We start from the raw sequence: 72,089 nt of genomic DNA on the forward strand, positions 1-72,089 counted from the left end.
GAAATACCTCCCCCCCTTTTTTTCCCTCAGGTCAAAATAATGGTAAATAGAGCTCCAATTTCTATGTACCAGATACTATGGCAGCATGATCTCTCTCCTCTCCACAACTCTTTTAGTGAAGTGTTATTGCCCCCATCTTTCTGATGGAGAAACAGGCTTACGGAGGTAAATAGCATGCAAAGGCAAAATAGCTGGTGGGTCGCAGATGTGGGCATGATGCTTCTCTGGGGGACATTGCATCATAAAGATATTATGAGGCTGCTCTTTTGGGTTAATGACTATTGGTATATAGAAGATTAATGCACAATGATTCTAGCTGCTTTGAAATACCTTGGTATTTTAGGCAGGGATTATAATCTACCTCTGCTTCTCAAAGTGTGTTCCATGAGCCAGCAGCTTCTGCATTACATGGGCACTTGTTCAAAATACAGAATCTTAGAGGCACCTGGGTGGCTCAGTCCGTTAAGCGACTGACTTCCTCAAGTCATGGTCTCGCATTTGTGAGTTTGAGCCCTGCTTTAGGCTCTGTGCCAAGTTCTGTGTCTCCCTCTCTCTCTCTGCCCCTCCCCTGCTCACTTTCTCTCTCTCTCTTAAAAATAAACATTAAAAAAACTAAAAAATAAAAAAAAATACAGAATCTTAGACACCATCTGAGAACTGCATCAGAAACTTTATTTTACATTACAAAAATTTTTTTTAACTATGTATTTATTTTGAGAGAGAACGAACAAGCCGGGGCCAGGCAGAGAGAGAGGGAGAGAGAGAATCCCAAACAGGCTCCACACCATCGGCACAGAGCCCTATGTGGAGCTCAAACTCACAAACTGTGAGGTCATGACCTGAGCTGAAACCAAGAGTCAGGTGCTTAACTGACTGAACCACCCTGGCACCCCAGAAGCTGCATTTTAAAGAGATCAAGTGCTTTGTATGTGTGTACTTTCAATGTTTGTGAAGCACTGAACTAGATGATCTTTAATTTACCTTTTACCAGTAGTACTATGGTTTATGCAAAGAGGAAAACTATCTTTCCCCTATGTACCAAACATCTCTTGAGAATAGCAGCCCTATCTTATACAGTTATGTAGCTCCCACAACATTTAGCATGTGACTTTCCTTAGTAGTTGCTTAATACATTCTTGATGAATAAATGAATAAACAAATGACTATCTTCCATATGGAAATGTAATGATTATAATAGTTTGAATATTAAAGAAATCAACAATGGATATCAAAACATTTTTTAAATTGAAGTAAAATTAATGCAGTATAGTACTATATTATAATGTATTATTATATTAAAATGTATGTTATATAATAGTATTATAATGTAGTATAATACAATGTTACATTAGTTGCAGGCATACAACATTGATTCAATAACTCTGTACATTATGCAGTACTCACCACTATATGTATAGTCACCATTGGTCACCATACAACATTATTACAATATTATCGATATATTCCCTATGTTGTACTTTTCGTTCTGTGACTTATTTATTTTATGACTGGAACTTTGTACCTCTTAATCTCCTTTATCTATTCTGCCCATCACCCACCCACCTCCCCTTTGGCAATCACCAGTTTGTTCTCTGTATTTAAGAGTCTGTTTTTTGGGTGCCTGGTGGCTCAGTTCGTTAAGCGTCCGACTTTGGCTCAGGTCATGATCCCACCATTCCTGGGTTTGAGCCCTGTGTCAGGCTCTGTGCTGACAGCTCAGAGCCTGGAGCCTGTTTCTGATTCTGTGTCTCCCTCTTTCTCTGCCCCTCCCTTGCTCATGCTGTGTCTCTCTCTCTGTCTCTCAAAAATAAATAAACATTTAAAACATTTTTTAAAAAGAGTCTGCTTTTGTTTGTTTCTTCATTTGTTTTGTTGTTTAGATTCCACAAATCAGTGAAATCAGATCCAAGCATTTGTCTAACCATTTAATTTTTTTTAAATGTTTCTATTTATTTTTGAGACAGAGAGACACAGAGCATGAGGGGGGGTGGCACAGAGAGAGGGGGAGACACAGAATCTGAAGCGGGCTCCAGGCTCTGAGCTGTCAGCACAGAGCCCGACGCGGGGCTCGAACTCACGGAATGTGAAATCATGACCTGAGCTGAAGTCAGATGATCAACCAACTGAGCCACCCAGGCACCCTGTCTAACCATTTAATTAAAACCTCTAGATACAGTACCTTTCCATTACACCTTTCCCAATTTTCTAGCTTCTTCAAGGCGGGACAAGTAATTGTATTTAGTATGTAAGCCTAAACATAAAGCATTTAAGACTGAGGCTCCCAGGCAAGGCAAACCTTTTCCACTGGGCCTGTTACTAACTCTCCCCAAACTCAGACACAAGTTTCAATTCTATGTTCCTCATTATCTTGTCCACATTACTGATTGTAAGTAGCCTCTAATTTGTATCAGTCTCCCCATTCTGTCTTTTGACTAATTTCTGAGAACTATGAGTAAATAGTCTGAATTTCCTGGCCAATCCTTTATCCCCATATTAACTGTGGAAGTGATCTGTTAACAAAGTAGATGCAGATAGAATTAATAGAGTTCCCCCACCCGAATGCATGCTGCATCCAGGATAGAATTGGGACTTGCAGTGAAGATACAAACAAAAATCATCTTTTAAAGCCATTAAAAATGCAGGATCTGACATCTGGATGAAGGAATAGGTCTGGGAAGTTCTCCTGCATGAACATTACTGATATGTGTCCTGAGAACATTCAGAGGGTGTTCTGCAGAGAAAGCACAAATAAGACCAAAATAGAGTAGGGTCTTTGCAGGGGTTTCCATGAACCTGAAGTGGGTGACTGGTCACAGGGCTATTCACCTGCAGCAGTTAGCTTCTGGATAAATACCACTGTATGCCTCAATTTCAAAACTCCTAAGGGTTGCGTTTGGCAGCTGGGAGCAGCGTTAGAGGACGTAAAAGATAAATTGGAAATGTGGAAGAAGGAAGGAATAGGATGACTAAAACTGGTCTGATTTTTCTTTCAAACTTTACTTCATTGCCATAGGGTAAAGATTGTTGAAATTGGCATGCTAATTTATGTACAGTAGATATAAATTCCTGTTTGGTGTTAACGAGTGCTATTTTTGATAAGTCTGAAAAGCAAAATGCACAAAGGTGGAAGATTATAATATAAATATACAAACATAATTTTTTATTGCTCATTGTTGCAAGTGACTTGAGTAATTAGGTATAATCTCTATCTTTTTGTACTTACTTAGGGCTGATTTGTGTCCCAGTATATGGTCTATTCTGGAGAACGTTCCATGTGCACTGGAGAAGAATGTATATTCTGCTTCTTTAGGATGAAATGTTTTGAATATATCTGTTAAGTCCATCTGGTCCAATGTGTCATTCAAAGCCATTGTTTCCTTGTTGATTTTTTGATTAGATGATCTGTCCATTGCTGTGAGTGAAGTCTCCTACTATTATGGTATTACAATCGATGAGTTTATGTTTGTGGTTAATTGATTTATATATTTGGGTGCTCTCACATTTGGCACATAAATGTTTACAATTGTTAGGTCTTCTTGGTGGATAGACCCCTTGATTATGATATAATGCCCTTCTGCATCTCTTGATACAGTCTTTATTTTAAAGTCTAGATTGTCTGATATAAGTATGGCTACTCCGGCTTTCTTTTGTTGACCATTAGCATGATAGATGGTTCTCCAACCCCTTATTTTGAATCTGTAGGTGTCTTTAGGTCTAAAGTGGGTCTCTTATAAACAGCATAAAGATGGATCTTGTTTTCTTATCCATTCTGTTACCCTATGTCTTTTGGTTGGAGCATTGAGTCCATTGACGTTTAGAGTGAGTACTGAAAGATATGAATTTATTGCCATTATGATGCTTGTAGAGTTGGAGTTTCTGGTGGTGTTCTCTGTTCTTTTCTAATCTTTGTTGCTTTTAGTATATATATATATATATATATACACACTATATATGTGTATATATGTATATATACACTATATGTGTATATATGTATAGTATATATATACACATATATAGTGTATATATACATACACTATGTATATACATATATACATACATATGTGTATACTATATACACATATATAGTGTATATATACATATATGTATATATGTATATATGTATATATATGTGTATACACATATATACATATATACACATATATAGTATATATATATCATATGATATATATATTTTTTTCATCTTTTGTCCCCTCAGAGACCCCCCCCCCTTAAAATTTCTTGCAGGGCTGGTTTAGTGGTCACAAACTCCTTCAATTGTTGTTTGTCTGGGAAAATTTTTATCTCTCCTTCTATTTTGAATGACAGCCTTGCTGGATAAAGAATTCTTGGCTGCATATTTTTCTGATTCAGCACACTGAATATATCCTGCCACTCCTTTCTGGCCTGCCAAGTTTCTGTGGAGAGGTCTGCTGCAAACTTCATCTGTCTTCCCTTGTAGGTTAGGGACTTTTTTTCCCTTGCTGCTTTCATGATTCTCTCCTTGCCTGAGTATTTTGTGAATTTGACTATGATATGCCTTGTTGATGGTCGGTTTTTGTTGAATCTAGTGGGAGTCCTCTGTGCTTCCTGGATTTTGATGTCTGTGTCTTTCCCCAGATTAGGAAATTTTTCCACTATGATTTGCTCACATAATCCTTCTACCCCTTTTTCTTTCTCTTCCTCTTCTGGGACTCCTATGATTCTGATGTTGCTTTTTAATGAGTCACTGATTTCTCTAATTCTTAAATCGTGTCTTTTGCCTTAATCTCCCTCTTTTTTTCTGCTTCATTATTCTCTATAAGTTTGTGCTCTATATTGCTGATTCTCTGTTCTGCCTCATCCATCCTTGCCACTGCTGCATTCCTCCGTGATTGTAGCTCAGTTATAACATGTTTAATTTCATCCTGACTACCTTTTATGTCTTTTGTCTCTGCAGAAAGGGATTCGAATCTATTTTCGACTCCAGCTAGTATTCTTATTATCGTGATTCTAAATTCTGGTTCACACATCTTGCTTGTATGTGTGTTGGTTAAACCCCTGGCTGTCGTTTCTTCGTGCTCTTTCTTTTGGGGTGAATTCCTTTGTTTTGTCATTTTGAAGGAAGAAAAGGAAGTAATGAAGTAGAAAAATTAAAATAAAAAAATTAAATTTAAAAAATATTAAAATTAAAAATTAAGCACACACACACACAAATCGAATAAATGATGCTAGATCCTAGGTGTGTTTTGGTCTGGGTGTTGAAAGTGGTTTGACAGATTTGAGAAAAAAAAAGGGGTGGGGGAGAAAAAAAAGGAAATCGTTAGAGAATTTGAAAAAATGAATACACTGTAGTAGACTAAAATAAAATGATGGAAGTAAAATAGAATTTGAAAAAATATACACAGAAGTAAAGAATATAGTAGAAAAAATTAAAATATTGTTATTAAAATTAAAAATAAAAATGAATTTTTTCTTTTTCTATATTCAAGACAAAGAAAAAGATGAAAAAGACAAAAAAAGAGAAAAAAGAAAAAAAAGGAAATCATTTGGAAATTTGAAAAAATTAATACACTAGTAGACAAAATAAAATGATGGAAGTAAAATAGAATTTGAAAAAATTTACACAAAAGTGAAAAATGTAGTAATAAAAATTAAAGAAAAATATTTTTAATAAAACTTGAAAATAAAAATGAATTTTTTCTCTTTCTGTATTCAAGCAAAAGAAGTGTAAAAGAGAAAAAAAAAGAAAGAAAATTGAGTAGATGGACCTGCTAACAGATTGAAGTAGGACTGAAATTACTTCGTTTTCCCCTAGAAGTCAGTCTATGTAGCGCTTTAGAGTCCATAAAGGAAACTGGCGGTGAGGTTTGTGTTCTTGAAGAGAGAGGTTGGCCCATTTGGGCATGGCTCAGTGTAACGGCTCTGCTCTCCATTAGGTGGCGCTGCTAGCCTACTGCAGTGGAGTGTTGTGGCGCTCATAGGTGCATATGCGCATGCGCAGCAGCGGTGAAAGATGGCACGACCCAGCTACCCAGTCTGTTCTCCCAGATCAGCAATCGTGTGCCTGTCCTCTGTCTTCAGCTTTCGTCCACTCCCCTCTTTTTCACTCTCCGTGACCAGGCCCCAGGCAGTACCTCTCTCCCCAGTTTTGTCTCAGATGCGGCTGTTTTCCCCAGCCCCTTCCTTCTGAAGGACTGCGGCTTTGACCCGCTCCGCCCCTCTGTGGGAGGGTCTCACCGAGCAATGGCCGAATGAGCAATGGCCGAATGTCGGCTGCACCCATGAACGCTTGCTGGGCCCTGCTGCTGCTGGTGGCTTGAGACTGCAGCCGGGTGCCAGCCCGCCCCAGAAAAAGTTCACGAGATAGTGTAGCAGGAGCGTTTCAGGGATTATGGAAGATCACATCACACATCTGGCCCCAGGCTTCACCCTTAAGGACTTGTTCCAGCAGCGGCGAGCGTGACCGCCTTCTGGGGTCTGCTGGGACCAGGTGGCTTCAACAGTCTCTACCAAATGTCCTTCCAGCAGTGGAACCGCTTTCCCCCGTGTGGCCCGAGATCCTCCCGGCCCCTACTCTGTTCCTGGGGATTCACCCTTCCCACCGGAGCACCGCCAGGTATGGAGCTGTGGAGTTGCAGACTGCACTCCCTTGTTTGCAGTCTTAATGGAATTTAAACCCTCTCATTTCTCCTTTCTCCTTTCTCCCTTTTTAGTTTAGTCCCTGAGGCTGTTTCCAATTTTCCACTTTCTCTTCAGCTGCTTTTGGAGAGGGGTGCTTTTCCTGTATTCTCCCCCCCCCATTCTCCGTCCTCTCTCCGCTTGCAAAAGCACCTCCCTTCCTGCGCCTTCTCGCTCCCCAAGTTCACTTCTCTGCGCTGCGTACCTGCTGAATTCTGTGGTTCAGGGTGTGCAGATTGTTGCGTTAATCCTCCAATCAGTTTTCTAGGTGTGTAGGATGTTTTAGTGTTGGTCTGGCTGTATTTCATGGACGGAGACACACAAAAAACTTCCATGCTGTTCCGCTGTCTTGGCTCCTCCCGCTCACTTAAGTATTTATTGACAACTTATTTGATGAATTTATCACTGGATCAGTAATTTAGCACAAGTGCTTCCCAAAAGAAGTATCTGTTCTTATATTCACACAAAACTTAAATGCCTGTTTTTAAAATCTTTCTATGCTATAGCCCACCAGCTGTTTGAATATAATCACGTGCTGTTTAAATGTTCCGTGTTAGCTCATGTAATTCAGCTAACTGTATTTTAAAATTACACTATTTTTAATTAATCTTAACTACAACAATGGCAAATATCATAAACATCCATATTACAGAAGATAGGACCCTGGAGAGACCATCAAGCTGCAGTGATAACTTATTGGCCTGAAAACTGAATCTGTGAAGTTTCAGGAGGCTTGGAAATGCTTCCAGAACTGTCAGTCTCCCAGTTGGTTTTGCTCTGATTTTCAAAATAGAAGTTTTTCTTAGCCCTAGATGTTTTTATAAAATATATACTATGCAATTAATCAAGATGATGGAATGGATGTCTGTCATGATTCTCAGACACCTGGTGGAAATGTAGAACTGGTGTCTGTTTAGGAAGCAAAGTTGATTTAGTTTGGTTTCACCTCTGTCTGCACATTTCTTCTATGAATTTGTCCAGTTACAAACAGGTGCCATATGGCCTAATGGTTAAGATTTTAGGCTACACTTAAAAAAGTATCCTCTAGTTGGGGCTTCTGGGCTGTTCAGTCGGTTGAGCGTCCGACTTCAGCTCAGGTCATGATCTCAGGTCTGCGGGTTCGAGTCCTGCGTCTGGCTCTATGCTGACAACTCAGCCTGGAGCCTGCTTCAGATTCTTTGTCTCCCTCTCTCTCTGCCCCTCCCCTGCTCATGCTCTGTCTCTCTCTGTCTCAAAAATAAATAAATAAATGAGAACAGTATCCTTTAGCTCTCAGGCGGTATCAATAGATTCATTCTAGATAATGTTATAAAGCTTATTTACTTGTTTTTAGAGTTTAGAGAAAACGTTAGAAGAAATTTTTCTGATAGCAGCAGGATGGTTGAAAAACTTTCTGGTAGTGTGGGACAAAAACCACAAGAAAGTTGCCTGTACTACCTCAGTCTCTTGCAAGTCTTACTTGTTGGTGAATCTTAGGCAAGATGTTTTAAATTTTTTTTTTTAACGTTTATTTATTTTTTGAGAGACAGAGGGAGAGAGCATGAGCAGGGGAGGGGCAGAGAGAGAGGGAGACGCAGAATCCGAAGCAGGCTCCAGGCTCTGAGCTGTCAGCACAGAGCCCGATGCGGGGCTTGAACTCACGGACTGTGAGATCATGACCTGAGCCGAAGTCAGTTGCTTAACAGACTGAGGCACCCAGGCGCCCCAGGCAAGATGTTTTAAATCAACTACCTTGACCTCTCAGTTTCTCTGCTCTGAGTGTTTCTCCTGACCCTACTTGTAGCCAGTGTTGGTTGATGCTCTATCGGCCTGCATGGATGCTGCCTGCTGTCACCTTCTGAGCTACCAACTGCCATTAGGTAATCAGTCTCCCTGCCCATGGGCTGCTGACCATGCTACAATGGACAGTACTCTGTAGTCATGACATTCTGTCAGTTAAGAGATGTGACTAAATCCACCATAATGAGAAGAATTTCTACTGCTGAGAAAAAAAAAGCTACAAAATTTCATTTTTTTTTTTTGTTGATTGCAGGCAGGTCTCATTTCAGATATTATAGTACAAACATTTCTCCAAACAAAATACTGATTGAGGTCATGAAAATAAGAGAACCATAAGTGACCATATACTATTGAAGTATGTCATCTAATTCCATTTGCTACCATACATGGGCCACGCATCTGAGCTAGCTGGGCCCATTGGATATATTCATTTAAAAAAAGCGTAAAATCTCAAATATTATAAAAGTCTGAGACCCTTTAGTGAACAGGGAAATGTCTCGTCCACTTAACATTTTTTTTTAGGCATCATAATATTACTACATCATACTGTGAATACTGTCATATAAATATGATGATAAAAATATCCATAAATATTTAAATTGGTTATCATTTCTTTTTACAGTCATAGTAGTAGATAATATTTTCTAGGATAAATTCCAATTAAAATGGATTGACTCTAATACATTCACCTCGATGTTTGTAGCAGCATTATCAACAGTTGCATATTATAGACAGAGCCTAAAAACCCTTATCATTCATCACTGATGAATGGATAAAGAAGATGTGGTATATATATGCACTGGAATATCACCCAGCCATAAAAAAGAATGAAATGAAACCTTGCTATTTGCAATGATGTGGATGGAGCTTAGAGAGTATTATGCTAAATGAAATAAGTCAGAGAAAGATACCACATGATTTCACTCATATGTGGAATTTAGGAAACAAAACAGATGAACATAGAGGGAGGAAAAAGAGAGGCAAACCAGAAAACAGACTGTCAACTACAGAGAAAAAACTGAGGGTTCCTGGAAGGGAGGTTCGTGGGGGGACGGATTAAACGGGTAATGGATATTAATAAGGGTAATTGCTGTGATGAGCACCGGGTGCTATATGTAAGTGATGAATCACTAAATCCTACACCTGAAACTAATATTACACTGTATGTTAGCTAACTGGAATTTAAATAGCAACTTGAAAAAAATGGGTGACCCTTAAAGTATAAGCTTTGAGTCTCTGAAAATTTGTGTAGGAAGTTCCCATTCTCTAATGCTGAAGCATAAAAATGAGATACCATTGAAAATAGTGCTATTAAAATAAAGGAGATATAAATACTTGAAATTATAACGCTCTTAATAATATTTATTGAGAGCTTACAAAGTATCGGACTCAGTGAGAAGTCTATTACATACATTATTCCAAATATAACAACTCTATAGCGTGATGAATTAACTGAGGTTCAGAATTATGGACTGATTTTCCAAAGGTACCACTGAAGAGACAAAATTTAAATCCAGTTTTGTCTGATTCCAAAATCTTATCTTTTTTCCTCCTTCATGACACTGTCATGCTAGGTTCCTCTTCCCTAGCTGCTAAAATCTGAGACTTAAAAGATGATTGGAATGATTATGACAGGCTATAGCTCCCCTTCCTTTCCGATGGGAGGAAAAACAAATGTGGCAACCAGGTGAGAAAAGTATAGAGACCTATTTGCTCATTAAAGCCCTGGAGACTGACAGCTATACTTCTGTGAAACTTCGTGTTGTGCCCTAAGGCAAAGCAGGTTCCTGTTGCTATAAAATTTATCTTCAAAAAGTGCCATTGTGTTATGCCATTGCCAACCATGTACAAGCTAGACTCATGAACTAAGCAAACATTTTCAAATGTTTGGTCAATGTTGTCTTTATTCTTAAGGGAACTGAAGGAGACGGAAAAGATGTGACAGTGAGCCCCATCCCTCTTATATACAAGAACAGTGTAGGGCTCAACATCCTGAAGTGTGCCCAAAGTAGAGTGCTTTGCATGGTGGAAGGATCTGAAAGCCTTTCAAGCATAAGGAACTAGAAATCTCTAGGTGGGGAATAGAGGATGGTGACATCCTTTCATTTGTCCTCCACTAATGAGAAATCGTCATGTTGAAAAGGCTTAGACCTCCTTCTATGCTCTGAGAGGACAAAATTAGAGTGGCTGTTAGGAGGTAGATATCGTGTCTTCATAAGAATGAGATTCCTAACAGTTTAACCGTATAAAATTTTCATGGGCTGCCTTATAAGGTAGTGTGTTCCTCACCACCAAGGTATTTGTACTCCTATATGGGATTGTTATTACTTGGGGACTGTAGATCAGTGGCTTTAAAGCAGATTTTTTTTTTGTAGTAAATGTAACTTTAAAAAAATGTTAACGTTTATTCATTTTTGAGAGACAGAGTGCGAGCAGGGGAGGGAGGGGCAGAGAGAGAGGAAGACACAGAATCAGAAGCAGGCTCCAGACTCTGAGCTGTCATCACAGAGCCCCACATGGGGCTCGAACCCACAAACCATGAGATCATGACTTGAGTCAAAGTCAGACACTTAACCAACTAAGCCATCCAGACGCCCCTATAACTGTAACTCTTGATCACCCTGACTCCAATAAAATCTTTCCCGGAGTTCAAATATATAAATCAGGTAAACATGGTACTTCTTATGTTGGATTGGAACTGAAGTATCATTGAGGACCTGAGGGTTCCATGAAACACTGTTTGAAAAGTATTAAATATTAAGCTCTGGATGAGGACTAGGTAGCTCCAAGATCCTTTCCCTTCTGAGAATCTATTAACAAATTAAAACTTTACATAGAATGATAATTGAGTCACCCTCTATAGAGCATCACACCTGAATTTGAACAAGACGAACAACTTTAAATGTCCAGTCTGTTTCTTTTCTTCTCCTTTTCTTATGTCCTAATGGAACTGAAGGAGGCCAATGAGGCAATAATCAATCATGAAGATTTTACTGAACCCCACTCCTCTTGCCATTTTCCACCCTCTCACACCCTTCTTACCAGGAGAAGAAATAAGTGTGGCAAACAGGTGAGAAATGAATGGGGACTTGTTTGACCAGTACAGCACTAGAGCCTGGCTTCCATACTGCTTCAGAATTTTATTGCATGCTCCAAAGCATGTTTGCTATTGCTACAAATTTTATCTTGAAAAAGTATTATTTTGTGTTATCTTTAGCATGGAATTTTGAAAGGTTTTCTGCTACCTTTTAAAGATTGAGCCTGAGTAAGGACTTTGTGCTCAAGGTGGAGGAAACCAAGTTTTTTAAAACTGATTTTACCTAATGACAGCCCTACAATGACTATATTTCATTAAATCAGCTTCCCAAAGGTCTTTATTTACTTCCAAATGTCATTTCTAAATTATATATCTTCAAAGATTCTCATCAGCTTACCTTCCCTAAAGCTCCATGGTGCCCATTAAGTTGAACTGTAATAAAACAAAAATGGCAGATTGGAATTGGAATTTTATTTTCAGTTTGGGTTAATTCAGAGTTCTCCTTCTGAAAACATGAGAGCAGGTGAAATTGAAACCTTAGTAACTGCCAGTTGCTTTGTCAAGTTAAGATTTAATTCTCCAGAGTGTAAACTGCTTCCTGTTTTTCCCCAAAGTAAAGCTAGAGTACGAGTTAAGTTTTTAAAATCCCGGGTGATCAATTCATATCTTTATGAATCCTTAAGCATTTAGGAATACATACAGCTGTAAGTTATCTTACTAAAAGAAACCCTACTCTATGTCTTGGCAAACAAACTTTTTTTATAAGTAGTAAATAATAAAAAGCTGATTGTATTTATTGATTAAAATATGAACTTATATTTATTGAGTATGTTGATATTATACTAGACATTTGGATATATCTCCTACCTAATGGAGATTAATTTCATAAGTAATTATTTTATTAAAATGTGGGGAAATATATAGATATAGATTTTTTCTAAGTTTATTTCTGAGAGAGAGAGCAAGTGGGGAAGGAGCAGAAAGAAAGTGGGAGAGAGAGGGAATCCCCGTGATGTGGGGCTCACTCACGAACCATGAGATCATGACCTGAGCTGAAATCAAGAGTTGGACACTTAACCAACTGAGCCACCCAGGTGCCCCAGTCTATAGATAGATATATAGATATATAGATATATAGATTTTTTTAAATTTTTATTTTTCAACGTTTATTTATTTTTGGGACAGAGAGAGACAGAGCATGAACGGGGGGGGGGCAGAGAGAGAGGGAGACACAGAATCCGAAACAGGCTTCATGCTCTGAGCCATCAGCCCAGGGCCTGACGCGGGGCTCGAACTCACGGACCGCGAGATCATAACCTGGCTGAAGTAGGACGCTTAACCGACTGCGCCACCCAGGCGCCCCGATATATAGATATTTTTAACATGTACTTTAGTTTTCTCTTGACATTGGCTTTAGTCAACTAAAAAAGGAATTGACTTACTCACAAACCAGTAGAAGCTGATAAAAGGGATTTCCAGGCCCTTAGTTCTAAGAAATATTTATTCTCCTCCCTACATATTAGATGTGTTGACTTGTATTGATTCACACAATTAGGATGACCCAGTGTATAATCATCCAGTGGAGATTGTTCTCATAACCTGACCACTAATGTCATTATAACTATTACCATTTAGGGAATGTCTATATGTGATTATCTGCATGCATTGTCTAACTTAACTCTTGCAATAATTATAAGAAATCCTATCATTTTTTCCCTATTTTACAGGTGAGTAAATAAGAGGTTCAAGGGTCATGATATTACCTGACATCAAAAACCAATAGCATCAGAGTTAGCTCTGCTTAGTTCCATACCCCACATTCTTTCCACTGTGCTGTCCTGCTCACACTGCCATTCCCATGCCTTTGTGATTGTCAGGACCTGACAAGTGTGAGTAACTGAGCAAGTGTGAGTGTTACTCAAATAGCAGCTCTGCTGCTGGAAGCCAAGATTCAGGAGGGATTCTACGACTTCTCAGCTGGGTCAGAAATCAGCCCAGGGTCTGAGTATCCCAGCAGTTCTATGTTGCCTCATGACCTGCAGAATAATCTGTTTTCTAGTGGTGGTAAAAAAGCCAGCAGCTATTCTATTCCTAGAGTGTTCTTGAGAGAATCTGCTGGACATGTTTTGCCTGACTTGGTTTAATTCTAAGGGAGAACCCAGAGTCTAGGATATAACATTCTCTTCCAGTCAAGGGACAGCACAACTTCCAGATTGCTCATAGAAGCTACTGGACACAACTACTTGCAAGGGCTAATGTTTAATGTGTTGGAAAGTATATCACAAAGCGGAGTTGCCGGCACCTGCTAGTGACATTCTATGTTTCAAAACATTGGAAATTATCTCCATATTGACATAACAAGAATTTTCTCTCTGAATCTTGTAGAATTTATCAGTTTAAATTAGTACAATTAGTGCAAATTATTCCTTATGGATGGGCCTTAGTTCATGAATTATTTGGTTTGTAATGAGCTTTCTTTAAGTGATCAGAGAGATGGATGTTGCTTTTGTGTGAATTTGCATCTTTGCCAGTCAATACAGCAAATAGCCCCCATCATTCACTATGGCTCCAAGGACGCAGGGAGTAGAAGAGCGGAAACAGACTGGAGTGGAAAAAATATATTGAGCAGTAGGGTTTTCCAGGTTCTGATGTTGGAAAGTTGCCTTTCTGCTAGGACTGAAGCCTTGAAGTCAATTAAAACTATGCATGACTAAAATTTTTTCCTGCCCCCATCCTCAAGTTAGAGGGAATTTGCATCTTAACTATAATTAAAATTCCATCTGAAAAAAAAGAAAGGAAAACACTAAGAACTCCATCAGAGATCTCAGGGTACTATTGTTATTGTTCTTGTCTTCTACATTAGCTGGATTTCCCCACTGGATTATATCTATTCTTTGACATTCCTCCTAGCATGCTGGAAAGCCATAGAGGTGCTATTGGTGGGATATATTAAAGAAAGGGACAATTAAAATGTAGTTTATGCACACCATCGACTTTACTTGTTATTAGTCATCGTTAGGATTGTTCAAAATCAGTTAACTCTTGGGAAAAATGTGTAAATGCCTCTTTATAACTTCTATGTTCTTAAGTATTTAGCCTCCAAAGATCCCTTCAGAATTAACATATATATATATATATATATATATATATATCCCCTTATATTCATTCCCACTTTAGCCCAATTGCAATGGAATACTTACTATTATTGAATATGTCATTTAAGTCATGCCTTGTGTCTATGATCATGGTGCCACTTACATAATTTCTTCTCATCCTTAAGTGCTAAAGTGCTACCTTCTCTGAGAGGCCTTCTTTGATATTAAGTCAAAACTAAATACTCTCTCATTTGGATTCTTCCATCAAATTAAGTGCACATTATGTCACCCCTTCCTGTATTTGAGTTAGTTATGTTATATGTTGGTCTTTCCCACAGATCGTAAACTCTTTGAAGGCCAGTCATTTGTCTCATCTCTCATCTGGCTCCCAACACATTTCCACTAGTTTTAAATGAGACACAAAGACAAAGGCAAAATGTAGAGCGAGTAGAAAGCGAGACCTGAATGTTTGTGCTTTGGAGTGAAAGGAAGAAAGGACTTTGTAGAAGAAACACACACAGCGTTGCTTTTTTTTCTATTTCCTTGAAAATCAAGATTTCCTCTTCTCCATTTGCTGTCTGAAAAATGAATGCTGGGAAGCTTTTTCTTTGTGAGTAAAATTTAATTATGTCCTAGTAATTTCTTGGAAGAGGCAAGAGTTTACTGGGTCTCCTGATACTGCGTAGTGTTTGGGTCCCTTGTGCAATCACACTCAGGGCCCCAGTGTGAACACCATTGTGCTCCTAGATAATTGGATCCATGTTCAGAGTTTGATATATTTTCCCAGAGAGGATTGGCTTAAAATGAGAGGCAAAGTTTAAAACAGTGAAAGTGGAAGGAGTAAATTAGGAGGACAGGTTTTTTTTTAAGTTTTTAATTGAATCATTAAAAATGCCATTTTGAAACAGGGCAGGTAGTGTGTATTAATCGCAAGCATTAAAAGAGCAATAAATGTTACAGCACCTCTTTTAGTCATGAGTGTTGAGAGCTGTTAACAGGATTTCACAAGTGAGTCACCCACGTGTATTTGATGATCATTTATTTGCACGCTCCCTATGTGCCTGGTACTGTCTCAGGCTTGAAGAAAACTTATCCTAAAAAAAACTCGAGCTCTGTTGTGGAAGACCAATCACACAAATAAGGGGTGTACTTAGAATTGTGGAAGCACAGAAGGAACAAAATAACTCTCCCCAAAGAAATCTAGGAAGTCTTCCCATGGGAGGTGATATCTAATATTTGTATTGAAGAATGAATTTACCTGGCCAGAAAAAAAAAAGTCAAGCAGAGAATTTCATGCAGAGGGTGCAGACTATGTACAGACATGGAGTCGCCAGAGGACATGTGTGCATTCAGGAATGCTGCATGGTCCAGTGCAGTTAGATGCAGGGTAGGTGGTGGTATTGCCTGAAAAGCGAAGCTGGGAATGTAAGGGAGTGAGTAGTGGTGGAGGGTTTTCTGTGCCGTGACCAGAAATCTGAACATAATTACAGGAGTAATCAGACCGTATGCCTTCATACCTTATAAGGACTTTTCGCTATTATACTCATCTGGGACTGAATTCACAAGCATGAAAGCAACAGTCTAAAGCAAAAGAAGTGTCAATGCTTTGAGGCTAGAGACACCATCCACTAAATAACTCGCAGGATTGTTGAGGGTGAAACCATTCAAATCCCGTCCCTGAGTGGATTTTGACCTTCACTTCCATCCCCATGAGTACAAATTGTAAACTTTCAGGGAAATTATCTCTGCAATTAAAACGAGAGAGTCAGCTAGTGCTAAATTATTTAAACCTGAATAATTGCTTGATCATTCGTAATTGGGGACTTTGGAACTTTTACAGAGTTAAACTTAAGGACTCTGAAAGGTCATGAAGATGCCCTGAAGTTCTTCAAGTCACGTTTGAGCCCTTCGGGTCTTTCCAGCTGCAGGTCCTAAGTGGGTGAAGACTAATGACTGCTTTTTGGAGGCTGACGAGAATACATCTAAGATGTAATAATGGAAGCTGTGTGAAGCTCTTAATTTTCCCTCTTCCTCTGGAAACAGGCCGCATCTCTTACCACAGTGAATTGACGGGCTGGGAATGAACAGCTCAATTAACAACTCCAACTTCCACTGGGAGATCAGTAACTTTTCAAAGAATCTTTGTTCACTGTCTTCCCCCCTCCCCTCACCCCCCTCAGCCCTTTGGCTACACAGGCAAAAATTAAAATTCATTTTTACCTTCCCTTTGTGTCTGTCTTCATGGATCTTTTCTTTTTGTATGTCATCTATTGCTTGTAACACAAACTGTATTTTGATATTCTACTAAGAACGGGAGGATTTGGGCAGGGTTAGAAGTTGTCTCTCCTTGACTTCTCCATTTCAAGTATACTCGAGAAATCCTAGATGCAGGTGCAGATATAAAAAACAAAGTTAAGAGTTTGGCTTTACCATGCCTTTCTCTTCAGAACCCCTTTCTGTCCCAAAGGAGATGAGAGAGTGTGAATTATGAGATTCTTTTCAACCCAATCCCTTACCCAATTGGTGCAGAGATGAAATTATGTTAAAAAAAAAACCTCTGATGATAAAACAATATTTTTTTGAATGTAAGATACTTAAATAAAAAATTAAATATATCAAATGTAAAATTGATGGGGAAAGCATTCCTAAAAAGATACCATAAAGACTCTAGGGAGTGTACAAGAGAAGTAGCCCATCCCAAAATCTTCCCTGTCACTCTCTCTCTCTCTCTCTTTTTTTAACCTTGTTAAGGGCTTGAAATAGGTGGGGGAATTTAAGCTTTGTGTGTGTGTGTGTGTGTGTGTGTGTGTGTGTGTGTAAGTGTATTCTTTCAAAGAAGCCATAAAAACATTCCCTCCTTCTCCACAGACTGAGCTAGAGTGGGGAGGCTGAGGAAGAGGCAAAAGGTTGCCCATGGGGTGTAAGCCCCTCATTTTTCTATAACCTTTTGGGGGGGGGTTGTACTTTTTGTGTTATGTTTGTTTCCTGCAGTTCCTGGGTAATAGGGCTTAAGTTGTACTTAAATGGTATTATTTTGACCAGTAAATAGTACTTTTAGTGGATTCATAAAGTGTCTAAAAATGGTTGTCATAAATCTCATCTTCCTGCCAAGATTAAATTTACAACCAAAATCCTGATCAATTCAGTTCAGCAAACATTTATTGAGCACCTCTTTACTGGTGCAACGTTTAGACCAGTGAATAAGAAAAAGGCCTCACCTGCAAGGAGGTCAAGTCTGGTCAAGGAATAATTATCAAAAAGTACTAAAGTACATTCCACTAACTCTATAGGTATTTGGGGTTGTAGATCCTAGAAAGCATTTTTGGTTTTCTTTTGAGGCTGGTAATATTTTAGGGGAGCAAACCTAACTATTGGATGTCATGTACTAAGTGACAGCTACAAGCTGATTTTAATACTAAGTTAATATTAGGTTTAAAAGAAAACCATGGTTTCCAAATATAGAAATTGGGGTTATCCTTCTGTAATAAAACTTTTCCTCTGAATCTCTTACGTTTAGTGACCGGGACATGCAAATTAAACTGATTAACAACAGGATCACGGGAGAAGAGTTTATTTGTGTGTATATGGAAGCTTACAAAAGAAGTAGATCTTTATTTATTTGTTTAGAGAGACACAGACAGCACGAGTGGGAGAGGGGCAGAGAGAGAGAGGGAGACGGAAAATCCCAAGCAGGCTCAGTACTGTCAGCATGGAACCCAACATGGGGCTCGACCTCATGAAACTGTGAGATCATGACCTGAGCTGAAACCAAGAGTCAGACGCTTAACTCACTGAGCCACCCAGGTGCCCCAGAATAGTTAAAGGCTTAGTAGGGGAGATATAATAGGGGAAAATGGGAGGAAAGAAAAGGCTTCTATGGGAAGAACAAATAAATTTCTTTAGGCAAGACAAATGGGTTTTTAGGAGAACAAGAGATAAAGTTTGTGATGATGTTTGTCTATGCAGATGTGAATGGTCTTTCCATCTTCTTCAGGGCTATAAAACTCCCCAGAGTGAGGGATTTATGGTAGGCTTACTCTCCTTCTTCTTCCTGGGAGTAGACCCGCCCTGAAGAGATAATTTGTGGCAGCCTCATTTCCCAGAAGTTGTTGCTTTTAGTCATATAAAGGAAGTTCTGAGAAGGTTTTTTTTCTGCATCTGTTGAATCTCAAATGTCTTCAGTTTAAAATAATTTTCATATTAATTATGCGGTTCCAAGTGAGTCCTCACAATAGGAAGAAAAGATTTTCTTTTGTTGTTGTTTTCTGTTTGTTGGCAATTGAGGGTGAGATTCTTTGCAAGGAGAAGCCTGATTTCATTTTGGCATGTAAAGTAATGGGCATGTTTGATTTTGAAGATTAGTCCCTTCAAGCATAGTCTAAACTTGCTATAGTTAGATAAATGGCTCTTCATTAGAAATGATGGTAACTATGAGTGTTTGCAATCAATGAGCCCCAGGAGGAGAATAAGGAGTTCAACAGAAGGGAGCTAGAGACCCAAAAATGTGGCAGAAATGAGACTCAAGTGAAGCAGGAGATGGTGAGGAAAATCATTCTAGAAATGGGAATAGCTGAGAAAACCGGAGAACACTGATGTCTGGTATTGATGTCGATTATTTAAATTCTTTAAATGTTTATTTTATTATTTTTGGGACAGAGAGAAAGAGAGCAGGGAGAAGTACAGAGAGAGAGGGAGACACAGAATCAGAAGCAGGCTTCAATCTCTGAGCTGTCAGCACAGAGCCCAATGTGGGGTTCAAACTCATGAACCATGAGATCATGACCTGAACCAAAGTTGGATGCTTACCCGATTGAACCACCCAGGCACCCTGATGTTGATTATTTAAATTGTTGACTGGGCTATTCTTGTGGAGAAGTGACATAAATTGCCCTCCCAACTTCCCAACTGATTACCTTCTATGTATAAGATTGATTTGGTGGGTTATCACTATGTACATTCTGAGAAATTGAGAGAGTGTGAGCATGTGCATGTGAGAGACGGTTAATATTCATTAATATATTTTGAATTTGCCAGTATGAAAATTTATAGACATACAGGGAAACTGGAGAACCCCTAAAGGCAAAATGAGCTTATTGTAGAAGGTGGACGAAGAGGGTAATGGAGGCAGAAAGATGTGGGCAGATTCAGGCAATGTTTCAGTGTTTAAGTTGGTGCCATTTGCTGGTAGGATAGGTTAAGGGCATGAGGAGAAGTAGGGATCTGAGGACTGTGTAGCTGGGCTGGTGATTGGTGGTGCATTTACTAAGAAAGGTAAGATCCCTTTCATTCTTGGGACTTGAAATCCTCCCTGAGAATATGGGAGGGGAGGAAAAGGCAGCTGGCCTTTCACACTGTTGTTCCTTGGGCCCAGCTGACTCACTCACACCCACAGAGCCCGTATGCCCCAGTTCACAGTGAAAAGAAATGAAAAGGGCAAGCAGTTCAGCCTCCAGACAGTTGTGTGGGGGAGCTATGGGGTTAATGGGAGGAAAAAATATTTTTTTTCCAGGAAGCTCTGTCAATGTGACTTGGAGAGAGCCTGAAGCCAATGCCTTGAGTGAAAAGGTGACATTTCTGCTCAGGCTCTTTTCTGAGATAGCAGGCAATTTTAGTCAGATTCCCACCTGGCTTTTCCTGTCACTTTATCCTCAGGCACAATCTTAATCTCACATTGTTCAAGCCAGTCAGTCACTGTCACTTCTCCTTGTTTCAGCAAGGTATTTTTGCAGGGCTTTCTGGTTTTCTTCAAAATCTTTTCAAGGACAATGTGCTGTTATAAACGTGGCTGAGGGAAGTGAATGCTTGCTTCTGAGGCCATGGCTTGTCTTGGGCTTTCTAAATGGGAAATACAGTTCTCTGGGCATATGGCTTGTCCCTTATATGACACCTTGAATAAAAAAAAAGAGCCAATAATTTTTCAAAAGCCTATAAATAATGTTTTCTGTTTTCTAGTGCTATGCCTTCCCACATTCCTCTTCATCCCTGAGTAAGTCCTTGGTCCCTTTCTGGGGATTGTTCTTTTTTTTTTTTATTTTTTTTTTTAACATTTATTTATTTTTGAGACAGAGAGAGACAGAGCATGAACGTGGGAGGGGCAGAGAGAGAGGGAGACACAGAATCAGAAACAGGCTCCAGGCTCTGAGCCATCAGCCCAGAGCCCGATGCGGGGCTCGAACTCACGGACCTTGAGATCATGACCTGAGCTGAAGTCGCATGCCAACCAACTGAGCCACCCAGCCGCCCCTGGGGATTGTTCTTCATAACCTCTGCAGGCTCATCTCCTATTTTCCTTCTAAAATTACTTTGCTCATCTCCAAATTCAGCCCACTGGCCTTAGAGGTGGATTTTTCAAATAAACTTTTAAATTTTAGAATAGCGTTAGATAATACAGGAATATTGCAAATACTTTGTAGAGAGTTTCCACATACATACCTTCATGCAGTTTCTCTTATTCTTTGCATCTTACATCACTGTAGTTCATTTGTCATAACTGAGAAATGAACATTGGTTCATTACTCTGAACTAAACTCTGCATATTCTTTGTATCTCACTAGTTCTTTTGGATTATGTCCCTCATCCATTAAATACATTATATTCAGTCATCATTTCTCTTTTAAACTCCTCTTGGCTCTGACAATTTCTCAGCTCTCCTTATTTTTGACGACCTTGACAATTTGGAGGAACATTGGTCAGATATGTTGTAGAATGTTCCTCCATTTGAATTTTTCTAATATTTTTCTCATGATTAGGCTGTGGTTAGAGGTCTTTGGAAGGAAGGTCACAGAAGTAAAGTGCCATTTTTTTTGCCACATGATATCAAGGCCATATACTATCACATGATTTATCACTGTTGATGTTGATCTTGTCACCTGACTGAGGTGGCTATTGGTCTGCTTTATCCACTGTAATGTTACTTTTTTGGTTTTTCCCTTTCCATACTCTACTCTTTTGAAGTAAGTCACCAGTGCACCCATACCCAAAGAAAGTGGGGAAAGAACTAGGCTTCACTTCCCAAAGGGGAGAATATTCTAGGGGGTCAAAATATGTCACCCTATGGCATTTTGGCAGATGGATTATTTTGAGGTAAAGGCACTTGAGATTCAACAGTGCAGAAAGAAGCTTTCCTATATCTTCCTTTATATCTGACTAAAAGAAGAAACTTCTAAGGATTGAAGACTGCCATAAATTCCCTCTCCTGGGGAAGTTTTATGGCCATGAAGAAGACAGGAAGTTGGTGCCAAGATGAACCTGCAAAAGCAGCGCTTATCTTGATGTGGTTTCCCTCATTGGTTTACCTTACCATAGTTTGCCTCCTTTGGAAGCCTAAAACCCTTTTGCTTTGTTTTGCCACCTCTCTACAAATGTATTGGTCTTTGCTAATATGCTATATAAGCCAAAAGTCTAACCATCTCTTGGAGTTACCCATCACTGTGTTTCTCCCCTGTGAATGCTTGTTCCATGTGTTAATAACGTTTGTTCATTTTTCTCTTGTTCATCTGGGTTTTTTTTTTCATTCTTTTGTGGGGACTCAGCAAAAATCATGGGGGTACAGAGGAGTTTTCCCACCCCTACATTTTCTACATAAATTATTTGGAATTTTTCTGTGAGAAAGATCTGTCTTCTCTCCTACATTTGTTTATTAAAAAAACTTTTTTAATTTTTATTTATTTTTGAGAGAGAGAGCACAAGCAGGAGAGGGGCAGAGAGAGAGGGAGACACAGAATCTGAAGCAGGCTCCAGAAGGAAACACAGGATCTGAGGCTCCAGGCTCCAGGCTCTGAGCTGTCAACACAGAGCCCAACGTGGGGCTCGAACTCATGAACTGAGAGATCATGACCTGAGACGAAGTTGGATGCTTAACCAACCAGGCACCCCTCCTATGTTTATTTATTCGATTGTTTATTAAAATCACTAGACCTGATTTTCATTCCCCTGCCTGGTCTCCTTTTTTAGGCTGGATTTTGTTGTTGTTCAGCTTAATTCCCAAACCTGCTTTCTTTTGGATACCGTCTCTGTCATCAGTTCTCTCTTGTCTCTAGAGTTTATAGTGCTTGTTTTGGGGAAGAAATGTAGAGAAGAGAGGAGTGGATAAACAAGAAAGGGAAGTGTCACATTGTAGGGTGAAAATGTAGAGAGAGAAGAGACTATAGCTGGACCTAAGACAAGTGAGGTGTTGGAAGATGCATTGGATGCAGGAAATTAGAGCATGAGGTGACTATAAGAATATAATTTCCAGGGAACTTGCAGAAAACATTGAAAGAACACTGGAATTTCTACACTTTAAGGTAAAAGGTGATTCTGGGAGCATTCTGTGTTCATTTGAGTGGCAACCATCTAGGTTACATTTAAAGATAAGGAAATAGAATCATTGAGGCCTTAGAGATCAACCCATCAAGTTCCTAAGGATGAAGAATCTGTGGGCCTGAGAGTTTTAACGGATTGCCTAAGGTCAAAGTTGTCCCCAAAAGAGCCAGAATTAGAAGTGAGGCTTCCTGATTCCCCATCTAATTCTTATTCCAGGATGTTGCAGCTGTTTCCTTGTAAGCTGATTCAGATACTAATAGAGTGAGGCTTTCCATCCCCTTGGGAAGTTTGAGGCTATAACGAGAAATAGCCTCAATGGGATATGAACAACTCAGAGAGGCCAAATTCCCTGTTTGGTGATTTAAATGTTAATACCTTGGCACTTCTCCAGGCAAGTGGGAGATTAGGAGGCAGCTAAGGAGCTGTGCCTATTCTAGGAAACCCCAGTCCCTGTTGTTGGTTAAGTGACTCTTTGCAGTCCTTGAAGACAGGATTAGAGGCTTATAAGAGATTCCTAATGGAACCCAACCATCCTTTCATCTTGTGTCAATGGCAATATTTCTCTTCTCCTCTCTAGACCGGTAGAAGTATCCAGTAAGCTACTGTACCCGACATGCTTTTATTAAAAATCTGGACCTTTCTTTGGAAGCAGTTAGTTACTCCAGCACAAATGTCGCTCAGACAGTCGCACGGTCAACTTCTGTCTGTGTGTTTCTCTGCCAGAGCATCCACCTCCACTTTTTCAGAAACCTTAGCTGCTGTTGTTTCAACACCCAGCTAGTCACAGACAAAACACCAAGTGGAAAACAAACCTAAGCATTTAAACATTTGGTGGCTTACTTTACTTTCCAGCAAACATCTGGGAATTTGGAATCTGGATAGTTTGGTTTAAAATTTTCAGTTTTCATCTGGTTTGGTGTTAGGTATATTTATGCCTTATCTATCTGGGGGCATTTGCCAAGCCCTGGTCCGGTTTCGGGCTGTGGCTGACAGTAAGCCACCAATCAACCAAATGTGGCAATAAACTTTTGCAAAAGAAAGGTGCCTGTGTGGCTTGGCTGGTTAAGCATCTGACTTTTGATTTCAGGTCAGGTCATAATCTCACTGTTCTTGAGACTGAGCCCTGTGCTGACAGTGTGGAGCCTGCTTGGGATGCTCTCTCCCTCTCTCTCTCTGCCACTCCCCTGTATGCAAGTGCATGCTCGCACGTGTGCTTACTGTCTCAAAAATAAGTAAATAAGCTTTTAAACCTTTGCAAAAGAACACTTGGAAAGTACTAAAAAATAAAAAGAAAAAAGTAAAAATTCTCCACGTTTCCATTATCAAATATAACAACTGTTTTTATATTTTAGTAACATTTTCATCTTGCCATCTTTTCTCTATGTAGGGTATTATTAAAACATGATTCTTTTTTTTTTAAATTTTTTTTTTTCAACGTTTATTTATTTTTGTGACAGAGACAGAGCATGAATGGGGGAGGGGCAGAGAGAGAGGGAGACACAGAATCGGAAACAGGCTCCAGGCTCGGAGCCATCAGCCCGGAGCCCGACGCGGGGCTCGACGCGGGGCTCGAACTCACGGACCGCGAGATCGTGACCTGGCTGAAGTCGGACGCTTAACCGACTGTGCCACCCAGGCGCCCCTGTTAAAACATGATTCTTACAAACACATTATACATCTCATATTCGTACTTTGAGTTTTTATGTAATAAATCAGCATTTCACAGGCTAGTCAAATAGCAAAATACTATTTTAATTATTACATTAATTATATGGCTACATCATAATCTACTTAATTTATTCTTTACTATTGTTTATTATTTAGATTGTTTCTAATATTTAGCTGTATGAATAGCTTTTTATCTTAAGCTTTTTCTGAATTTAGAATTTTTTATTTGGATCATCACCCAGAATTAAAATTGGCTATTGACTGTTTGTAAGGTTTTGGTCGACCACATCTTCAAGAGATTTATATCTTCTAGATTTTTCCCACGAAGCCAAATCAGTACCCACATTATGATAGTGATTTGCAAACACTTAGCACCAGGAATTTTTATTTTTTTTAATTTTTAATTTTATTTTATTAAAATTTTTTTTAAATGTTTATTTTTGAGAGAGAGGGAGGGAAAGGGAGAGAGATACAGAGTGCAAGGCGGAAGGGGTAGAGAGAGAGAGAGAGGGAGACACAGAATCCAAAGCAGGCTCCAGGCTCTGAGCTGTCAGCACAGAGCCTGACATGGGGCTCAAACTTATGAATCCCAAGATCGTGACCTGCACCGAAGTCCGACGCTTAACCAATTTAGCCACCTCGGTGTCCCAGCACCAGGAATTTTTAAAAATTACTTATATATTTTATCTTTTAAACCACTTTTGTCTGCCCCAAAGAAAGTTATCATGTTAGAACTGATTTCAATTTATTTGCTATCAAAGGCGTATATAGTGAAGTACTTCTTCATTCTCTTGTGTTTTCACAAATGACCAAGATGGGCCAAATGACTCAAAGTCAGGTTTGGGTATATCAGATTGAGCTGCATGTTTTCTTGGTTGTATTAGATTGGAAAGAAATCCAGACAGGGTGGGGAGAATGGGGGCAGGATTGGAGCTAAATTTTTTGGGTAAAACCAAAGTTTAAGGTAGGGGAACCAGGTACATTGTCAGGTTAAAAGGGCAAGAGAACAATGCTGGCTCCAATATTTCTCTATAGAAGATAATTAAACCAAGAGGACATTTTGTATATCGAGTAAGAAGCTCAGAGACAGGGCAGTTCCATAGTTGTACAATGAAACAGTGATGTCACATAGGATCCAGATTCTATCTCACTGATCACCCTACCACAGCCAGCATAGTGGTCTTGCCTTTATGCTTATCTACTCATGATCACAAAGTAGCATCGCATCCTTGTCCAAAGGAGCCTAAAGGGGTCCCAAATCTTTCAAAGACATCCACAGGCAGGAAGAAAGAAAAAGACAGTTCTTATCAGATGTCTTTTGCTCTCTCTTTTTTTAAATCACAGATTGAAATATTTTCTAGAAGCTCCTGACTTGCCCTCAGATGTCACTGGACAGAAAAGGATCTTATATATACATCTGAGTCCACACTGGTATGGCAGTCTTAAACTGATCAGATTTCAGTCCCTGGGGAGGGGAAGGGGTACAACCTTTCTGAGCACTTGGCTGCCCACTAATTGAACAAAAGCAGGGTTCTTTTAGCAAGGAAAGAGGGTGGATTTGCTAGGTACATAGAGAAAAACACCTGCGACAGTCAGCATTTTGGTTAGAGGAGGAGACCAGGTGATTTCTTTGTGTTGTTTTTGTATAGAAAAAAAATGTTTCTTAAATTTGGAATTTCTTCTCTTTTGGAGTAATTTGTGTATGTGGAAGGGAAAAGGGTGATTAAAATTATGAAGGCTAAAGTTCTCCCAAGGCCATTCCTAACTCCTCTACAGAAAGATGGGGAGATAAGCCCACCAGTCAAAAGTAGTTTAAGTGGCATGGGAGAGGAAGAGTAGACTTTGAAGTAAAATAAAGAAGTTGAAGTTATTTCCTATAAATTATGTTGGGGATACATGACTTATAAGGGCTATCTTCTGAAGGATGCTTGCTCAGACTGATAAAGAAAATTCAGAGGCAGAGCAGCCAATAAACAACAAACAAGAGTGGAGAAGAACCATTTGATTTCTTCTAGGTTGTTTGAAATATTGGAACTAGTTTATGGAGCCGTAGGAGTGTGGGATGCCAGGATGGAAATCTTGAAATCCATAGGTTTCCAATTCTCATGCCTATTTCATGTCCCACTAAACTCCATAAGAAGGCTTTAATGTCACACAACAGCTGAAGAATTGGGTTTACTATAAGGGATGCTCCTGTTTGCTCTTCCCAGATTAAATAGTATCTCCTTTGGCAAGCTTGTTTTGATTTTCAAGGCAGTGATTGGTTCTCTTTCTGTGGGACTTCTTGTCAACCTGTGTAATCTCACCCCTAAGGTTACAGTGATTACCCATATTTCTATAGCCTGTGGTTTAATGCAACAAACATATGGTAGTAACTGTATGAATAATGGAGATTGAATTAACAAGCATGAGATTAAATAAATGACAACATGAAAAAAAGAAACTCCCTTTGTTCTTTTGGAAGAGTTGGAGTAATCAGCATAGAAGATTTAAAAAAAATATACGTGTACAATAGCTTTTTTCTTGAACACTTTTCTTTCATTTCTTATAATCCTATTTAAACAAATCCCTTATTTATAATGCAGTAGAACTTCAACCAGCCTTGAAATTAATAGCTAAGTATTCTAAATAAATAAATAAATAAATAAATAAATAAATAAATAAATAAATGGGACAGATTGTGTTATCAGATTTGTGCCCTGAAACCAACCATCTCCTGCCTCTTCTGTACAGTTATAAAGACCTAAATATGTTTGTAAAAAGCCTGTTTACTCATAAACAGGCTTTTTGTATGCTAATAAAGATGGAAGTCTGAATTTTACCTTTCTTGTTTAAATACATTTTATTGGAATATGTTTGGCTTTTTAATCTCAACAATGAATAAGTTTTTAATGTGAATTGCTAAAGAAAAAAAAAGGTTTAGAAACCTCAAATCAGATTCTATTCCATATATTAGGTATTCCCAGAATCCTAAGACATAGTAATATTTATTAACAGCATTATCCTACAGTTTGTGCCTCTATAGTTCTTATAGTAGCACACTTATGCCAAGTATGGAATCAGATGGTTTTAAAAGACATGAAAATGGCCAGGTTTGATCCTTGGTCAGTTTTCCATAAAATAGATATTATTATAGTCACATAGAGAACTGTTTAATATGGGACAATAATCTGGGAAAGAGCACTGGCCAAGGAGGCATAATAGTCAAGATTAGATCTTGGCTGTACATCATATCATTCCCTAATTCCTTCTGAGCCTCAGTTTCCTTCTCAAGAATCTAAAGATGATGCTATAAGTCTTACCTATCTTATTAGTAGTTTTGAGATAAAATGAAATGAGTGTATCAAAGGACTGTGAAACCTGTAAAAGTTATAAAATTGTCAATTATTATAATTATTAGTCACCAGAGCCACAGGCACAGTGGTTGAAAGGGGATATAGCTACTCATTATCAAGAGGAAAAAAAAAACAGTCAGTGGGTCAGTGGAGTCATATCCATGTGCTTATATATTTTATAAGGAAAAATCATTGATTAAATGTGGTATATTTGTCACCTTGTCTGGTCTTAGACATTATTTCCATTGTGACTTGATCAGAGAAGCTGTGAAGTTAAGCAGTCATCTAGGAACAAAAGGATCCAAAGTTTGCTACACACTTAAGAACAGGTGAGGAAAAATAAAACCTAGAGATATAAAAAGAAAGTGGAAGGATGGGCAGGAAAGAAATCTATTTTCTATTAAACAGTGTACATAATCTCTTTGAAGTGTGTATGTCTGGTGTGAGGGAAGAGAAAGCAAAGAAAGTAGAATAAGAGCACACTGGCTTTTGATTGCTAGGGATGAAGTAGAGCTATTTAATCTTCAGATTGCCCTCACACTGTGTGCATCTATTGTGCTGTGGTTGAACTCTAAGAGGCAGTACTGTTGTGCCTGTTAATTTCAGCACAGTGTGAAATTCCCCCCTTACTTAAAGGGAATGGTTAGTTCAATTGATGCACATTTCACTGAATCCACAAATCAATAAACCACTTGGATAAAAGTAAAGTGTGAATCTTCCTGCATGGTCTCCTGATAGGAGAAACAAAGAATAGCAATAAGATCTGAAATCCCCAACTGGGAATTAAGCCTGCTTTCCCCTGCCTGGCTTAGCAGATGACGTCAATTGGCGATGACTTATGAATGTTATCTCTATAACCCTCTTTCTGTGGGCCTCTCGCTCTTCCAGCTGAGCGTCTACAGGCTAGTGTACAATTTCATGTCATATCTTGAGAATCAGTTGAGCATGGTTTTTAACTTACAGTGAAACTGGGCAGTGGGACAGGAGCTGGTGGAACCAATCCAACTGCAGGTTCTGAAATATGAAGTCTGCTGGGTAAGGCACAAGATCATGGAGTATGGCAATCTTTGGGCACAGTCCAAACCACGGACAAAAACCAGTCTGCGTGTAGTCACAGGGCACATAACTGGGCTGGGGTTAAAAGGCAGGATTCCAGGGATGGGAGCCAAGGCAGTAGTCCATTTTACCAGCTAGAGCTCTTGATTGAAAGCAGCAGAAACTTATGTTAGCTATCTAAGGCAAAAAGAGGATTTATTATAGGGTGATCAGAGACTTGCAAAATTGATTAGGGGTTGGAGGCTTGGCTTGGGGGAAAAAAAGTAGAAGTATTTACAAAAAATCAATTCCCAGTGGCTTAAAGATCTAAATGTGAAAGATAAAATTGTAAAGCATTTTAGAAGATAGTGCAGGAAAGTATCTTCATGAAGTCAGGGTTGGGAAGAATTTTCTTACAAGACACAACAAATATTATCCATAAAGGAAAAGATCACTTTTTCTACTACATTAAAATTAAGAACTGTATCCATCAAAAAACACTTAAAAAAAAGAGTCAAAAGACCAGCTACAAGAGTGGAAGATATTATTTTTCATATTTAGCTACCAAACACCTAGATTCAAAATATACTGAGAGCTCCTACAAATATGAAATATGAAAAGACATATTGAGCCGATAGAAATTTGTACATAGATCTTGAACAGGCATTTACAAAAGAGAAGAAATTAAAATGGCTGATAAGTACATGAAAAGGCTCTCAGCCTCATTAGAAATAAGGAGAATGCAAAATAAAACCACTTTGAGGCATCCTTACATATTCACCAGATTGGCAAACATTAATAAATCAGATAATACTAAGTAGAGGTGAGAATGTAGAACAGGACTTTCATCCACTGCAGGAGCACAAATTGGTGCAAGCACTATGGAAAACTCATTCCCATTATCTCCACAAAACTGAGCACACACATACCCAATCACCCAGCAATTCCACTTGGAGATGTTTATCTATGATAGAACAGACCTATAAATAACTTTACAGAATAAAATACATCTATGCACAGCAACGTGGACAAATCTCATATACTATATAATGTTTCAAAATAGGCAAAGAGACAGAACTAAACTGAGTTATTTAGTAATGAATCTTCAGGTGATAGAAAGAAAATAAGAGTCACAATAGACAGGTCACAAGAGACCTCTCTAGGAGAGAGGAAGGGGATTATGATTGGGGAAGGGAGCATGGGAGGGGAGAGTAGGCACTGGTAATGTTTGCATCATGCAAATGAGGACAAGTCACCAGGCATAACACATGACATCTACCTGCTAGAGTCAAGTTCACTGGGGAAACTCATGCAGTGAGTATCAGTGGCACATGTGCATGTCCCTGGGCAGCACACAGATAACCAGCAGAGCCAGATATAAGACTCTGAGTCAGGGATTGCAACCCTTGGCCTTTAGAGCTTTTTACTGCAGTGATAGAACCTTGGCCTTGGCCCTACCCCACCAGCTTAGTCCCTGTGTATGATGTAGCACCATGCCTACAAACCAGGGGCTGGCCTGGTAGTTATAGCTCAATGACATGGCAAGTAAGTGGCAGGACTTGCCAAATCAGCATTCCCCCTCTCCTGGGATATTCAAAGAGACTGTGATCCAAGCCTTACAGTTGACCAAGATCAATTGCCTTAAACACCAGCCCGCAGCCCATTTCCAGGGAACATTGCATGAAACCAATTTTTTTTCTCAGAGACCAACTTACAGGAGAAAGAGTCTTGGGCAAATTTAACTCCTACATCTGGCTTTAATTTTCCTACCTGTTGGTGAGGTTTCACGGTTGTTTGTATTATAATTATCTGCCAAATTTTACACATCCTTTATATACTTTTCTTATGTATGCCTTATTTTACAATTAAAAAAACCAAAAATATTGGAATCAGGAGGACTCTAGGAGGTGTGGGGTGGGGGTGGGGTGCACCACGGCCAAGATTCCTGTGCTAACACAGCCTGGTCCTCAGGCTGCCACGACACACCCTTGCATCACTCACTATTGACTCAGAGTCCCAGGACAGAGGAGAATTACCAGGCAGTGATAGTCTCCAAATGTACTACCTGGCAGGCTATCCCAGAGGCCACAGGACAGAAAACCTCATGAACCAAATTAAGATGCTCAAATGACATGATTTATTCAACTAAATTTAAACACATGGTGAGAAGCAAGGGGAAAGAGCTGAGGTAAGTTAACCCACATAGCATAGGAGCACATGGAACGAGAGGGCCACAGAATCTAACTCTTAGGATATGCAATGTTTGTATGCCTTTCCTGTCTATGCCCCATGAGTCTTCTCCACCAAAAGTGTGTTTGCAGAACCAAAACTGGGGTTTGAGCAAATGGCCCACAGATGGATGATGCCCTGGGCCAAAGACACACACTTGCTCTGTTGGACAGATACAGGGACAAGTGCAACTAGCCATAGCTGGACAGTGCCAAATATTCTGAAGAGCAGCCACGGATTTTATTTGTGTTTTGTGGGCAGAAAACACATGGTGCCGGAATGGGTATCACCAGTTGGTGATGAATTAAAGCATCATATATATTAAGTGCTGCAATATAGTGTATTTAAGTGTATGTGTGCTTAGTACCCATGTGCTATAGAATATAGCACCAATATAGTTGGTCCTTTCATTGTTCTCTATGTTGGACACACACATGCTCTACTTGCTAGCTTCTTATCTTATGCTCGTCATACTCTGTAGGATCTGCCTACATCCAACAAACTTTTTGCTCACTAGCTATTTACCTATACTGAAGCACCTTAAATGTTTTGCCTATTTTTATTAGATACATGCTTATTTATTTGATAGAATTGATTATTCTCAAAAGCACATGCACATGACACATCTGAATGACCGAAACTAAGTCATGTACCCATCTCACTGATGATGCCAGGACAAAGAGAAAATAATGCAGCCCCTTTGGGTTGTGATGTAAGGAAGTGAGCTGTTATCCTTGCCAAAAATATTCATAAATACTCATAAAGAAGAATTTCCCTATAAAGGAGATCAGAGTACAAATAGGAAGGAGGAAATTAGATACTATATGGCCCTAATGAAAAAATGCCTACCACAGGCAAGAGGAATATTTGCAAGGGAGTGAAGTTTGGGAATAAAGCTAAAGTATTGCTGTTATTGGAAATGAGGCATTGCTTCTGCGTTGGCTAAGAAGCAGTTGGTTTGAGTCTGAATGCAGCATAATGAACTGGGATGTTTAAGAACCTCTTTCTTCAGGTCAGAATGCTTCATGACTGCTACTATAAAAGTTGGGCTGAGCTTCCACACTTGATCTTAGCCAAAAGGCCGAGAAGCGATGGGGCTGAGCTTCCAGATAGTGATTAGATGTCTCCAAGTATGGAGAGTGGAAGGAATGCAGTAGCTCTGATTAGCCTGGGCCTGAGAATGTGTCTCAGATTTCCTGGAGTCCTAGCCAGCCATGAAGTTCTGCATTTCTGGTAATTGTTATAGAGACTTGTTAATGAGAAGTAGAGCAGTTTCCACCCATCATTCCTCTAACATGTTGCTTAGATAATGAAGGGTCTCTCTTCTCTCTCTTCTCTCTCTCTCTCTCTCTCTCTTTCTCTCTCTCTCTCTTCACACACACACACACACACACACACACACACACACACACTTTCAAAAGAAAGCTATACTAGAATTGTCTCTTAACAGAAAGTTATGTGGTGGTCAGTAACTACCTTTAGATGATATCTGAGGCTCTGGACAATGTAAATAATCTAGAGGAGCCTTGGGTTACTCAGCAACCTAATTTTTAGTTATTCTCTAAGAGCTATCTTGGAAAATTGCTTAAAGTTCTATCCTAAGCTTGAGTGCGACCTAAGATTTGAAAAATCTTTGAGGAAGTTGTCTACAGTCCTTCGCCACTCTGATTGATTAATATAGTTCTTTTATTAATCCCAACCAGAAACACTTTCCAAAGTGGCCTTTCTCCTCACCCTCCTCCATACAAATTATAGAATTGTGCTCTGTAAGTAGAGCTGATACTGTACCTACTCTTAAGTAGTATCTGGACAATGATACATAAGACTTCACAAACATCTCATTTTCATCTTCCTGTATTTCTCCCACAGGGCACAAAAGAATTAAGGCCCTGGGAGCAGTTCTTTAGAAAAAGGTAAAATAATAACAATTATACAGATATTAAAAGATGAACATGCATTAATGATTTTATTTTACTCATATATGTGGTAAAGAGGATCAGAATACACCAACCCTAAATATGCCACTTTGGCACAAGGATTATTTTGAGTTAAAGGCAACTGAGAGGCAACAGATGCAGGAAGTTCTCTGCCTTCCCCTTATCTGCCTAAAGCAGGGCATAAGTTTCCCTTCATGAAGGTATCTGCCCCCTTCTACCTACAGATCCCCCACCCTTCTCCCACCCCAGAAGATAAGAGCACTCTTATCACTGGAGACAGAGCCTACACCACAATGAGTTTGTACAGCAGATCTTACTAAAATAAGACTTTATTTTCCATTTTTCCCCCAGTAACTTCCCAGTGATTTATCAGCTCTTGAAGCACAACCTTCTTTTCTTTGTTAAAATGGTACGTAACCCCAGAGTCCAACTCTTCTTTGCATTTTACTTCTTTTCTGTGAACTTCAGTGCCTATAAACATTAACAAAAATTGTGTGCCTTTTCTCCTACTATTTTGTCCTTTATTAGTTTAATTCTCAGGCTTCCTGGTACTGTACCTAAGAGGGTAGAAAGAAAGACAGAGGGAACCAGGCAGAAACTATAGCTGGTTCAGAGGAAAAGTCTGCAAACTTATCTGGCTAGCAAAGGAATGCTGAAATGAATTTCCATTGTAGGCAAAAATTATATTTTACCCTGGGGATAAGGAGAATCAATTAAATCTCTACCACACTGGACAGCATTTACATGTGTATCAGTTATTTACAACTCAGAGGGATTACAACATAGCTCAAAAAAAAAAAGTTAGAATCTGGTAAATTAGAAGGATGTGCTATATGTCAAAGATGCATAGTTTTTTTTTTCTTTACTGAAACAGTTTTTTTTCTATGAAATGCAAAATAGCTAATACTGATTTTTTGTTGACTTCTCTCAACTATTAATATTTTTTTGACTCAACCATTTCCTTAACAGGCTTATTGTACAACAGGGTCTTACCCAGAGACTTTTAATATTCTCAAGGTTAATGTGCTGGAGTTTTAAGGATTTTTGGAAGAACACTTCGAGAAGCCCTTAGGGTTGCTTGAGATTGGATTTTAGGTGCTTAGCTTTAGAGAACTGGGAAATCAATTACTATTGCCAGCTTCCTGGATGTCAAGAATGGCCACTGTTTCACACAATCCCTGCCAGATAATAAAGCAGTCAACATTTTCCCCATTCATAAATCATTCATACCAACTGTTCAACTTGACATTCTCCTTAAAGAATTCACAGTATTTGTGAATTCTTGTGATACTTGTGCATGAGGTCTCTATAATTAAAAATGTTTATATTACATATTCTGGCAATGCTGTTTGTGTTATCCTCACAGTGTTATTTGCTGCTTATGCAGCTTCTGGGGAAAATAGATACAGCCAATCCTCATTATTCTCAGATTCTGTATTTGCAAATATCTACTTGCTAAAAGCCATTCATAATTCCCAAATCAAAATTCAGTGTATTTTTGTAGTCATTCACAGACATGAGCATGGGCAGGGTGGTGAAAATTTGAGTCACCTGACACATATTCACAACTGAGGTGGAACAAGGTGATGTTCTGTCTTCTTGTTTCAGCTCTCATACTGTAGCCAGTGTCCTTTTCATGGTTTATTTAGTGTCACCTTTTTCAAATTTTTGTTTGTGGGTGATTTCTCTGTTTAAAATGGCCCTCAAGTGCACTGCTGAAGTTCTGTCTAGTTTTTCTAGCTGCAAGAGGGCTGTAAGGTGCCTTATGGAAAAAACATGTGTGTTAGATAAGTCTCATTCAAGCATGAGTTATAGTGCTGTTAGCCATAAGTTCAATGTTAATGAATCAACAATATATATGTTTAAAAAGGTGTCTAAACAGAACCACACCTAAAATAGGTTATATAAAAAATGCTCTCAAGATTCTATCCCTGGATTTCCCCTTTGAGCAATGATTTAATATTCACTAATTCAGTGTTTGCAGTGACTTTATAGAACATACGTATCAAGAACAACAAGAATCAATTGTATCTATCTCAGAGCATGTTGGTGTGGACAGTGATGACTTTTCTTCCTGGTTAATGTGCAGACCTCTTCTTGGCTTTCCTTTTGTGGCTAAAATTTATATCGTTTGGTTTACTCGAAGATATTTGCTTGTGTCAAACCCTTGTCAAGAGATGGTTAAAGTAAGACAGCAGTATTCTTTTGGAAAGCGTTTTCTCTTTTTTTTTTTTTTTTGAAGGGATAGAAATACAATCTAAACACGATGTCCCTCTTGTTCCAGATTGTGCTCAGTTACTAGTGAATTAATTGCCTGAATACTTCATCCTTAGCAGTTCATAGAATTTCAAGTGGAATCCCATTTATATGGTTTTCATTGCCCTTCTAAATTCTGATTAGCCTTTCCATTGACACCTTGGCCCTTTCACTTCTTGTGGGTTTTGAAAAATTATAATGAATACATGAGTGCTGGGCAGATCTCATTTATTTTACAGCTCTGTGCGCTTGTTTCTTTGAAGGGAAACCATGTGGGCCCCCTGCACATACACACACATTCATGTGCGCATACGCACGCACGCGCGCACGTGCGCGCGCGCGTGCACGCACACACACACACACACACACACACACACACACTAATTGGGGTCATATGGGAGTAAAGAGCTGGAGATGGGGAAGGAGGGAGAGATGACAAGATTCCAAAAGGAAACTTGTTAAATACCACTGCATAGAATAGCTTTAGATAGAACAATTGCCCTGAGGGGCTAATGCCAGCTAATAAGAGGTTACTGCTGCAATAACATTTTACCCCCACTTTTGACAATAAAATGCAAACCAGATTGGAGGCGGTGAGGGAGAGCAAACCATGTAGGTGAATTGAGTTAGGTACCTGACTGCCCTTAGGCAACCTCAGTTTTGTTTTGTGCCAACTTCCCTTTGAAGGATCACTCCGTTTTCTCTCCAGGTGCAAATAAATGGCTTGGCCTCTTTTTCTACTCAGAGAATGGGGTCTGTTCTCCATCATTATCACCTTCACACAAACCAAACTTTTTATATTTCTTCTGTCAGATATTTTTCATTTTTACCTTATCATTGCAACATGAAAGAATGGTCCTTTCCTAAAGAAATTCCAAGCACGGGTATATGAATGGAGGCAGAAAGAGACTGACTATAAAAACACTAAAATTATGCCATATGGGAGTTGATCTTTTTTGGGACAAGTAAAAGCTCAGGAGCATTGACATCTGAGAAATAATACAGGGAAGGAGACTTAAGGGTCTGGGCTATGCCACTCACCAGCGTGTGAATTTGGATAATTTTTATAACCTTTCAAAGCCTTTGTTCTCATCTATTACAGGGTTCAGCAAACGTTGTATGTAAAGGGATAGATCATAAATATCATAGGACTGGTGGGCCATATAGTCTCTGGTGCAAGTATTTAGCTGTGCTGTTGTAGGGTAGAAACAGTCATAGACAATATATAAACTAATGGGCATGCTGTGTTACAATAAAATCTTATTGCCAAACACAGGCTGCAGGCTGAAATTGGCAGGCCAGATTTGGCCCACAGGGCTGTTGTTTGTTGACTACTGACCTATAAAGTGGTGATAATAATAGTACCCAATTCCAGTGAGTTGGGAAGATGATATGGATGTAGTACATGTAAAATATTTCATGTAGCATCTGGTTTATAATAAGTGTCTTTGCTAAAAAGATAATTTAAAAAAGGATTAAAAAATCATAATTTTCACACAGGTATAAAATGAACATGTGTTAAAGATTTCAACTCATTATTAATGATGGGATCAGGCAGATAGCATATCTGGTTCAGAAGATATGTTTAAAAAACCCCAGAGATTTATAGATCAAAAACAATGAAATTAATTTGCAAACCGACACAAAACTGGCTTGGAGGAGGGAAGTGTGTCCTTTCACCAGACAATTCATTTACATGTTCATAGTCAAGAGTCGTTTTCATTGCGTTTTAATTTCCTACAATTTACAGAGTTGAAAAATAGCTCAAAGGTGATGAAAAGACAGAATCAGATGACCCAGAATGTTATGCTCTTAACAATGCATAATTTGCCACTGGAGAAATCCAGTAATCTTATTTGCTGATTCCAAGTTTCTTTGTACACTCAAATCTTGCTATTATCATTATTGCTCGATGTCACCTAGGGTCACCCTGTTCTTTGAGACTGAAATGGAATTGGCTTAAATTCCATTTGTGTGTGCTCCAGTGTTTTCTTCTAAATCAAGACTGGTTTGAAGTTCCTGATTCTATTGTGTGAGTTCAGCGGGTGATTGCCTCAATGAAATGTGTGTGATGTTCCCTTTTGGCATGGTGTCACCCTGTATGAGCTGAGATCCCAATGACCCCATGCCCCTGAGGTATCACCAGCCTGAAGGTCTATGAATGCAAGGGGCAATAAAACATACGTATCCCAACAATGCAAATAGTTTAAAATTACCATGGCTTCCATTAGGGATTTCCTACTGGCTGACATTTGTTAGACTCCAATCAGTTTCTCAGCTCTTTCTCTCCTACTCCTTCCTCACCTACCTTCCTTTCTCAAACAGGTTTAAATTCTTGTTCATTTTTTATGCTAAACAGCTTAACTATATTTTTATTTTACAGTCTCCTTAGAAAGTATGATTTGATAATCTACCAAATTTGGGTATACTTTGGGTATACCCAAAGTAGCTTATCAAATTATTGAATTAAAGGAAAGGCCATGTGCACAATAGAACCTACTGTGAACCTACTGGGTGTGGTTTTAGATAGAAGTGTTTCTTTCTTGTTTATTACTATTTTATCATCATCATTAGGAGGAGGTAAATCAGGGATACAAATGGGATTGTTTGGTAAACAGCTACTTCTGCAGGGTGCTGTGTGGCTTTCATGTGTCTTACTCAGTTACCTTTTCCTTCCTTCCTTCCTTCCTTCCTTCCTTCCTTCCTTCCTTCCTTCCTTCCTACACAAATTAGATATATTTTTAAACTGTGATTAACATCTTTTCTCCTCCACAGGGAAATCACAGGACACACAGAGGCAATGTCAAGTCCCAGCAAAGGTGTCCAAGTGTTGGGATATCTTCAAGGGTTCCTTAGGCATTCTCAGTGTCAGTAGACAAGTAGGCCTACCTAAAATGGTACTTAAACAATTATGCAGAGAAAATAAATTGGAGATTGACAACTCTTTTCTTTTAGGAAATCAGTGGTAGACTTTTGTCAGCCTGCAGAAATTCAGACTTGAATCTAAAGTTTAGAAGATACACAAATAGTCCTTTTACATTTGGTGGTCTAAACTAGCATCTTGGGTTTAATTATTAGTTATAGTTGGGGTAAGGAAAAAATGTGAATGATTTCTGAAATTTAGTGATTGTTCCTACTGGGCCTTCCCTCTCTGCCTTTGTGTTTGACTTGTGTTTGACAACAATATAAATTGTAGAAAACTGAAAATAGTGCAAATAATTTCCATTGATAGAAATACAAATTATGGAAGCACCTGGGTGGCTCACTCAGTTGAGCCTCTGACTCTTGATTTTGACTCAGATCATGATTCCAGGGTTGTGGGATCAAGCCCCTGTGTTAGGCTCTGTGCTGAGTGGGGAGTCTGCTTAAGATTCTCTCCCCTCTCCCCTGAACATGTGCTCATTCTCTCTCTCCCTCTCAAAAAAAAATAATTAAAAAAAAAAAAGGAATGCAAATTTTGTTTAATGTGTGTTCAAGCTGCACTGTAAAGTAGACTGGTGTTAAAGAAAAAAACTATTCTTACCCTTGTTAAAATGGTAAAGAAGACTTTATTCAAAACTATTGTAATAGGGATATTTTGATAGGAGAGAAAGATTGGGCTCAACTCCAAATATAGCAGAGACAGTTGGGAATTAATTTATAGCCAACAAGCAGAGTGAGAAAATCAGTGGATGGAAAATTACTAAGAGGGTACATCAAGGATAGGGGTTCTTGCTAGATTGGCCTAACAGGATTCTTGTCAAAGGCAGGCCAAGGGCTTATTCGTCAACATTGGAGAATGAGAAACGTGATCAGATATTAAGGATGATCAGATACGAATGATGAAATAAGCTTACTTAGCAAAATTCTTGCTAGTTGAGACAAGGGCTCAGAGGACCTGATTAAATTTGGCTAAAGACAGTCTTTGTCACTAGTTAGGGTAAGGCTCCTTGAATAAGGTAAGATTTGAGCAAAGGCTTGACACAAGATAGTTGGCCTTACAGATATCTGGGTGAATTGTGTTCCAGGTGGAGGAAACAACAAAAGCCCTAAGGCAGAAGTTTGCCTGGCAGAGTGGAGGAATACCAAGAAGGCTACTGTGATGGCCACCACAGTGTATCCATTGCACTTCTTACAATGATATTAACATTCCTTCCATTTTTCTGACTAGACTTTGTGAGCATATTACATGAATTTTGTTTTATACCACTAAGATTTGGGGTGGTTTGTCATACAGCAATAACTAGAATATCAACAATGACTGAATTTAAGTGAATAAAGAGAAGTGTAGATTAAGGTGAATTCAGAATGGCATTAACAAGGCGGGGGGGGGGGCAGAACATATAGGACATTATTGGCCAAAGTAAACACTGAGTTTTATTATAAGTGAAAAGAATGAATGAATGAATGAATGAATGGATTATTGGGAAAGATGAACTCTTAAAAGACAATAATTATTGTGCCCATTAATCAATAGGCTCTATAGTGAAGTGAAAAAAAACATGTGGTTGAATCTCAATGCTACCACTTATGATGTTAGTCATGGAAGTATTATGTAAATATTTTGGTCTTAATTTTCTTTTTTTAAAAGTATTTATTTATTTATTTTTAGAGAGAGAGAGAGAGGCAGAGAAAGGGAAAGAGAGACAATCCCTAGCAGGTTCCATGCTGTCAACACAGAGCCAGATGCAGGGCTTAGACTCATGAACCATGAGAACATGACCATAACAGAAATCAAGAGTCAGACACTTGACTGAGCCATCCGGGAGCCCTGATCTTTATTTTCCTTATGTGTAAAATAAGGTTATGCTATGAGGATTATATGTTATAATGCATACACTAAGCACCCAATATTTGTTAGATTTCTTAACTGCTCCCTTTCACTTATTGAATATGTTTGATTGCCCATCACAGTGAAAGGGATTGGATTTAATCTCCTTCACCATTTACAAGAACTAAGTCCAGTAGAATGGAAAAGACAAAGAGGCACATTTTAGCTCTGGATAGGCCGGTAAGGGTCAATAGCATATTATTGCATTGCAGTGTCAGCATTACCTGATACTGAATCTGACTATATTTACTAGCTTTGTGACTTTAGACAAGTTACTTACATCTTCAAACGCACATTTCTTTTATTACTAAAATTTATACTAAAATTTCACTCATTATAGAACCTGCCTCATGAGTTTGTTTTAGATTTAAATATGTTAATCTATATAAAGTGCTTAGCATGGTGTTTGACACTCAATATATATCAACAATTTACCCCCAGTTGGAACAAGAAATGCCCAGTGAAGACTAACTTCCCTTACTGGAAATGTTAAGGGAAATATTGCATGTCTATCCAAAGGAGAAGTTTCTTCATTGACCAGTTCCAATTCTAAATTCCATGTTTCTCAGTTCCTTTCATTAGATCTTTGGTTTCTTCGATCTGTAACTATATCAACTAGATTTTCTATGTTCATCTTTTGCATGTGGTCCTAGGTAATGAGATTGTATTGGTTGGGATGAGCTAAATTTTGCTCTAATAACACAACTCCAAAATCTTACTGGATTAACCAAACAAAAGCTTATTTCCCATTTACGTTAACATTTCCATTGTGGGTTCACTGAGAGCTGAAGGTAGGGATGGGATGGGAGTTTCACTCATTTGTTGCTCTTGGATTCAAGTTAGTAGAATGATCATTATATTGAACATTGTAATTCATAGTGCCAGAGGAAAATGAAAGTTCTAAGCAGTACTTTTTAAACTATCTGTGGTGAAAGACCAGTTTTTATTTATTTTATTTCTAATCTGTTATGGACCAGTACTTTTATAAAATATGGTAAAGATAAATCATTGATCACGTGTTTGAATGTTGCAGCAGTGCTAAAGTACTATTATTTTCATCTTTATTTTCATCTTTGTACTTATCTTTTCATGGACTAAAAATAGTTTATGGACCAGTGTGCAGCCCACACTTGGAATACTACTGATCTGAAGGGTCTCATGCTGGTAAATACTCTAACCTAGAAATAACATGTCATTTCCTTTCAAAATTCATTGGCTAACACTAGTCATATGTTCCTTCTCCCAACAGTGAGGAAGTCAAGGAGTTCAGTTCTGCTGAGTACCCTCAAGATGGAGGGAGGGATGAAAGGAATATTGAAGAATTCTTATGATTATCACACTGATCACAAGAGCCTTTTTATGAAATACAGATTTCTAGGAATAAGCTGGGAGACTTTGATTTAGTCGGTGGAGGAGGAGTAACTGTAATCAGTACTTACAAGGAAAAAAAAATCTCCCAGTTGATTTAATTATTCACAGGAACTATGTGCTAGGTGAAAAACATATATTTGTCTCATAGATCATGAAGGAAACTTGATGCCATCTTGTATTAGTCCCGGTCCTCTGAGATGCAGGTTCAAAGACAGAGCTAAACATGCATGGATTTTTATCTGGGGAAATGTTTGTGTGAAAGGAAATGGAGAGGGAGTAAAAAAACTGGGAGACTCAGCAGACCATAATGGAAGTCTGATTGCAAGTGAAGGAGAGAAGTTTGGGTCAACACATTGTAGACAGCTATGCAGTCTCAGAATGAAGCAGCAAAGGTATTGGGGATACTGAGCCAAAGTTGGATTCCAGCAGAATACTATGTCTTCCAGGAATCTGGGTCTGCCTTGTGCAACTCCCCCCACCTCACACTACCCCTATACTCAGTCATTGTCTGAGAGTAGCCTTGGCACAAACCAGGCAATGAATTTCAAAGCACAGCAGCTAAGACGCTTGGTCAAGAACACTCTCCATGTAGGAGGTTTGCAAGGCATACGCTCATGGCTGCCACATGCCCTCTCTCTAGTCTTCTGCCTTCAGAAATTTTAAATATTTATTCCCATTTTATGAATTAATTACTGAGGTCAAGGGTGCTTAGTGGATTAAGGCACTGGCACAAGGTCCAGAGTTATTAAATTTGGAAAGAGAAACCAGAACCACTTATACCCTGCTGTCCCTAGTGATACACTTATGACTTCCCTAATTGAAAATATTTTTAGTGGATATTAAATTATTTTGAATTTTAATCTGCCAAGCACTTCTCCTTTTTGCTAGAAGCAGTACTACATTCTTTCAGTCATGAAATTTTTGTCTTGGTGTGGTCCCATCTGCCTGACCATAAGCAAGTCCTCCAGGAAGGAATACCCACTCAAATTGGGCCAATTATCTTCTTCCCTGGGACTTTCAAAGTTCGAACATCCTGACTGCTTGGGATAGAAGGCTGGGGAGTTGTTGGCAGTCATGCTCTCTGCTGTGGTTTAAGTTGGTTTCTGGGAATGGAATAAAAATGCACAAGGAAACAGACATGAGACAACTGATGGCAATACCAATTGTCCTTGAGGTTCAGCTACACTTCCTATCTTCTGACCTTTATATAAGACACCCAGTATCCTTCTAGCAATTTCCCGATTTTGCCTAAACTGCAGTGATTTTCTGTGCCCATCTTGGCCTTGAATATGGGTATGATCTTCCATCTGCCAGTTAGGATTTTTGGGTCTCGGTTTTCCTTATCTTTAAAATGGGGCTTAGAATAAATGATCTCTAAGGTCCTTTTAAGTCTTTTATATAAAAGAAAGTTCTATGTTTGAAGAGGATATAATTTCTTTTAGACCTGTTTTGCATATAGGAATTGGAGACCTGGGATGCCAGTTGATATAGGTGAGGTCGGACTTTTTGTCTTCATTGGAAGAATGAATGCAGCCCTTCCTGCATTGGTAAACAGCTGGGTTTTCTTAACAGTGACCTATAAAGTGGTCTGAACAGCCATATCCATTCATCTCTCTTCTGTGATATTTTTGTGTTACCATCTATTTTGTATATTTCTATAACAGGACTTGATTTAATGGCAGGAAAAAGGAAATTCAAAATGATAACTCTGGAGGTGGCAATAATAACATTTCCACTGGAAATAATGTAATAAACACTAGCATATTTCTATATATGTATGCTTTATAATTTCTTACTTAGTATTGGGCGCCTGGTGTGACTCAGTCAGTACAGCATGTGACTCTTGATCTCGGGGTCATGAGTTCAAGTCCCACATTGATCGTGGAGCCTACTTAACTAGTGGGTGAAGGTATGAGTAAATAGGTGATGGGGGTTAAGGAGTGCATTTGTTGTGATGAACATTGAGTATTGTATATAAGTGTTGATTCACTATATTGTACACCTGAAACTAATATTACATTATATATTAACTAACTGAAATTTAAATAAAAACTTTAAAAAATTAAATTTTAATTATTAAAAAGTTTTCCATTTAATTTTCAAAAGTTTTCTATTACTTGAAAATTGGAAGAATTTATTGACTTAAAAAAAATCTGCATGTATTTTAAATTTGTTGGCCAGGAAAGAAACTAGAATGAATTCTTTGGGAGAGAATTGACCTTTTTTTTTTTTTTTTAATACCTGAATAGAGTGTTTCCTTATGAAATAGAGCCAAACCCCACATAAGGAGTTTTCCTACTTGGGATTCATTTAGATAAAAATGATTAAAATTGGCTTACACAAGAAAGTGAAAAAGAATATTGCAATTGTCCATAGATTTAAGGAAGTATTTAGGAAACTTGAAGAGAAAATGAGAAGAGCTAGACTGAAGGAATAAACAAGGAGAAAGCTCAGGCTTTTAGTCATATATTGGCCTTAGGTAAAATATTTCCTGGGGAAGACATGTTTGACGACTTTTGAGACACAGTGTGGTGTCTGGTGTTTATTCAAAATAATGTTGGGTTGAGCACTGTGCTTTATTTTTCCTCCTTTGCCAAACTATTTAGTAAAAACCTTCTGCATAAAATATTTTCGTCTAAATGTTGTTTTAGCGAATGAAAAAAGAAGGGATATATCCTAGCCAAGTGGGGAGGGGAGAGAACGCCAGGTGTAGGAAGTGAGATGCAAGTGGGACAATCAAAAACTCAATGCCCAGTAGGCTGGGTGGCTCAGTTGGCTGAGCATCCAACTCTTGATTTTGCCTCAGGTCATGATCCTAGGGTTGTAGGATCGAGCCCTGTGTCAGGCTCTGTGCTGAGTGTGGAGCCTGCTTGGGATTCTCTTTCTCTCTGCCCATCTCCTGCGCATGCTCTCTTTCTAAAACACACACACACACACACACACACACACACACACACACACCCCACACTTCTTTCAGGATAAAGAAGCTAAGGCACAGGGAAATCATGTGACTTATTTCTGGCTAGAAGATACTATAGACAAAGAGAACAAAGGGGCAGTTTTTCTGAAGTCCAGCTTCATAGCTCCTTGGCGGATGACAGCATACACTCGATGACCTTCTTGAGGCAACTGATTAAGTTACATTTCTGGGCAGATGGAAGTCATCATGTTACCCATGACAGGTGTTCTTTCCAATATTGAGACATCCCCCTATGTCCCATTCATGTAGTGCCTGCTCTGTGTTTATGGAATTAGACAGCACTTGAATCTGGAATGTACATTACTGCATTTGAGGCCAACTGGCAGGGCAATCCCACTTTCATGGACCTTGAAGCCTCTACAATTTGAGCAGGGGCCTCTTTAAGAAAAAGAATAAAAACTCACAAATATAACATTAGATATAAAAATGCATATTTATCTGGAAAAAGAAATCACAACCAAACACATATTTTTAAAAAGGTGGGAAATATCACAAGCATAAAAAAACAGAAAAATAATGATTTTTACATTATTTAGCAGCCTGTCACTTGTCTTTTATAGTTTCTTTCCTGCATCCTATTTTGACAGCTTCTTCACATAATAGTATTTTGTGATATCATTTTCTATTGAGAGAATAGAAAGATAATCCAATCTTTCCTCTAGAGAGGTTGATTGACACTTTTTTATATTTTTGATAATAATAAAAATACAGATGCGCTTTTCTGTTTGTAAGATGACTACAAATTTGTACTCTTTCGCCATAGGAATTCTCTTTGATCCTTCTTTTGCGTGATTCTCATCAAAAAAGAAAAGGCATGTATGGTGTTGGTAACTATATCTTGTATATTATTGAGTACATTCCTGATAGGAGGGGACTTCTGTTTTAATTATGTATTTATAGGAACTGAATCTATGTATAATTTTACCTGTCTGATAAAAAATTCTTCACCTTATTACACATAATATCTTCTGGATCTAGATCTTTCAACCTTGTTTCTCTTCTAATTCTTTCATGCTACTGGTTCATATCATGGTAATACTTTGCCCAGCACCTTTGTGTCTGGTGCAGGATGAATTGACACAAGTGGATAGAGGGAATATTCTTGTAGGTCATTCCTACAAAAGGAAAACTTGCAATAACTTAACTATATGCAGAAGTGACTGAGAACCACATACATGTATCACATAAATCAAAACTGAAAATATCCCTAACTGAGCTGCTGTTCAGCCAAGTTGTAAAAATGCCTATAGCCACTCAAAAATTACCCAACACGGTTGGAAGTTCAATGATGAGAAAAGCAGAGTGGAAAAAGATAAATCTTAACCAGTTGTGATTAAATTATTATTTTGGCAAATTTTACAAACACACACTGACCATATGAACATATTGTTGGGGCTCCTCCCAGAGCCTTGAAAGGGGTTTGTGTGAGTGAAGCTAAAGCTTAAACTTCATTAGCTTCACGGTAAAACCAACTCAACTAACTGGTCAAGTGATTGCTTATCAGGTGCATTCCATTCTGGGCCAAATTCTTTGGGTAACAGTGTATATTCCAAAAGCATGCTATTGCTTCCTTGGGCTTTTTTTCTCCCTAAGAGAATTCTGGCTTTGGCAGGTAGCAGTGCATAATGAAGACTTGCTTACTTTTCTTCCTAGTGAGACCATTATGATTAGATGTGATAAACCTAATCATAACTTTAATAAGAAACTGCTTTCACCTTATTATTTGCCCAAACTGTGTGTGGGGTTTTATTGGCCATAAACTGTGTTTACTAATTCTTCAGGTTCATGAACAAAGAGACCTGGCCTTTTTGGAAGGCTTTCTGGCCGAGTGGTTTCTGGGCAGATCAACTATTATATGCTCAAATGCTCCAAGGCATCAAAATGGGGTGTTGACAGATGCACAAAATTGAGAGGGGCTTCCTGGCAAAATGAAGAAACTTGTTTCTGCTCACTAGAGTCAGCCTTATTAATTGTACTCTAATAATTTTTCCTCTTTTTTCCACTCCCTGCCCCCAGTTTATTGTAGTGGATTTCCTTATTTCTTTATTGAAGAGTATTAGTAAAGAGATTTCTAAATAGAGTGAGTTAGCCAAGGTCTTAATAGGAAGAGAAGGAGTAATTGAAGACAGCTTAGTACAGAGATTTTTTGCATAGGTACAGGCAATGGTAATGTATACAGGATGGTGTTGTACCCACCCCTCTTGTAGCAATAACCAACCATCACATTTGTAACCTTGAAGGATCTAGTGGAGGGAGCCATCACTGACACTCGGGGAGAGAACAGTGGCTGTAAAGGAGGGCTGTGTAGCAGAGGCAGTGACTTCTAGTGAGGGAATATTGCTAATTTAAAGCCTGACAGTATTGAGGCAGGGGAATAAACATCCTGACCTTCCTTTTGTATTTCTCTTTGATCTTTTGCAGGTGATTCTCATTGGCTGAACTCAACAGCAAACCAAGGGGCATGCAAGTTTATTGCTACAATCAATAAAGTTCAGGTGAAGGGCACAGGTAAGGGTAGAGAGTGGATTTAGAGGGGCAAAGAAAAAAATATCCAGCACAGAGTGCTACTTAATTGGAGGAATCTTGCCATTACAAGACTGGCCCAAGAGGAAAATATCTACATATTCCTGTCTTAAAAAATAGGCTTGCAGTTTTGTCTAGCATCCCAAATTTCTCTCTCTCTCTCTCTCTCTCTCTCTCTGTCTCTCCCCGTCCCCCTTTCTCTCTGTCTTTTTCAGAGAATGACTGGCTGCCCAGCTTGAGGGAGTGCAGTCATCAGATAGCCTCAAGGTGTCAGCTCCATTAGGGTTTGTCTCAGCTGCCAAGAGACGTCTTGCTGGAGGTCAGGTTGTATTTTCTGGGGATAGGCTTAAGTTGAATACAATTAAATGGTTCAAAACCCTTCTTTTTACGTATCTATTACAAAGTGTGACCTGTTAAATATTGTCTTAACCTTCACCACTTTTCTTTACAGAAAACCTGTTCCAGGAATGACATTAAACCTTTCTTTTGAATATTTTTACTGGAGCAAGTCTTTCCTCATTTCAATGGCTATAATAAAATGAATTTTCCATATGCTAGAATTATCTTTTCCCTTTTTCAGTCAGTGGTATTTTTCAAACTCCATATATTCTAGATGTTATTTCTTTAGTTTCCTTGGCTTGGAAGAAATATGTCAATGTTTATCTTTTTTTTTTTTTTTTTTGGCTTTTTAAGTTCTTATTTTAACACCAGTTAGTTAACATAGTGTTATATTGGTTTCAATAGTTCCATCACCCAATGCGCATCACAAGTGCACTCCTTAAATCCCACCACCTATTAAACCCTCCCCCGTACCCTTCCCTCTGGTAACCATGTCAGTGTTTATCTTAGTAAGAAATTCTAGTGAATAAATTTATGTATTTCCAAGATTGAAATGGACTAAAATTCTACCCCACTCATTCTGTAATGCCTGATGCAACTCATTCAGAGAAAATCCCGTTTGGTTGTGGTTCAGCCTGGTCACTGAACATTTCTCAGCCTCATTTTATGATCTGCAATAGACACTCTTACCTTGTAACATGAGAAATCTGAGATAATTTTGTATTATTTGTTCTTCCATTACTTTTCAATCATGCTGATCCTTTTTCATCTTCCTTAGGGAATTTATGAATTTTCTAATTGATACATTTCAAAAAGAGCTTTATGAATTCTTTAATATCACATCTTTCTCCAGGTCTTGTGGTGTACTGATAATGGATCTAAATTTCTTTCATAGTGCTTTACTTTTTTAAAATGTATTCCTTGGGGCGCCTGGGTGGCTCAGTCGGTTAAGCGGCCGACTTCAGCTCAGGTCATGATCTCATGGTTTGTGAGTTCGAGCCCCACATCGGGCTCTGTGCTGACAGCTCAGAGCGTGGAGCCTGTTTCAGATTCTGTGTCTCCCTCTTGCTGACCCTCCCCTGTTCATGCTCTGTCTCTCTCTGTCTCAAAAATAAATAAAAACGTTAAAAAAATTAAAAAAATAAAATGCATTCCTTAGTTTTCAATTTTTATTTTCTTGCCTAAGTTTTTGTTTATGAATGAAATTGGGGAAAAAATATGGACTGCTTGGAAAGCTTGTAGAATCACTAAATATACAAAACAATATAAAATTCTGGTGCAAAAGACACATTGATTATGTTAAACAAAATTTTTCTGTGTTGTATGAAATAAGAGGGGGAGTAAATGAAAATGATTTAGTAAGAAGAGTACTATATAGATTCAAATATTAAGCAAAAAAATCAAGCACATTGTAATATCACAAAGATAAAGTTTTCAAAAGTACAAAGGTGCTCTGTTGTTTAGTATACATACAAACATACCGTACATATATACACACTTGAAGCAAATATATAAAGACATACTTGATTATGATACATATTGAATTCAAAAATAGTTTTAGGATGGGGAGGGTAATAGAATTATGAATGGATACACAGAGATTTTCAGTTGTTTTTGCATTTTTCATCTTTTTCTGTCAAGTTTCACTCTGGCTATTTTCTTTTTATGTGTCTTCTAGTTTACTAATCCTCTCTGTAGTTTTGTCTAATTTGCTATAAACTGTTTATTGAGTTCTCAGTTTCAGTTACTATTATTTACAGTTCTAAGATTTCCATTCATTTATAATAGTTTCCAGCTCTCTGCTGAAATTATCCATCTAACTGTCTAATTTCTGTCAAGAACTGAGAATGGTCTATTATTTTATCTAATTTTCAAGCTAACAAGTTAGCATGCTACCATTTCATGCATCTTGACAGAAGACATAAGGCTCTTTGGGTCAGAGTAATATGACATATTACCCACAGCACAGCAAGATGCCTGTGCTTCATGATTGCATTGATTCCCTGTGCTCTTCAAGTCCCACATGAAGAATAATTTAGCTGGGTACTGCAGTGGGTTTATGTCAATAGCAAAGCATCTCCAAATTAGGAAATACAACTCTTTCATAATGAACTGCAAGCAAATATTCCATTTTCCCTGGACGGAGACTTTATCTTTATTATACTACATAGTAAGAAAATCTTCCTGTTGCATCAGAGGGTGAAGTTATCACTTTTCCAAGGCTGTTTTCTACATAAGTATATTTTAAAAGATGGCCCAGAATAAAAGCTGTCAGTAAATTTCCTTGTAAGATAGGAGAAACTCAGGAGACCCATAATGAATTGTATATTCCAGCAATTTCTTGAACAAAATCACATATTTTAAAACTATTTTGACTATCTGCCTCTTCCATACCTATCTTCTTCTTATCTGTTATTTGCCCTTGGTTTTTAGTCCTTAGCCATTTTGCAATAGTCCTAAAGAGTGATTAAGAATTAATTGTTTTGATGTTTTATATACTGAGGTTTTAGTGTTGCTTGTTACAACATGCCTAGCTTAGCAGAATGTTATTTTTACTGCAGTTACTGCTATCATTATTGGAAATTACTCAATGAGTTCTTCCAGAAACAAAAGGGGAGTGTAGAAGACTTAAATTCAGATAACAAAGTATCCACATGCTGCTGTGAGTAATACTTCTAGCCCTACTTTCTACCTTTTATTTATTCCTTCTTGAGGAAGGAGGGCATATTAGTTTGGTGACATTGAGTAAAGCTTTTATAAACTTTCATCTGAGGCTCCTTCTCCTTTCATAGCATCCTGAGTGAACCTTCTGCCATAAGGTGAAGAAACCCTGCTTGGTGAGTAACCCTTCCACACAAATTGAAGAGGGCAGAATGCTCCAAAAGCTAACAAGAAAGGTTCTGCTACATATATCCCATGAATTGTTCCCAATCTCATTAACCCAAATCTTCCTCTTCTCTTGGATAAGACTGAGTGAGGGGATGAGGAGGAAAGCACAAACTAGAAAAGAACTTCTTAATATTTCAAAGAGAATAGGCTATTCTATTTCACAGGAACAGCAAAACCACCCTGTAAGGCAGAAAACATGCATGTTTCTCTTCTTTTACTGCTATAAATTGCTGGGAGCAAAGACCTATTTTTGTCTAGTGCTCTGCTATGACTGGATAGGTGTGTTTAATTGTAGGAGGAAAATGGTAGGAAGCCTACATGTGGCAATAGGCCAAACTGCATTCTCTAATTCAGTTTACTGGTAACCAAACATATTTTGATGTTTCATCTGTTTATACCTTCTGTTTTTCAATGGTTACACATGGTAGCAGAAAGGGTGTGATTGTCCATCCTCAGTCCCAACATGTAGGTCCATGAAAGACCAGATTTATGAATCCATCATTTGCTTCTAGTTTTCCCCCATTTAGGGGGCTATTGTGCATATTGCTTCATGGAAATTAATGCAAAGCAACAGGAGAGTAGAGAATAGTGAGGTCACATTGAAAAGTAGTTACTGAGGATGCTCATTAATTGATTCATTCAGCAGCCATCCTACCCAGCTTTATTTATGCTGGGGTTTCTGCAAAATGACAACCACCAGTCAAAGTCCTTCAGAAGTTACTTGTAAATGATCAACAACACACATGCTGAATCCACAAATGCTGAGGCTCAACTGTGTGCATGTACTAATGTGTGAGTTAGACTAGTGCAGAAATAACACAAACGTTGGAATCTCCTTAACCCACTAATTGAAAGTTAGAGGAATTCAGACCAGCACATGGGGTTTACTTTTTTTTGCCAGAAGGCCTTTCTCTTCAGAGTTTTTCTTTTTCAAGAACCATAGACATTTATTTTATTGCCACTCTATTCTGCTGCACGGTTTTTCCCTGGGCTAAGAATGGAATTACTAACATTGCTTGTTCCAAACTCTGAAAATTGCTGTCAGGTGTGAATTAAATGTTTTATTTGAAGATTTGAGCTCCTTCTCATCAGTCACAAAGGGAATTTTTATGGAATAATACTCGTTGGCACTAATATAATTCTTTTCATCTTAGACTCTGTAAGTGCTTTGTAAACCTTCTCTCCTTGCGATCTACATTTCAATGAATCTTATCACCCCTCCATCTAGCATCACTGACAGAAGCTTTATACTAACTCCCTCAACTCTTCCAGAGTTGCTTTCAGTGTTCCATGTAAGTGGCAAACATTTGAATAATTGTTTCTGGGTACTTAGAGAAAGGAATAAGACAACTTTGATGATCTTCTGGCATACTGTGAATTCAGAACTTAGGAGGGGTGCTAAGGGTAAAATGTGCCCCCTTGAGCTGACAGGGTGAGAGAAAAAAAGAATGTTAATAACAGATTAAAAACAAGCAAGAAGCCAATTACCCGCCCCCCCCCCCCAACCCCATCTCTCCCGCCAAATCCACCGAAACCTTTCTTGATCTTAAAAAGATCACAACTGGGGCCTTTAAGGTTTTTCACATTCCCATTTGGATGTTCAAATTATAACTGTTTTCTAGTTGCTTATTGTCAGAACATGTTTGGGTTGGAAGGAATGGTAGACACCACTCATAATCCAGCCAAATTATTCCATAGCTGAAACACTGAGGTTCAGAGACATCTACTGATTTAGTCAAGATCAAGCACAAATTAGTGCAAAGTTTGGTTGCTGGATTTTTTTTAACTGCTGTTCATTCCCACAACCCCATACCAACTATATTCTATACCCTTTCCTTTCCTTTCTTTGCTCCTTCACCTCTTTCTTTTTAGTCTTCATCTTCATTTTCTTCTTCATGTAATAGCTAGATCTTTATCACATGGACAAAAGCAGATTACAAGAATGAGGAAAAACTATATACTACTTAAAATACAACCAATAGGGGCACCTGGGTGGCTCAGTCAGTTGAGCGTCCGACTTCAGCTCAGGTCATGATCTCACGGTTTGTGGGTTTGAGCCCCATGTCAGGCTCTGTGCTGACGGCTCAGAGTCTGGAGCCCGCTTCAGGTTCTGTGTCTCCCTCTCTCCCTGCCCCTCCTTCTCTCTCTCTCTCTCTCTCTCTCTCTCTCTCTCTCGATCTCTCAAAAATAAACATTAAAAAATTAAAAAAAAATACAACCAGTATCTAGAAGAAACATGGACTAGACTCTCTTCCTTGTCATTGAGGATGGCTTTTACTTGTACATTCTGTGTCATTTAAACCTCATATTATGTCATAGGGCTTCATCCCACTAAGGATTCTGAAAAACACAGGCTGTCATGTGGGGATAAAACCTGAAATGTGTCATATACATTGAAATAAGAACTTAGGGAAAAATGGTTTCAGAGTATGATGTAAAATAACCACAGAGACCAGACTCTCCAATGAATGGTCATCCTTAACTTTTATTCATCGATTTTTAACTTCTTAGCTTCAAGCCATCCTTTAGAGTTCGGATGATTTAAAAATGTTTTTATTTTTAAAGTCCTGCAGTGGAAGTAATACTAGATGTTGACAGCTCAGAAGGCAATATGCCAAGGAAATTAACCTGTTGGCTAACATTTTGAAAGAGATCTGAGATGTATGCTTCTAACTGCCTTTCCTTAGTGGTTCCTTCTTACTCCTGTGTGATTTATATAACCCGCAATTCCTGGGTAGCACCTGTAAAACAGGATCATACAATGTTAGTGCTGGCAAGGGACTAAGAGATCCAAAAACCTTCATTCATTGATGAGATGCAGAAGGGTGAAATGACATATCCAAGGTCACCTTGAAATTCCTCTCTTAAGTTTGATTTACATTGGATATAAAGGTAGATTGTTCTTTACATTCTGGAAAGATGGAATTCCAATATAAGAAAGATCTTTATGACGATTTGGCCCTGGAGAATTTGAATAGAGCAGGAAATTTTGAATTATGATTCCCACAACAGTTTTAACTTGGCCACAGTCAGCATGCTCATTAAAGCAGAGTCTCTGGGATTACTACATTAGCATGTTTTCTTTTCTTTTTCAGCTTTTAAAAATTTTTAATTGAATTTTAGGTTTTGTGTATATTTGGTAGCTGCATTCATTTGGGGAAGACAGCTCTTGTCAACCAAACACACTGCCTTAGGAAACGGGAAGAAGTAACTCTAGGGAGTCAGTCCTGTTTAAACAAAGAGCCATCTCTGGATGTGGGATGCACAAAGCTGAGTCCAGGCAGAGAGCCACTGAGCTGCTTTGCCAAGCTCATTAAATTCTCTCTTGCCTGCCACAATCACCAGTAAGTTAAGAGGGTGTTTTATAGTCCTCATCTCTCTGAGGCATCGGAGCCGTAGGAATTCTCCTCTTTTAAAGTGACAGTATTGTCTATTGTGCCACAGTTTGGCTTTCTTTTGATGGCTATGTGGCACTTCTCAGAGATTATTGTAAACCATTCTAGAAGTTTGGCAGGAGTTAGACTTTAAAAAGTCTTTATAAAATCAATTTGAGTGCAGTTATATGAAAATATACTGCATCCCACAACAAAATAAGAGTTCAGATATATTTTTAACTTCTTTTCCCAAAATCGTTTAAGAGTTCCCTTGTGAGTCCTTTTTTCCCACTCTGACAATGTACACAAATGGAACCAGGGGTGTGGAGGTGGTAGGAGTCTTGGCCAAAATCAAGAGGGAAGAAGAAATCACCAGAAGCCTAAAATTTACCATCTAGCACAGCACTTGAAAATATGCAGTTCTCAGTATTACATTTTCTATCGCACATTGGTTGCTCGGTTATTTGCCCATTGGGTCACTCATCCCAGTCCCTCATGTCTTCACTTGCAGATGACCCTACTGAGGCTGACTCTGGCTGACCTGCATTCAAGCTGAGACACCAGAGTTCTCATTCACCAAGGCAGACCCAAGTTCTGCATCTTTCCACATGGCTTGAACATGCACTGCAATCAGCATGTTAATTTGGGATGGCTGAGAGCGCATCTCCCTATCTACTTGTTTCTCTTAACATGGACATTTTTAATCAGGCGCCTAATTTGGTCCTGGGGGATCTCACTCTGCTTTAATAATACATGTGACAAAATTTACCTCTTTGCTTTCAAAGTTGTTAATTATGGAGTGCATTTCAAATGAGCTATTGCAGCCAAGAGATCATCTCTTTTGGATGCTTACATACTTTAATGCTGGGAAGAAGCAATAAACATGGAAGGGTTATGAAACACCTCTCCATATGGACAGTGATGCTTTTCAGGGGACCAGACAGGGTAGTTGTGAATACTTTTTGGTGATGGGCTTATATTATGTTGTATTTCAGGTTATGCCACAGTCTACATAACCCAGAGGGCTCAACCTGCTTTCAAAGCAGAGGGAAGAAGAGCAGACAAAGGCAAGGAGGACTTCAGAGAGATAAGTGGGCTAGGTCATTGATCCGTTTAAGGAAGTAGACTCAACTGCTTCAGAGAACACAGGTTTTTTTTTTTTCTTTCTTTTTTTGCCTTCTACTGTGAGGATAGCCAATTGCAGATTGCACCAGAATTCCAGTGATCTTTGGTGTGTGCTCTCAGACTCACATATGTTATGAATTCTTATGGTCCTAAAACCATTACTTCTTAATAAATTAGAGAATTAGAGTGGGTTTCTGTGAAATTTGTTTTGGGTTCTCTGGTCTTCAGACATACAAATGCTGTTTAAATACTGATGCAGTTAAAAAGACTTAAACAATCACCTAAATCACTGTGCCTTAAAAGCAATAGAACTCAGCTAACCCATTTGCACATGTTAGCCTCAAAAGATGGCTTTTAGTGGCTTCCTTCCAGAGCTTCCTCCATTATTTTCTCATTACATGAAATGATTACTGGGCTTTGCAAACGACTTTGGGTGCCATACAAAATATTTATTTTAACCCTCTAGGGGACATTGTCCTAGAAAATATGATTGCTCAGGAGTTGAAGTACGGAATAGGTCTTCATGAGGTGGCCATTTTATGTCATCTGTTCAGAAGCATGCTCAGTCTTATATTGGAAGCAAGATAGAAGACAGAGCTAAGAAAAGCTTTCCACTTCATTTTCAGAGAAAATCCAGGGATATTGTTTTTTTTTTTAAACTTCAGGTTGAGCCCAGATTTACTAGGCATTCCAAAGGCCTTTGGGATACAGTCTGGGTGGACCTGTGCAATGTGATCATGTCTTTGTACTCATCAGCAACCAGAGAAGTAGAAAGTGGATTAATTTTTTGAACACATGGGTGACAATAATTTCACTTCTGGGAACTGACCTAATAAGAGAAATTTTGCCAGTAGAAACTAGGTATTTTGCAGAGTAATAAAACTGTGACAGAAAAAGGTAAAATCTGATTACTATTTGGCTAGACAAGAAGATGGAGGGTCATCCCTCCTGTGCTATATAAGGAAAACTATGCTGACTATAAATGGCTGTTCACGTGGGAGGTTCACTTAACACCTGGGCCTTCAGTTTCCTATTTCTCAAGTGAGAACTTGGAGAAGATGGTGACAAAGGGCCCTTCTACCTTGAATATTTCTATGGTCCAGGTGGTAAGATGTGAGAGTAGAATAACAGAGAATGCTGCTCAGGGTTTCAGGAAGATTGGTGGTAACTGCAGTTCTGCTACTAAGTTATTGGTATGACTTTTGATCATATGGAACATTTCCAGTTTTTCATAATGCCATACTGAATATTCTTGTACATGACTCTTTTCCTTTGGAATAAATTCCCAAAGCTAGATCAACAGTAGTCCTCTATAAGAATTTTAATATAGGGGCGCCTGGGTGGCGCAGTCGGTTAAGCGTCCGACTTCAGCCAGGTCACGATCTCGCCGTCCGTGAGTTCGAGCCCCGCGTCAGGCTCTGGGCTGATGGCTCAGAGCCTGGAGCCTGTTTCGATTCTGTGTCTCCCTCTCTCTCTGCCCCTCCCCCGTTCATGCTCTGTCTCTCTCTGTCCCAAAAATAAATAAACGTTGAAAAAAAAAATTAAAAAAAAAAAGAATTTTAATATATTACCAGAACAAAACCAGCAAGTTAAACTCTTACCAGGTATGTGATTTTGCCCATTTTATTACAAGTTATCCCCAATGGATATTATAATAAAAATAAATCAAGATCAATATGGTTTGAATATGAATTAACAACAACAAAAGGTATGACTATATATTTATACATATGTAGAGCCTTCCCCTTCTCTCTCTTTCTCTGACAATTAATTTCCTGCCTTAATTTAAATAATATCATGCTATTTATAAGAGCTTTCAGCTTTTGGAACCCTTTGTGATATATCAATACTTACCTCAGTCAAGTTTGAGGGCAACTATTCTGTTCCCAAGACTCTGGTGGCACAACATAAACCTCCAATTCTAGGGGAATATATATATATATATATATATCTTTATATATATAGTATAGTATATAACATATACTATATATAGTATATATAGTATATATAGTATACTATATATATATATATATACTATATATATATATAGTATAGTATATATATATATATATAGTATATATATATATATATAGTATATATATATATATACTATATATATATATATATACTATATATATATATATAGTATATATAGTATATATAGTATAACATATAGTATATAACATATATAGTATATAACATATAGTATAACATATATATCTTTATATATATATTTTATCTTTATATATATACATATATATATAACCCCAATCTAATATCTAATATCTATCTATATCTATATCTATATCTATATCTATATCTATATCTATATTTATATCTATATCTGTATATCTCCCCAATATAATCTCTCTATTGTGTAGAGGATATGTAGAAAGTATCTGGAATATCATATAAATGAAGTCCCTTATTACAATTAAAGCCAGAGAGGTCTAATGGCTTACCCATCATTGCAAAGCTTTTCATAAATACGAGTAGAGTATTCTGGATTAAAGAGTGTTCATGAAGAGTTATCAGGGTGGCAAATAAAAACAAGTGATATATGTGGCGTTGAAGGAAGTAAGGTACTGAGTCATTTTTCCTTTTTTCTTTTTCTTTTTACATATTTATTTATTTATTTATTTAGAGAGTGTGTGAGAGCACACACATGAGTGTGGGGGAGAGGCAGAGAGAGGGGGAGAGAGAATCCCAAGCAGGCTCTGTACAGTCAGTGCAGAGCATGACGCAGGACTCAAACTCATGAACTGTGAGATCATAACCTGAGCCAAAATCAAGAGTCAGATGCTTAACTGACTGAGCCACTCAGGTGCTCCTCCTTTTTCTTTTTAATCTTCTTATTCTTTTCTTTCTTTCTCTTCACATTCTTTTCTTCTTTCTTTCTTTCTTCCTTTCTTTCTTTCTTTCTTTCTTTCCTTTTTTTTTTTTTAATACACATTTGGGCTTTTAAAGTACAGGCCTATTATTTAGGAGACTGAGTAACTTTGTGCAAGTTAATTTATCTTTCAGGATCTCAATTTTCTCAAATTAGAAAAAAAAAGAAAACCTTAGATCGAATATAACTTCAATTTTCTTCTAAAGTTAACATTCAAGTACTTTCTCTAGGTCATACCAGTGGCCTGTTAAAAACGTTGTTTTTAAGGAGAGAGTTATTGTGAGCCCAGGAAACACCAAGATTTTCATCTTTGTTCATTTTTATTAATTGCTAACAACCAAAAGATGGCAGAATAAAGGTCTGAATTTTATTTTCAAGTCATATAACCATGCCAGAATTTAAATGCAATGTTGAAGAATAAAATACCAACCTACTCGATTGAATTTGGGCTTGGGTCCTATAGTAGAAATTATCATACTGTAAGGGGCAGAGAGTGAGTGGGGTTTTTTCTCAGCAAATGTTGGGATTTCCTCAGCCAAAGTGAACTTTACAGACTTTCACACAATTTCAGAGGGGCCTATGATAGAGTGTGAGTGCTTTAGTCCAATCACCAGAAGTCTTATTTTCTTTCCTGGATTTATTCTACAAAAATGTGTAAGACACTGACTCTAATCTCAAAGAGCAGGGTAGTGCAAGAGGCAAATATAATCCATAGTAATTATAAAACAATTCAATAGGCAAGATAATAGAAAATAAGATACAAGGGAATAAAGGGGTCCTGGCCATCCTAACTTTGGGAGGGCATGAGTAATCAAAGAAGGTTTCTAGGGAAACAACTTCCAGAGATGCTGGGTGATTTGCCAAAGACCACACTGCTAATTAGTAGTAGAGCAAGTACTAGGATCTACTTTCAGTCTCTTTCCTGAGTGTCTAAGTTCTAATCCACTTTAAGGAAATGGAAATGGAAGAATCTTAGATGTGCAGTATTCTTTTCTTTATACCACCTCCTTAAATATGCGTAACATTTGTCTGCTTATAGTAAAAGAAATGCAAATATCTCCAGGACAGTAATTGCCCTGTTCCTTATTGTCAAACCTTTTCTCTCTTCTGTCAAATGGTTGCCTGTTTATTGACTGGGTGTTGTCCAGGTGTCTTCTGCTTCTGAAAGCACCACAGTGTCCTAGTTTTAGGGATTGCATTATATTCCCTTACTCTCTCAACTTAATATATCAGGTGTGACAGTTGGAGAGGATGGGGGTAAAAGGCAATGGGTAACTGCTTGTTGCTAACAATAATCAGTATATGTTAGCTGACTATCATTAGTTTTTGCAGAATCATACTTAGGAAAGTAAATCCATTATTTTGTAAAGGCATTAAAAGTCGAAGAACCAATTGTTTTCTTTTTCACTGTCTGGTCTGAACTATTCTTCTTTATCTCTCAGCATAGATAATTCATCATCTCCTCAAGGGCAAAGATAATTCTTTACTCATTTTTTTTTCATCTCTCTAGAGTAGCCAGCAAATGAAAGAAATATATCCTAGGCAGCTACTACCCTTTCAATGTGAGATACAGAATGAGATACACAGACCTTATTCTAACCTGGAGCCCAGTTCAGCTGAACCCCAAAGGACCTAGAAACCTGTGAGTGAGAAGGTGTTGTATGACATTATGGTTATGTTTATTTGTCATTTAAGCATTATTATAGCAATGGCTAACAGATATGAACATATAATTGATGCCCCAGTGTCCTTCCTTCCTGCCTTCCTGCCTTCCTGCCTTCCTCCCTTCTTTCCTCCCTCCCCAACTCCCTTCCTCACTTTCTTCCTCTTTTCCTAAACATCCTAATATTGTTAGTATGAATTATGAGTAACAATGTTAAAACACCCCTTTATTCACTATGAATATGTAAAGATTAAACTTTCCTTTTCAGCTTCTGTCCCTCTTTTCAGCAGCTCAAAATGATCCTATTCTAGGTAATAGATTTGCAGTGTGGTTAATAACCTTTCTTCTACAGGATGACACTCCTTAGTCCAGATCATAGTTTTTCAGACTATGTAAGTTTCAGGAATGCTGGATGTTTCAGGTTATTTGAACATTTTGTTGTTATTGTTCCTATAAAAACATACCCCAGAATCATCTGGACTTGAACAAATCCATGGATGGAAAAGAACAGCCAGCCACAGCTCCCATGTTTTCACCTGTTTTAGGTTTTTTTTGGTTGCCACCAAATGAAACCACCATATACATTATTTACCTGAAAACCTAAATCTTTGCAAAGTATGCATGAAACAGAGCCAGTTATGAGGAAAAAAAATTGCTAACATTTTCCATGCATCTGGACTTGGCTTGAGGTTTGGGAAAACTTGGATTCATTTCAGAGTTTTAAAGAAAATATTGCATATATTGATTGATGAACCATGCTGCTGGTAGTGGTTTCTGAGATGCTGATGGTCACCTCCTGGGAACCATTCTGAGATGAATGCTCTGTGGCATTTTAGGATCAAAAATCAATCTATAGGTGATGACATTCAATCACCACTGACTAAGGTTGGAATTGAAAAGAGAGTTCCAATTGGAAAAGCAAGCTTCACACCACATTACCCGTAAGTCAATGGCTTGGAGTGAAGGGACTAACTACACAAAGAAATCCAAGAGCCACTCAACACCAGCTCACCAACAGTTTGGGACACATGTGAGTAATTTGCAAAGAAAGGGAGTTCTGGCTCAGACATTGGATTATTCTAGTTTCAAGAGTGTCAGTTCTCACCTGGACAGAAAAGGTAGACAGTGGGGCTTGGCTTTAATAAAGTATACAGACTCTAGACAGTTTCTAATACAATGAGATTATCAAAGGCTCATAAAACAACATATTCAAGGACATTGAGCCATGGCTAAAGAAGTCAGGTGGTGGTTTTCAAGGACACTGAATATATTCTTCCAATTCAGGATATTATTTTTCATTAGTTTTTTTTTTTTTTGGATTTTGAGAGAATGGGGAAATTGAAATATTTGTTCTAGGCAGATATGAAGAAATTCTTGGGTTGGAGGTATAGAAAAAATGACGTGAAAAGAAGTGACTATTGGTGTGATGTGTTGGCGTTTATAAGCATTCATGAACCAATTAAAAAAATAGTATGTTGGTAAAGAACCTTGAAGATCTAAGGTTGTTATTCTCATTTAATAAACTAATACTAGAGAATGTGTCAGGGAGATTATTTTAATATTACTGATATACTGAAGTAAGTGAGGAAACATTTTCTTTTTTGTCCACCTATTTTAGGTTCATTAGCCGGGGCCATGCAGATTAGACTGACAGAAGGCAAATTAACAAGAGAAAAACAGTTTACTACTGTGTGCAGCACACATCACATGGGAGAAAACTAGATGATGAATAACTCAAAGAGGTGGTTAGAACTTGGGCTTATACAGCATCTTAACAAGGACAATAAATTTGTAGAGAATTGACAAGACAAAGGAAAAGGAATTTAGGCTTCCAAAGGCAGAAAACCATGGGAGGGTAAATATATGTGGGGAACGAATGGAAGGTAAGTACTAGTTACTAAAGGTTATACAGATTCCTCTAGTGTCCTCCCTGGGCTGATCAGGATCTAGAGTTGTCTCCTGTGATTAACTTCTGTCCTTCCTGGTAGAGAGAGGAAAGGGGGACACCTTTACAGATTTACGTCCTACTTTAGGCAAATAGGAAGATGACAGAGAGTTTTTCTTGTATCTGCTTCTTCACAATTGCCTTTAGGTCAAAATAATCCTCATGCCAAAGTAGCAGATTTTGAGGTGGCATATTCTGCCACCCTCTTTCAAGCATAATTGTGTTTGAAGATACCCATGTGACAACAAAAAATAACCAAAATGAGTGAGTTATGATACAGAGAAGAAATTTCTGGAATGGAAATAAAAAGAGCCACATTTGAGTATAGGCTATACTACTTCCTAGTTTTAAGACCTTTCAGAAAATATTTGGGAAACCATGTTGTCATCTGAAAACTGTCAATACAATACAATCAATACAGCTACCATCCAATATAATGCACCTGGAACAATATAATGCACGAGAGCATGAGAGCAGTCTGCATCCTAATGCCACCTTATGATTGATTAGCACTTTACAATCGATTGAATGACACAAATATTGATTTATTTGGATATTTGTTTACTACTTAAACACTTCAATGTCTCCAGCTATTTGGTGGAATGATTTGCTTTTAATAACAGGGGTGTTTGATGTCTTGTGGATAACACTGGAAAGTATGACACTGATACTTGAGGAGAGGGAGGGGTGTAAAGGAATTCCATCACTGACTCTGCACAGGGTTCAGTGGCCTGCAGCCCCTATAGTTGATAAGCATTCTTGAAAGAAATAGCTTTATTAAGCACTCTGTTGACAGGCTGCCCTTATGATCTGAGCAGATGGCAGTCACTGGTCTCTTTGCTTCTTCCCTCCCACAAGCCCAACTGTCTCTATACCTAGAGAAATCAAAGTGAATAATATATAGCTATTGGTAACGGAAAAACACAAACTCTAGCCTTTTTCTATTTTAATTGGACCCTCAAGCAGGGAAACAGGAAGACAGTGGCAGCTACAACACTCAGCTTCAGATGCTTTGTCTTCTGCATATGGAAACAAAGAGTCCTTTATTCTCTTCTCGGCATGGTTATTTTTCACACAGGAAGGGATAGGGCAGTTGATACAGATAGACTTCATCCTTGTCTGATTTCATTCCATCACATCTCCATTATTCTTTTTCTTTCACATTAATTCTTCCCTCATTGTTTGTAACTTAGAAATATTTGTAGATGCTTTTTATTACTACACTCTCTTAACTTATGAGCTAAACTCGACATGTTTAATTATTTTTATTTTTCCCTTTTTAACATCACAATGGTGAAGCAAATGGACTTTGGAATCAGATCTGATTACAGTTGTCCTCATCTATTTTGAAACATGCTACTTAACATAGGGATATACCTCCTGACACTCAGATGCTTCATTTGAGAAAATGGAGAAGTCTCAGGACATTTTGCAGAGGATCCTGGGATTGTTAGATGATATAATTTCTCTACCATGATTACTCAGTCCCAGATTATATGCTAAAATTTCAGTAAAAGTTTTGTGAAAAATATTTTCATCGCTTACAACGGAAACACTTGCAATTTCCCAATTTCAGGCAGAATTTTAGGTTCAGTAATTCATATGGAGAAGGGGACTTCAGTTTCATTAAAGTGGATGGCCATTCTCAGTCCAAGAGATTGAGAAAGGAAGAATAACTGCTTTTAAATTAGAAGGCCTAACTAACACACGGGAGAGAAGAGCTGTGTGTGGAGTCTTCTTTTAAGGGTCATCTTAGAAAAACATGGAGTCAGCGAACTTTGCAGCTCTTCATTAATTTCACAGCTTGAGAAAGTTATGTTAATGTGCACTAGACATGGTAATATTTTAGGATAATCTATCTGCTGAAACATTCCTGTGTCATCCATTAAACTTGTTACTCAGTGGGATATCTCTACAACTGATGAAAGAACCAGCAATCTCCCTGATTTTCATTTGAAGTGAAATACATTTTCTTGGTAAAGTTCAGCGTTCAGATGTTATTTTCTTAAAATAAAGCTGGATTGAAGCAGAGAAGGAAAGGATGATGCAAAAAACAAAGTGAAAGCACATAGTACTATTTTGTGCTTGCCGTGCCTGCTCTTTGGGACTAATTATAAATGTAAATTTCCGATATGAGGAAAGTTTCCCTTTGCCTTGCCATTTTCCCCTTTCTTTTAGCTCCACCTGCCAGGACAAACCCGCCAGGAACCCATAGGGTTATGGGAGAATGAACTATTCATTTCTGAGTTTTTGGCATCTCATATTCTACAATCCAAATTGGTGTCTAAATCTGGCAGAGTACCTAGTGGGCCTCAGTGTTTATGGTTGGAGAATGAGTGGCTTGAAGGCATATCTCTTTCACCTTTGTTTAATTCACAGGTCAGCATGGCTTTTGAAATTAGTACATTTCATTAGTTACAAGTTCTGATTGAGAAAAAATTGAGGAAGTAGCTGGGAGTGAAAGAGAGAAGTGGGGTCATTGCACTGTTGGGGCAAAGCCGACGTCAAACTGGTTCTTTACCCCTTTTATCTGGGATGGACCTTCACATATGATTGAGGAAGAGAGAAGCCCTCCCCAAGGGATTTTTTCTTTGGATGTACTGAAATTGAAAAAGAAAAAAAAAGATGGCCATTTGAGCAGTTTTATAAGCTAAGGCTATGAAAGCTGTAATTTGAAAAACTACGTGGGTGGCAATGTTGTTTAAGAGGGAAAAGAAAAGATAATTATAGGAAAAAAAAATACCCAGACACACAAATCAGGAGATGCTAATTACATAAGACGGTTAATTTAGGAAATACAGCTGAATTAGCGTCAAATTTCATATGACTCAGATCTTCAAGCAGGAGCAAAATAACCACAGAGCTTGGGCAGTCTGGCATATGTTTTAGAGGGATAGAAACAATAATATTAGTAATAGCTAATGGTTGTTGAATGCTTACCATGTGCTGGGTATTGTGCTTTTTAATGTTTTACCCTATTTATTTCTTCAAACAAACTCACAAGGTAGTTTCATTTTTCCCCATTTGTCAGATAAGACAACTGAGGCACAAAGTGGTTATATTATCCTAGAGGCAGGACAGGTATCTAGGTCTTTCTGACCTCAAAGCTTCTTACTTACCAAGAGCTACTTCTCAAAGAATTTTATGTAATTCTTCAAATAAGAGGGCTTCTCTTGGGAGCCAAGTTCAAAATCCTGGATTCAAAAGAAAAAGAAGCTGAAAGAAACCTGTATATGTCACTTGCCTCTGTATAATATCTTTAATTTTTTTCTTACCAACCTGGGGCTTGCTATTACCATTAACCAACTTACTAACATCAAAGGGTATTCTTTAAAATGTTATTTAAAAAGCAATAAAGGTGTTATTCCTTAACAAACATTTAATGCAATAACTTTAATAGCGAGGTGAAATAAAAATTAAGTCTATCTTTGAGATGATTAATTTAAAGGGGAGTCCAAATGAGTGATATGGAAGACATTTACTCCAAGGAGTGAGTAAAGATAGCAATGTCTTATGTTATTGACTTTTTCCTTTTTCTCATTTTTTTAAAGATTTTTTTAAAGTAATCTCAACACTCAACATGGGGCTTGAGCTCACAGCCCCAAGATCAAGAGTCCCATGCTTTCCTGACTGAGCCATCCAGGCACCCCACCTTTGTCTTATTCTCATTTATTTTTCTTCTTCCCTCTCTTCTAAAGAAGTTTGGAACCATAATGGCAGATATGGAAAGCCCCATTTCTATGGGATAGTGTCTTTCCTCATGTTGAGACCAAACTCATTTTATCTCTTCAAAAATGTATTCACTGGTTTCAGCACAATGACTTCACATTTTTTTTAGCACTTCAAATATTTATACCAATTTGTCAGCAGCAAGTATCAGTGACAAGAGGAGATAAAGTATTATTTATGCTGAGATATCCAATTTTTACTTGTTTGACTGCTTTCTTGAAAGATGATGCTTGGGAAAATAAAATGCAGCATTTATCATTGTTTGGTTGAGTATGGGAGGTGAAACTTGCTCTCTTCACTGTGACCCAGTTCATTCACCTAACTGAGGCTTAATGGTCCATCCCCAATTCAGCCTAGGGTTCCACAGGCCCAGCACAAGAGAGACATTTGCAAGCCACTCTTTGAAAGGCAGAGCAATGCTAGGCTAAACAGTTTTTAATATAGAAATATAGATTATATAAATATAAATATAGTTTGAAGAATCTCTTCTTTATATGTTGCAATGTGTTTCAAAGCCAATGGATAAAAACCATTGTATTTTCAGATTTGCATGGGGCCTACAACATCACATGTTATTATTTGGGTATGGGGCGGGGGAGAGGAAAAGAGTTAATGGCAGGTGGAAGGGAGCAAAATGGCTGAGGGAGTTTCAAAGGGAGAGTATAGGAGACTATATTCAACCTGACCACAGCATTATTATTTATAGACTATTTTAAAGAATAATTTAATTAATTCACTTATTCAACAAATAATTATTGTGCTCAGTATTTTAACACTTACCATGTGCCAGGGACTATTCTGTAATGTAAGGATACAGCAGTAAACAAAAGAGACACAGCCCTCCTGAAGCTGCTATATGAGTGGGAGAAATAGATAAGAAATGAATAAACAAGAATATAGTATGTCCAATAGTAATAGTATTGTAAAGAAAAATAGAGCAGGATTAAGAGAGGAATGAGCAAGACCACAAGCATACTGTTGAGTGGTTTGTGCACTGCGTAAAGGCACCCAGCTGAGGGGCAGCATGGTAGTAGGAATCAACAAACATGTTGAGTCTCATATGTGCAGAGTTATTGTCATGGTCTGCAGGTGAAGGATGGAGAGATTCGTAAAGGTTAAATTAGAACACTTTGAAAACAGTGTTTGAGAATCTATCGTCTACAAGTTGCAGCCTGTTTCAAAGCCAGTGGTTAATAGCCATTGCAGGTTTGGGATTTGTACGGGGATTGCAAGATCACACTTTACCTAATATTTGGGGATAGGAAGAGGAGAGAAAGATCATGAATGGCAGATGGAAGGAACAATATGGCTGATGAAATTTCACAGGAAGTATGGAAGATTGTTTATCTAGATTTGGTCCTCACCATAACACTATTATTTATGGAATATTTTGAAAATTAATTTAATTTATTCATTATTGGACAAATATTTGTTGAGCACCTCCTACCAGACGCTTTGACACTCCCCAGTTATTGATTCAAGATTTGATGGATTATTGTATTTGAAGAAATCATTATAATCATAATTTTGCTAAGTTTATTAAGCTTTGTAGTTTGGGGCTTTTCCTCTTCCTGTTTTGTAAGATGCTGTGTTCATTGATTATCTTCTGTTTTTGGAAGTTTCTTTCTAGTGACTTGTAGGTGACCTAGTATGAGTGTTTTCATTTTCAAATTTGGAACCTCAGAAAATATAATGGTGGTGATGAAAATCAAGAACATCCAAACTTTCTGTGTGAACAACTGATTTTTGTGAATGCACTGTGCTACATGTAAATTGCTATGTTAGTTTCTTTTTGAATATTTTAGTCTGGACACTCCGAGGAGAACTGATAACCATAGCCAATTGTGGGTTTAGTTAACATTATTTTAAAGCAATTACTTACCTTCTGTTGTTGCTCAATGGGTTGAAAAGGATCTTGAAACATCCTCATGAGTGACATGGCAAAGAGAGAGCAGGAAATTATTTTCTTCCTTTTTGTCTTTGACCAGTTATTCAACCAATTGACCAGTTTTGATTTGGTACATATCATAGGTAGGTGGCATTGTGCTCTTTGGGCATTGAGTATTTTAAAAAGGATGACTAAGTCCTTATATGTAAGGAGCTAGGTGTTGTTGGCTAAGTAAAACTCAGTCAATTTGAAAAATTGGGGTCAATATGTTAGTAAATGCTAACTTCTGTGGCTCAAAGGTCTTAAGTTATTAATTCATGGTTCTTGGTTGTGAAGGAAGCCAGGTCGAGTAGACTAAGCAAAATGGAGTTTATGCTTATCATGCAGCTCACAGATCTACTGGAAGACCAGAAGAATGAACCCTAGAATAAACTTTCTGAACAAGGCATGGCTCAGAACATAGCCGATGAACAGACTGCTGTCCCTGCTGCTAAACACCAGATTCTAGAGTTGGCATGACTGCTAATTCTGGGTCAGATGTTCAATGTTGCATCCACCACAGCCCTGCTGCCAGAGGGGGAAAGAGTCCTTCATCCATGCTCTCTTGTATCACTAACCATGGGATCAAAGTCAGCTTGGGTGACTCTGATTGGAAGAGCCCATCAACTTCTGAGTCCTAGGAAGAAGGGATGCCAGAAAAGCAATCAGCTGTCATTTCTATTTTCTAAAGATGGTCTTTGCTGTCCACCCAAAATGATAAACTGCAGAATTCTCCAAACATGAAAAGGGGTTCAGATGCTTCAGTAGCCAAAATAAGTGATGAATTGTCACTACAAGAATCAAAGTCAGAGAAAGACAAATACCATATGATTTCACTCATATGTGGAATTTAAGAAACAAAACAAATGAGCAAACGGCAAAGAGAGAGAGAGAGAGAGAGACGCACACCAAGAAACATACTCTTAACTACAGGGAACAAATTGATGGTTACCAGAGGGGAAGTGGGTGGGGGATGGGTGAAATAGGTGATAGGGATAAAGAAGCACATTGTTGTGATGAGCAGAGGGTGTTGTATAGACGTGTTGAATCACTATATTGTACTCTGGAACTAATATTACACTGTGTGTTAACTAACTGGAATTTAAATAAAAACTTAAGCAAACAAAAAGAGCCAAAGTAAATATTTTTCTCTCAGTCCTATTGATTTATATCTACATATGTTGAATATGGAGGGATTTTAGACTTCATATTACTCGTCCATTCTTTATAAGCTTACATTTATTCAGCCAACCATCCATTTTTTATCCTTCTACCTCAACTTCTTATGTGAGGGGCTCTCAGATTATTTCATATGCCTTTTACCTTCCTAGACAGCAAATAGAAAATTGGACTGATATATCAGCACTGGAAAATAATAATTTTTGAGGATTTGCATATGTGTTATAGAAACATTCTGGCAGCTGGCAGAAAAGTCTCTTCCATAAAATTCAACTATTCTAACTAAAATTGCATTTTTGAAAAAAGAAGTTTCAGTCTTTGGAATATATTAAAAAGGAAGAACAATTAGAAAATTTTTAGTGAAGCATCACCAATGTCAAGTGGTGTAATAAAACGTACAATTAGAAAAACTTTTTGATGCCCTATAAAAACAGAAATAAATATAGGTTGGACTTTATTATAAAACTTCTATGTAGTGTCTATATTGCAGAAACTGAAAATGATTGTCTGAGGTGAAGACTGATCTTCTACAGATATTCTAGAAAATGATGTATGGTGACAAATGGTCATTATACTGATTGTGGTGAGCACTGAGTATGTACCGACTTGTTGACTCACTATGTTGGACACCTGAAACTAATAAATTATTGCATGCCAACTGTATTTCAATAATAAAAAGACAAAAAAGGATTTTTGATCCTTAAACTTAAGAAATAAAACATACATGGAGAACACTTACTAGATTATTGGCATGTTCGAAAGGAGCTACTAAATAAGTGCTGAAACTAAAATAATTCTTTGCCAAATGCTGAAATCGTTTCATTTAGAAGAAATGTCTCTCAGGACAGACATATGCGAGAAACAACACTGATGCTCCTGGCTGAAGTTCAAAGCCACACTTTTTAGAGGGCACGACCACCACCAAAAACTTCAGAGTGAGCAGAAGCATCGTCTTCTTAAGACTGTAGTCAGCATAAGGAAGAACAATTGATTAGGGACTGTGTTTGTCATCCTCAGACATGTATTACTGGTTGGATATCAGACCCAACTTACCTGCACCTAGCTAGGTGTCTATCATCTGAGGGACACTGAACGCCAAGACCTGGGGGGATGTGTCCTAACTGCCTAGATTAGATCATTTTGCTTCATTATACAATGTTCAATAACCTTCCATATATCTTACTCCCCTCTGGTGCTATGGGGAACAGCTGATAACTAAACAGATTCTAGAGTAGGGGAACTTGACGCTCCAACCTCTTTGGTGCTCATGGAGGTTGGAGTGTATTTCGTTTTTTCAGCCCATATAATCTAAGAACTGGTTCCTGCAGTGAGATGCCTGCCTGGGCACAAGGAGAGGTTCTGTGTCTTTCTCCATTGGTGTTTCTGGTTCTATTTGCTCAGCTCAAGCCTATTCCCAAAAAAGTTTGTGCTGAGAAACACAAATGACAAACATCATGGTTTTCTCACTGTTTACAGTTTCTGGGGTCCTCTTGGTTCATCTGTGGAGTCTCAGGAGCTCCTCAAGGGATGTCTGGATGGCTTGGCCTCCACCTGCTCCAGCCAGTTTGGTTTTGCTTTCATCTTTTATATATTTGGACTTGGTATGATTTTATTTTTAAAACATAATTCTACTGCTAAACAAAGAGAAAAAAAAAACTTTGGAAATCACCAGCCTAAAGAAAAATTTTAAAAGACCTCCTTTCACTTCCTTCCTTCTCCCCTTCCTTCCTTCCTCCCCTTTCTTTCTTTCTTTCTTTCTTTCTTTCTTTCTTTCTTTCTTTCTTTCTTTCTTTCTTTCTCTTTCTTTCTTTCTTTCTTTCTTTCTTTCTTTCTTTCTTTCTTTCTTTCTTTCTTTCTTTCTTTCTTCTTTTCCTTCCTTCTTTCCTCCCTTCCTTCCTCCCTTCCTTCTTCCCTTCCTTCTCCCTTCCTTTTTCCCTTCCTTCTTTCCTTCCTTCCTTCTTTCTTTTCTTCCTTACTTCCTCCTTCATTCTTCCCTCTCTTCCTCCCTCCCTCCCTTCCTTCTTTTCTTCCTCTTTCTTTCTCCTTCCTTCCTTCCTTCCTTCCTTCCTTCCTTCCTTCCTTCCTTCCTCTCTGTCTCTTCCCCCTCCTTTTCCCCCCTCCCTCTCTCTTTCTCTCTCTTTTTCTTTCCCTTTCTTTCCTTTCCTTTTCCTTTTTTCTCCTGTAAAACTGTTTATTCCAAATGTTCTTTTCTTCCACAATAATAACCAACCCATGGTGCTTACTATATATCAGACACTGTTCTAAGGGATTTGCATGTATTAAATTCATTTAATCTTCAACACCACTCCATAAAGGAGGCACTGTTTTTGTCCTTACTTTACTGTTGAGGAAATATGGGAACAGGGATGTTTTACAGCCTGCCCAAAGTTCATGTGTCCAGTACCTGGCAGAGCTGGGATCCGAACCTTGGCAGCCCAGTTTGAGAATTTGTCCTTTAAATCCACTTCATTATATGCTTCTCTGCTGTATGCCATTTTGCATCACACTGTTTTTCTCGCAACCTTTAACTTTTTGAGCAATGATGTGGTCTCTGATTTAAATGAAGTGCTTAAGAGAGGTAGGGACTTGCTACAGATTCAGGATTAAATTCTGTGATGAATATAGCATCCTGCACAATTGTTACCCTTTTCAACACATTCCTGAAGCTTATTAAAAGATATTTATAGTGAGCATGCCAGAAGACTTATGTCTGTTGCATGATTATTTCCCCAAATCTTAATAGTGATGATTATAAGGCTAAGAAAGTAATTGCTTAAAACTATCACATGCTACGTATATCATCTGTTGACATGGGTAGGAAGTGGTCCTCTCCCTCTTAAGAACATACTTTTCAGTGTTCCCTGGATCTGTATATCTGCCCAAATCATGTGTTGCTCATAAAATAAATATGGGGGGCAAAATGAAATGATGTGAATATAATCGTTCAAGGTTTCCACATGCACTCATTCTTTCAAACTTCTTGGCCTCAGAAAATCATTTCACTTTCTTTCAGGTTGTTGTGATAACTGGGCTGGAATTGGCATATATTCTACTACTCATCTAGGTTAAATCAATGCCGGAATGTCCTAATCTGCACAGCTGTATTTCTCTTTTAAGCTTGCCACCCTTCCTTCAGGTTGCGTTCTTCCTGGAGGCGTGTGTGTGTGGTGTGCGTGCGTGCTCCACACACACACACACACACACACACACACACACACACCCACCACACAGAGAACTCTAATTTCTCAGAGAAGTGTATAACCCAGTAGGATTGTTCTGGTTAGTTTTCCCCTTCAATACCACAAACTGGAGTTGTTTATCATTCTCATATGAAGCAAAGTAAGCAATGATACTGTTAAAAAGGAATAATAGCTGGCCTTTAGTGAGAGCTTATCTGTGTCAGGTATTTGGCAAGGAATTTTATGCATTTTTACCACATTTAATCCTCATGCCAGCATCTCAGTAAATGTACATCGGATAAAAGATGAGCAATGACACTATGCAGTGAATATGATCTTCTCCATATAAGGAAGATAATGTTCAAAGAGTTTAAGTACATTTCCTGAAGTCCAGGCAGATAGTCATTGTTAGCTTGTTCTGACAACCAAAGCTCATATGGGTAGCCAAACTATTACGATTTTTCTCCTCAGTTTTAAGCTTCAATAGGATGAATGTGAATTGAGACTCATTCCGACATGCTATGAGTGAAGACAGGGAGAGGGGCATCTCTCTTTACAGGTAGAGTCCTTAGATTATAGGTGAGGGCTGCTATGAAACATTATTTAGCACAAGTTACATATGGCTCCATGACTGGTAGTAGAAATTCCTCTGCCCTGGCATTTTCTTACCTAATACAAAGAATGTTTCCCCCACCCCCCAGCCTTTCAATTCTCTCATCTTTTGAGAGACTCCAGAAGCATATGTTGCTCTTCCATCGTATACCAGTAGATGGCAGCAAACGTCCACCCTAGACTCCCACAGAGTTTAGCTTCTGAGTTCTGTGGTGTGAAGCT

The 72,089-nt window shown here is 38.2% G+C and overlaps 2 long non-coding RNA genes across 5 annotated transcripts; both read left to right on the forward strand.

Annotated features, from left to right (window-relative positions):
* Nucleotides 1–6,252: 6,252 nt before the first annotated feature.
* Nucleotides 6,253–16,792, forward strand: LOC102900876. Its single transcript, XR_006600136.1, has 2 exons — nt 6,253–6,595; nt 16,409–16,792. It is a non-coding gene; the product is annotated as an uncharacterized LOC102900876 (long non-coding RNA).
* An 8,902-nt stretch (nt 16,793–25,694) lies between these two features.
* On the forward strand, nt 25,695–59,429 carry LOC109501192. 4 transcript variants are annotated; one of them, XR_006599865.1, is made up of 9 exons: nt 25,695–25,971; nt 28,109–28,204; nt 33,009–33,052; nt 33,428–33,485; nt 46,915–47,001; nt 47,232–47,335; nt 49,917–50,017; nt 50,148–50,192; nt 54,130–54,960. It is a non-coding gene; the product is annotated as an uncharacterized LOC109501192 (long non-coding RNA). The 4 variants fall into 4 exon arrangements; XR_006599864.1 differs by lacking the exons at nt 33,428–33,485; nt 54,130–54,960 and adding an exon at nt 59,144–59,429; XR_002159147.3 differs by lacking the exon at nt 33,428–33,485 and having other exon boundaries at nt 54,130–54,959.
* The last annotated feature ends 12,660 nt before the right edge of the window (nt 59,430–72,089 follow it).

Source organism: Felis catus, chromosome B3 (assembly GCF_018350175.1).
Source record: "Felis catus isolate Fca126 chromosome B3, F.catus_Fca126_mat1.0, whole genome shotgun sequence".
Lineage (NCBI taxonomy): Eukaryota > Metazoa > Chordata > Mammalia > Carnivora > Felidae > Felis > Felis catus.